Genomic DNA, 72,089 nt, shown 5'->3' with positions numbered 1-72,089 from the left:
AGTGAACCCCAGGACCTGAAGAAGGGCTTAACCTTAGCGTTTAAGATCCCTCATTCCTTAATAATCATCCCTTATTAATCTATCCCTCTGTTCCTATCCCACTCCCCCTATTCCCATCAATAGCCTATAGATTGTAAATACATATATAGAATTGTTTAGAAATAAACTTTTGTGTACTTCTTATAGACTTTGCTTAAATAAATGTTTATATTTGTTCCTATTGCAGTCTCACTCTGATTATTTTTAGCCATCAGTATATGTATAAAAGTTTCCTTTAAACGCAACACAAACCGAATTTTTCACTCATATACAGATCATTTTTACAGAATTTCACAACCTTTAAATGGTTTACTAAAATGTGAAAAATAACAAATATATTATATTTGTTATTATATATTATATTCAGTGTTGGGGAAAGTTACTTTTAAAAGTAATGCATTACAATATTGCGTTACCCCCTAAAAAAGTAACAAATTGCATTTATTTAGTTATTTTTTATAAAAAGTAATGCGTTACGTTACTTTTGCGATACTTTTTCTTCAATTTGACCAGTAGACTCGTTCTCTTTTCATTTTATACACATACAAACTTATGTGTTCCATTACAAAGTAAACTCACAGTCCAAGTTAATAAAGACATTAAAGAGTGCAATATAGGCTTCTTAAAGTCATTCTAAAATTAGATCAATCTGCAAATGTTTTCTTCAGGTCTGTCTCCATTTCTATATATGCCTTGTCCAAAAAGCTTGTAAAGGTTTTGCGATCGGAGAGCACGGCCCCTGTCCATTTCCCTGATTTTGCTGATATTACAAAATGTCGGCGCCTTCACAGTGAAGAGTGGCTGCATCTCCTCAACAATAAATGCAGCAACCAATTTATTGAGTTCAGCCAAACTAATTGTTTTACCTGGTGAACTGAAATCTAGTTTTTGTTGTTCAGCAGTAGGTGGGGTATATTAATACTGACATACATGGTTTGTTTATGTAAACTAACGTTAAATAATATCACTTAAGCGGACCATAATATAAAGCATTATTGATTGAGACATTTCCCATATGAGTAACATAGTTATTCTACCATAATTTAAATCATATATAAGGCTGGGTTTGATTAGGAGTGGGATTATTAGATAGATGAATTCAGACCCTCGGTGTGAAACATCACCCCCTGGACACAGGTGGACACAGCGTCCCTCATTTATTCCAAGTGTAGGGTCGCTTGAGTTCAGACACCATTAGTCAGGTGTGACAGCATTAATCATACTGCAGAATTCCTCTTCACTAAACAGCTTATGAGACAGATACCCCCTGCTGAAGAAATCTGTTTGCTTCACTTTTGTTCAGTCAGAATTCTTCAAATCTGTATTTGGCATACATTTCATAAACCTGTTGTATTTTGCTGACATTTTAGGTCGGAAATTAAATAATTTCATGCTCAAGGGCAGGGAATAAAATATATGATAAGGATGATTTAAGACAAATAAAGGTACTTGTGCACTGGAAGATCCCAGACCCAGATAAATTATTTCCTCTTGAAATCCATCTGTTTTAGTCCAGTATTTTCCCAGACCACTGCAACTATTACTACATAATAAAACACCAGCTGCAAACAAGTGGAGTATATTTTACAGCAGCTATCAGTAAAAGTTATTTTATAGTGGGTTGATTAGACTCTCACTAATTTTGGTCACTGTTCAAAATCATGTTTTTTTTGGCTTATGACCCAGGGACAGGTTTGCAGAAAATTACATACTTGTTTAGCACGTCTAGAAAGCAGCCATAATTTTTTTCTAATACCTAAACCAGTATAAACCAGCACTAACTGGTATAAACCAGCACTAAACCGGTATAAACCTGTATAAACTAGCACAAACTGGTATAAACCAGTATAAACTAGCACTAACTGGTATAAGCCAGTATAAACTAGCACTAACTTGTATAAACCAGTATAAACCAGCACTAAATGGTATAAACCAGTATTAACTGGTATAAACCAGTATAAACCCACACTAACCAGTATAAACCGGTATAAGGTTGTATAAACCAGTACTAACCAGTATAAACCGGTGTAAGCCAGTATAAACTAATAGTAACTGGTATAAATCAGTATAAACCAGCACTAACTGGTATAAACAAGTATAAACCAGTATAAACCAGCACTAACTGGTATTAACCAGTATCAACCAGTACTAACCAGTATAAACCAGCACTAACTATAACTAACTTAAAATCTATCTATACCCTTTTGTCAGATGAAAAGGGCAGAAATATGAGGTGTGTCTGGGTTTATTTGATGTCCAGAGAATGTGCTTTACCTGCTGTTTCAATTACATGGACTGTGTTCTGACGGACTATTTATAACTTTAGACCACTTTCGATGTTTTCATTTCATCTTCAGTCTGTTTCTTTTATTTTATTTCAGAAAAAAGGTAAAAGAAGACACCTGAAGTCAGCTATTAGAAGTTGTCCTATTGCCAGGATTGACCAGTGCTCCGTTTTCTGACCCGTGTGTGTTACTCCCTCCTGTGGCGGACTTCGACAACTGCACATAGTCTGAACACAAAAGGAGACAGCATTGCGATAAAAGACTTTGCTGGATTGAACTGATAAAACACTTCCTACTCTTTTCAGACATGGTGGAGGAACATGTAACAACCCCACAAGTGCACTTCAAAGCTGTTTTACATCCAGACTTCACTGGACATGGCAATGAAAGCTTTTCTCTATGGGCTCGTCGTTTTCAAGTATGAGACCTCAGGTATGGACAAACCTCAGCTTGCCAAAGATTCCTTCAAGATTGGCAGGTGCTGCATTCAGTTACTGGGATAGCTTGTCACATGACATAAAAGCTGACTATGACACCACATGACACTATATAATCATGCATTCTTGATTGTTGCTGGTTTTCCCTGTTGGGAAGAGGTAAAATTTGTGATTTTTACTGTTGACAAGTGGCACCATTAACCCTTTAGATAGGCCTGTGCAAAGAAAGCTTAGTTTCTGGCTTTTTTATATGGAATTATATGGAGTATATAAGCATATTATAATGTGTGTGTGTGTGTGTGTGTGTGTGTGGTGTGTGTGTGTGTGTGTGTGTGTGTGAAAGTTAGAGAGAGACCTTTGCACACTAACCTTAATGTGTCTGAGAAAATCAAAATATGTACCTCAGCTCTCACAACTACATGGAATACACAAAAACAAAGTAAGTGTATTTCTGCACCTGTGGCCTTTGGATGGTGAGAAGTACAGACTAAACCTATGTATGGCCTGTGTATGAAATGCTTGTCTTTTCTTGATGGTAAAGCCAGTTTGAAACTACCTTAAAATCCTTCAGCGATACACTTTTCCATTTTTTCTGTAAAAAATCTACTCTGCATCAGATTTATGAACATAAATGTTTCGGAATGTAACTCGTGACCATGGTGTTCTGCACCAGGTTGGGTGGTCTCTCTCACTTTCTCACACACACACAAAAGCCAGAAACTAAGCTTTCTTTGCTCAGGCCTATCTAAAGGGTTAATGGTGCCACTTGGTCATCAACAGTAAAAATCACAAATTTTACCTCTTCCCAACAGGGAAAACCAGCAACAATCAAGAATGCATGATTATATAGTGTCATGGCTGTGCAGACAAAAAATGTGGTTATAATGGAAGTCTATGGGGCAAAAACAGCCACCAACAGTAAATTAGGGAGAAAAAATTTAATCTGATGCTGCAAAAAAAAACTAAAAATGCATCAAAGCTAATGTTGTTACTAATCTTTGACATGTCCAAGACTGTGATAAAAAGTAAAAAAATCTCCAGTCCACCATCACTTTATATATTGTTTTTTTCCCAAATCAGTGACATCATTTATGAACTTGGCAATTAAAGAGTTAAAATCCTGGATGTTTTTGAACATTTAGTAGTTTTGATCAGAACTGAGGTTGATTAACAGATTTATGCAAACAAAAGTTGAAAAAAAAAAACATCTGATATATTTTTACAGCAGTTTACTTTAGTGCATGTTTTCATCCCCAAACATAACATTAGGGTAGCGAATTTGAACTGTTTATATTTTTTGCAGATATATGCAGAATTCTACAGAGTTACTCGAGTTGATCTCAGGCAGATTTTTCTTAGTTCCTTGGACTCACTTGCACCACGATTGATCAAGCTCTATAGATCAAGAAGTGGAGCCTTGGGAGGAGAAATTCAAATACTCCTAGACAGACTTGATGAACGGGTAACAACATCAGTTTACTTCAGATTGTGAGGTTTTAGAAAACATAACTGCATACTACAAATGTTAGCTGTAGTAAAAGCCATTTACTTTGTCCATGTTTTTCCTGCTTCCTATTTGTGTTTTAGACCACTGCTGTCCTGACACACAGGAAATCTGCAGCACTTTGTGGCCTTCCCTTGTTTCTGAGAGAAAAGGGGGACAATCTACTGAGAACGTATCTGGTAATATTTTTTATCTTATCCGTCATGTCTAACATGGCTGGCCTGTGGAGAAGTTTGTGAGAATGCTATCCTTTCTCAAACTGCATTTTAAGTGCATTCAGAATGTGGTATTGGGAGTGTATAGACTACAACCCAAACGACTCGCCTTAAAACAAAAATGTAAGTGTATTAAATATTTTAATGATTAGTGAACATAAGAAACCAAAACGCTCTAAATTTTACAGCAGTTGACTGCCAATTTGGGTCGTCAGTAAAGTGCTGTAATATCTTAATGTTGCATAAAATGACACATAACCCAGCACACTTGCTCATTTGACTGATGTAGGATACAACTAAGCTGAAAGATAAGGGTCTTACTCAACCAATGCTGCTTGGAAGTGTGCTGGTATTTGAACACAACCTTCTGATCAAGCCTTCTGTCACTGAGCCATTACAACCATGCCAGAGCAACACCATAACTAGTTTGCATTGATTCAGCTATTTCTCCCACTGAATTAATGGCACTTAAAGATTCCAGTGAAGCAGTGCAAGCTAGCTGTAGTGATGGCTTTGAGTCTCTGATAAGAAGGTTGTGTGTTCAAGTCCCAGCACAAAACATAGCTTCCTTGATTGTACCCTTGAGCAAGACACTTCTTCTTTTTCTTATTTTTGTCCTGTATTGATTTTGACCCATAGTTTGTTGTCTCTGTAGGACACAGTCCAGAAGGAAACCTGCACTAAGGGACTCAAAGTAGATATCCTCAGTTTTGTTGAAGATGTGGCAATAACCAACCCAAACACAAGAAGTATAGCTGTGGTGCTGGAAGAGAAAATTGTGCTTGATGATGTTGATGACCTGCTAAATGCATTTGCTTTACTTTTTGGTATCATTTATGCACTTAACATTGCGTACCCGAAGAAATATACCTTCGAGGTGACCCAGACATTATTTATGCACCTTGGCTCTCAGTGTACTGCAAGAGTGCAGTCATTGAAGAATAAGCTTCTGAAGCTGGATGTTTAATCTTGGCTGCTGTTTATAAAAAAGTTAACAGTTATCTATGCACTTTCATAGTTTTGTTACTGGAGCTGAGTTTGTTGGACTTGTTTGTTGAACTGTTCAAGCTGCAGCTGTGAAGCCATAGCAAAGTCATTCTTGGTCTTTTTCCATTGTTTTCCCCAAATCTGATTACTTAGAAATGTACAGAATACTTACTGACGCAAAAGGTTCAGACCATAGTTTCATGGCCATAGCAGTGAATCCAGAAAAAGTCGTCGTTGTATATTTCTCAATATTTCATCTAGTTGTGTTTTGTATTCAGTGATTATTTGTTCTTTTTATTTGTTTTGGTCTCAAAATCTCTAATACTGCTTTTTTCACTCCTTGGACTCAGATTGTTTATGTACCATTGTTTAATTCAGGCTTACTCTTTTATAACTGGTGCAAAATTTTATATGGATTTTTTATTCCTATTTGTAAACTTTCTTTCATGTTTGTATCGATTTATTGCATTATAATTGATATTTTATTGAAGATAAATGATATTAATATTGAAAAGAGAGCTTTTTGTAAAATGTATATTCAGTGCCATGAGTAATGTCTGGATTTTTGGTTGTGGTCATTTGTTTCTGTTTACTGGAGAGTTATTGAGTCTCAATGCCTTGGTTTTATTAAATGTCATTCAATAAATAATAGCATTTATTCAAGTTGGATTGACTCATATTCTGTCTTGGAAAAGTCTCTAAATATCTGTTCACTCTTAAACTCTTCCAGTAATCAGTTCTGCTGTTTGTAACACCTCAGCTTATGGACAGACTGAGATGCAGACAGATACCATAAGCACAGACACAGCTCTTATTTTATATGCCACCATTTGCTCTTTAAAGACTTGTCTCATTTGTTTTAAAATGGATTTGAATGGGCTTGAACACGTGTATGAAAACAAACAAAACGTTACACGTCTCATTACTTCTTTGGAACATTTATTAATAAACATGAACAAGCATCGGCTCTGTACATCCGACATTAACACTATAAACATTTTACATAGAGTGCATTGTATAACGTAATGACATCACACCCAAATGAACCGTAATACATTCAATAAAACAAGAGTAGTTCGGCTGATGCCGTAATCTAACGAGAAAGAGTGCAATACTTAACACCCACACTTGCTCTTGGCTTATTAAGTTACCTGAAAACAAAATAACAAATAAGGCTTCTCTTTCACATAAACGATGTAAACATAAACCTTTTACACTTTTAAGTACCAAACATGTCTCGAGCAAACCTCTTTAACTTTAGCTTAGTGGCTGGCTTTGTCATAATGTCAGCAACCATTTGCTCTGTAGGACAGTATTCCAAGATTATCTTGCCATCATTCATAGATTCCTTTATAAAGTGGTACTTGATGTCAATGTGCTTGCACCTTTGCCTGTAAACTGGGTTCCTGGCTATTGCTATTGTACCTCTGCTTGTCTTCATACACTTCTGTTTGTGCGTATTGGTATGTATCCATACCTTTGAGTAGCTGCTCTAAGTAGATACATTCCTGAATGGCTGATGATAAGGACATGTATTCTGCTTCGCAAGTAGATAATTCTACTGTTGGCTGTTTTCTGGTTTTCCATGAGATCAGAGTAGTAGAGTAGTAGAGGTCACAGTATTTATTTCCACAATGAAATATTGAAATTTGGAGATTTTAGAGACTCAATGGTGGGGGACAAAATAGTCTGTGGGATTCCTGATAATGGTCTCAGGGAAAGACTGTAATGTGAACTAGCTCTGACACTGGAGAAATCAGTCAATATGTGTAGACCTGCTGAAATAACTTGTGCACAAGCCAAGGAACTACATAGAGAAGATGCTGCAGTGCAGGCCATTAAAAAAGAGGAGCAAAACACATTTTGCAAAGCAAAAGCGGCAAAGAATGAAGACCCCAAAGAGTAAATGTTGAAGATGTGGAGGCAAAATCTGCAACAATAATGTCTCTCCTGTGATGTCTTGCAGACCAAAATGACCTATTAGACCTCCTGAAAGGCTTATTGAAATTTGTTAAATATTTCAAGGACTGGGGTAGTTGAAAAAGAAAAAAGGTTGATTGTAATATCTCACAGTTAAACTGCAACTATTGTGTTACTGTTAGATAAAAGAAAAAAAAGTTGTTTTTTGCATAAAAGTTAGTAATAGAAGTAAAGAATTCCAAAGATAGTGCTTTACTTTTAAAGTGGGGAAGATGTGATGTTATGAATGATTACATGTGATTTTGGTTCCGGGTGTGTGTGTGTGTGCGTCTGGACAGTTTAGAGGGGAACCGCAAGTTGTGCTATAAGAAATGTTGTGCAAAATGCTAAGTAAAGTGAAGTGGCTAAAAAGACATTGAAGCTCTCCAGCATGTTGATTAAAACATAAAAGAGGGCATCACATTTAGTGCTACATCACATACACACATATAGTCCACAGTGTCAGTGTGAAATGCCACAGAAATCACATTGTTTGTTTCTGGAATTAGCCTGAATTAGCATATTTATGTTTACATTATATATATGAAATTCCTCACAAATCACCATGAGCCAGTGTATGGTATATATACTTGCAATTCTGCATTGTTTATTCTTCTGTTCATTTGTTTATTTCAGACTTACATATTGCACACAGAACTTCTGGATAGTGTAGTCAACCAGCACCGTTACATCCTCCACAGACACCCTCACACATCCGTACAGCCAGCAGCCCTGCTCTGGCCAGTACTGACAGCATTTTTCCTAGAAACACATGCAGATTCAAAACCATTTAACTTTTACAAGCATTTCCAGAGCAAACTGTGTGCTATATTTATGTGTTTTACCTCTTTTCTCTCTCTTATGTTAGTCAGCATGACTATGGTGGCAGATTTGCGCTCCCAAACCATTCTCCAGAAATCAGCCACTGTCTCCGGTTTCGGACCTGCAAACAGACCTTTTTAAAGCTTTCCAGCAGAAAGTCATGACATTCAGTAAATTCATTCTGACATTCACTCTTCTGATCTGTATGCTGTGTAACGTGTGGGTGACTGCTTCTGTGTTATAATCTTGAAAACTGATGAAACCCTCAGATGAAAGGTCACTTACACTAACTACTAGCTGTAGTTAACTTTAGGTCTACACATATTGACTGCTTTCTCCAGTGTCAGAGCTGCTTCACATAACAGTCTTTCCCTGAGACCATTATCAGGAATCCCACAGACTATTTTGTCCCTCACCACTGAGTCTCTAAAATCTCCAATTTCACAAGTCTTACTTAGTGTGTGCAGTTCCGCAAGGTACTGGTCAAAACTCACTCCTTGTGTCTGGTCAGCAGAGAAAAACTTCTCAAAAGTGACATTCTTACTTGATGAGGTAGTTCTAGGTTTCGACCTAGAAACCTAGAACTAGGAATTAGGAATTGACCTAATACAGGAGACTTACTAACAGGTACCACAGAGTATAGAAGTAATGCATTAAGTCTCTTTATATACTTTCACAAGAAGACCAGCCTGTAACCACTTAATGAAATAAAAATAATAAATGAATTAAATGACTTGAATGAAATGTGTTTTTATACTTGTACTTCTTGATATAATAAATAGCTTTTCTTTTCTTTTCTTTTCTTTTTTAAACACTTCAGTTTCAGACATCTGAATCAGTGTTTATAAGTTAGGTCTGGTGATTAATTTCAGCTGGAGGATGTGGAAAGAAAACAAGGCCTGTCCCTGCACTTTCCTTCACTTAAAGCACTCTGAAATTTCCTTCAGGATGAATGTAAAAGTTTACAGAATTGCCATATTTGGCTGACGGTCTGTGTGCTCAGCTGTTTAAAGAGGCAGAAGGCCATCATACAGAGGTGGCAGCAGGAATAACACAGGCTACTGACTTAACACCTCACTGTGTCACTTTAAATTTCATTCATCTCAGGTTACTTTTATAAGCATTACTGCACTTTAAAGCTTTGGACCCTGTGTTTTCTATAATGTCTTATTTTCATTTTGGATGTACTTTTTTTGTGATTTCAGTATTTATACCCTATACTCTTATACTTACACTCTACCCATGTGTGTACTTACCCCCACTGTTACCCATAGCCCCTCCCTGCATGCTTAGTCTCATCAGCACAGTGAATGTCATACATGTGTCTTAGACCTTGAGTCCAAGAGAATTATTATTTCATCTCATCACACTGTATGTGGCTGTGATTATCTTGAAATACCGCATAGTTAAAGCTCTGTGAAGAGATTCTGGCATTTAGGTTTAAAACACTTAAATCCTCATTATTCCCATCTTACAGTTCTGTTATTTATTTTAAAGTAAATTGTTCTTCATAAGTATACCAGTAATTGTTAAGAAGTTTCTGTCAGTTCACATTTCACAATACAAATCAAATCCAGCTCCAAGAAGAGATTCAGGGTCTAAGGTGATCTGTTACAGTGAGGGAAAAAATTATTTGATCCCCTGCTGATTTTGTACGTTTGCCCACTGACAAAGAAATGATCAGTCTGTAATTTTAATGGTAGGTTTATCTGAACAGTGAGAGACAGAATAACAACAAAAAAATCCAGAAAAACACATTTCAAAAAAGATATACATTGATTTGCATTTTATTGAGTGAAATAAGTATTTGACCCCTTTGCAAAACATGACTTAGTACTTGGTGGCAAACCCTTGTTGGCAATCACAGACGTCAGACATTTCTTGTAGTTGGCCACCAGGTTTGCACACATCTCACATCTCAAGGAATTTGGGCCCACTCCTCTTTGCAGATCCTCTCCAAGTCATTAAGGTTTTGTGGCTGACCCTTCAGCTCCCTCCACAGATTTTCTATGGGATTAAGGTCTGGAGACTGGCTAGGCCACTACAGGACCTTAATGTGCTTCTTTTTGAACCACTCCTTTGTTGCCTTGGCTGTGTTTTGGGTCATTGTCAGGCTGGAATATCCATCCATGACCCATTTTCAATCCCCTGCTGAGGGAAGGAGGTTCTCATCCAAGATTTAACGGTACATGGCCCCGTCCATCGTCCCTTTGATGCGGTGCAGTTGTCCTGTCACCTGGGGATGGTGTACTTGGGGTCATAGGCAGCATTCCTCCTCCTCCAAACACGGCGATTTGAGTTGATGCCAAAGAGCTGGATTTTGGTCTCATTTGACCACAACACCTTCACCCAGTTCTCCTCTGAATCATTCAGATGTTCACTGGCAAACTTCAGATGAGCCTGTACATGTGCTTTCTTTAGCAGGCGGACCTTGCGGGCACTGCAGGATTTCAGTCTTTCACAGCATAGTGTGTTACCAATTGTTTTCTTGGTGACTATGGTCCCAGCTGCCTTGAGATCATTGACAAAATCCTCCAGTGTAATTCTGGGCTGATTCCTCGCCATTCTCATGATCATTGAAACTCCATGAGGTGAGATCTTGCATGGAGCCCCAGACCGAGGAAGATTGACAGTCCTTTTGTGTTTCTTCCATTTGGGAATAATCGCACCAACTGTTGTCACCTTCTCACCAAGCTGCTTGGCGATGGTCTTGTAGCTCATTCCAGCCTTGTGTAGGTCTACAATCTTGTCCCTGACATCCATGGACAGCTCTTTGGTCTTGACCATGATGGAGAGTTTGGAATCTGATTGATTGCTTCCTTCTGTGACGGTATCTTTCATACAGTTAAGGAGCTGAGATTAAGAGCACTCCCCGAGAGTGCTCCTATTGTAATCTCAGCTCCTTACCTGTATAAAAGACACCTGGGAGCCAGAAATCTTTCTGATTGATAGGGGATCAAATACTTATTTCACTCATTAAAATGCAAATCAATGTAGAACTTTTCTGAAATGCGTTTTTCTGTATATTTTTTGTTGTTATTCTGCCTCTCACTGTTCAAATACACCTACCATTAAAATTACAGACTGATCATTTCTTTGTTAGTTGGCAAACGTACAAAATCAGCAGGGGATAAAATAATTTTTTCCCTCACTGTATAAAGAATGTATCAGCTTTCATATAAGCATTTCTTTAATGTTAACTAATGCAGTAAATAAAGTAAGTTAACAGAGCCTTAATGTAAAGTGTTATCACAGTATGTTTATATGGTTTATTACTCACATAAATATTTGTAATGTGATTGATTATGTCCACTGAAAAAAAAAGTCCAAAATTCTGTGACCACATTAATATTCTGGGATTTTTCTTCAACTGCATTTTTTCCTATTTAAAATATAGAAAGTAAACAATAGTTAATTTAAGATTCTGTACTCTTTCTAGGTGTCTATTTAAAGGTCAGATTTTCCTCATGTCTGATCTTTTTTACTGAAGAATGTGTTCAAGTGACACACTGATGCATTTGATCTAAAATGGCTTGTAAGGTTTTGCATAAACTTGTAGTGTCCATGCAGCTCAAATGCACACACTCATTTAAAGCAAAAAAGGCAACATGCTAAATGCTAGAAATTCAGAAAGGCATCTTGCATAAATTTCAAAGATTTCACTTCAAGTTGTTGTCAAATAATATAATCTATAAAACAAATTAATGTATTAAATTAGAAAAAAAGAATGCCAAAAAGAAGCTTTTTACTAGTGGTCTCAGACATTTGGACGCCACTATATATTTTATTATGGCCTTAGCAAGGCTATAAAGTGTTCACCTTTATATATTTCTTTTCTGTTTTGTACATTCCTTATTTTGAAGGCTAGTGTATTAATTTAAGTGTGTTCATTTATGACAGAAATGGCCTCAATGTGTCTTAAAATGTCCTTGTTTTGTCTGTGCAGGCAACATTTATAACTGATTCCAGGTGTTTTGAGGAAATGCATCTCAAGCTCTGACACTGCTGTGGCTGAAATTGATTTTTAAGACACTAATGTACATGGAAGTTGCTGGACAAAGCTCAGTCTGATGGTGTGGTTTTAGATCATTTGTGGCATATCTTGCTTCTTGTCATAGATAAATGTGAACTGTCTGAAAATGGAAAAATCATGTTGGCAGTAGGACTAAAAGGCAACTGTAAGCAAACATTTTGATCAGTGGAGTTCAAATGAAGCTTATCTAACAGTTAGAACAGCTGTCCTGTGTTGTATTTATTTTATTGTTCATATTCTTCTTATTAACAGGAGTTAATCATAATGGACTTTATACTGGACAATGGCAGCACACAGAGCGCTTACTCTAAATAAATGATGTTTATTATTATTTTTGTGTGATATGGTGATGGAGTTGTAACTGAAACACTACAAACTAAAATATATCATCCTATCATCACATACTCTCCCATCCAGCATGTCTAGACAAACATGCGTACACATGCACATGTGCACACAATCTTGGTATTTCCAATGACCTTCGTATTGGTGTAGATATTTAATAGAACATGCCATTTCAGAGGCTTGTACCAATCACTGTAGTTCCATAAAGCTCAGTCTTTACAATATGAATAGGTAAAAATCATCTTCTGTTGTGACCTAAATCTTTATAAACTACCGTGTTGAGACAGTGTGTAGAATTCATGCACTTGTCAGCCGTAAGAGTGTTTTATATTCTGACTCACATGTCAACAGAAACAGAAGCTGAATAGATTCTGGATGAAGCCTTAAGAAATAATCAGACATGATCTTCCATGAGAGCATTCTCTGGACATTAAATAAACCCAGACACACCTCATATTTCTGAACTTTTGATCTGGCAAAAGGGTATAGATAGGTTTTAAGTTAGTTATAGTTACTATAGTTAGTTAGTATACCAGTAAGTGCTGGTTTATACCTGTTTATACCAGTCTAGTGCTGGTTTTTACTGGTTTAGGTATTAGAAAAAAATTATGGCTGCTTTCTAGACATGCTAAACAAGTATGTAATTTTCTGCAAACCTGTCCCTGGGTCATAAGCCCAAGAAAAAAAACATGATTTTGAACAGTGATCAAAATGAGTGAGAGGCTAATCAACCCACTATAAAATAACTTTTACTGATAGCTGCTGTAAAATATACTCCACTTGTTTGCAGCTGGTGTTTTATTATGTAGTAATAGTTGCAGTGGTCTGGGAAAATACTGGACTAAAACAGATGGATTTCAAGAGGAAATAATTTATCTGGGTCTGGGATCTTCCAGTACACAAGTACCTATTATTTGTCTTAAATTATCCTTATCATATTTTTTATTCCCTGCCCTTGAGCATGAAATTATTTAATTTCTGACCTAAAATGTCAGCAAAATACAACAGGTTTATGAAATGTATGCCAAATACAGATTTGAAGAATTCTGACTGAACAAAAGTGAAGCAAACAGATTTCTTCAGCAGGGGGTATCTGTCTCATAAGCTGTTTAGTGAAGAGTAATTCTGCAGTATGATTAATGCTGTCACACCTGACTAATGGTGTCTGAACTCAAATGACCCTACACTTGGAATAAATGAGGGACGCTGTGTCCACCTGTGTCCAGGGGGTGATGTTTCACAGTGAGGGTCTGAATTCATCTATCTAATAATCCCACTCCTAATCAAACCCAGCCTTAGATATGATTTAAATTATGGTAGAATAACTATGTTACTCATATGGGAAATGTCTCAATCAATAATGCTTTATATTATGGTCCCCTTAAATGATATTATTTAACATTAGTTTACATAAACAAACCATGTATGTCAGTATTAATATACCCCACCTACTGCTGAACAACAAAAACTAGATTTCAGTTCACCACCAGGTAAAACAATTAGTTTGGCTGAACTCAATAAATTGGTTAGTGCATTTATTGTTGAGGAGATGCAGCCATTCTTCACTGTCATCAGCAAAATCAGGGAAATGGACAGGGGCCGTGCTCTCCGATCGCAAAACCTTTACAAGCTTTTTGGACAAGGCATATATAGAAATGGAGGCAGACCTGAAGAAAACATTTGCTCATTGATCTAATTTTAGAATGACTTTAGGAAGACTATATTGCACTCTTTAATGTCTTTATTAACTTGGACTGTGAGTTTACTTTGTAATGTAACACATATAAGTTTCTATGTGTATAAAATGAAAAATGAACGAGTCTACTGGTCGAATTTAAGAAAAAGTATCGCAAAAGTAACGTAACTACTTTTTATAAAAAATAACTAAGTAATGCAATTTGTTACTTTTTTAGGGAGTAACACAATATTGTAACGCATTACTTTTAACACTGCATATAATATATAATATAATAACAAATATATATTTGTTATTTTTCACATTTTAGTAAACCATTTAAAGGTTGTGAAATTCTGTAAAAATGATCTGTATATGAGTGAAAAATTCAGTTTGTGTTGCGTTTAAAGGAAACTTTTATACATATACTGATGGCTAAAAATAATGAGAATGAGACCGCAATAGGAACAAATATAAACATTTATTTAAGCAAAGTCTATAAGAAGTATACAAATAAGTTTATTTCTAAACAATTCTATATATGTATTTACAATCGATAGGCTATTGATGGGAATAGGGGGAGTGGGAAAGGAACAGAGGGATAGATTAATAAGGGATGATTATTAAGGAATGAGGGATCTTAAACGCTAAGGTTAAGCCCTTCTTCAGGTCCTGGGGTTCACTGTACAAACCTGTAGGAAAGAAAAGAGATTTTTTAAATATTAAGTTGATCAAAAAGAGAAATAAAATTAATTTATACTTACGTGTGGAGCCTGAGCAATGTAGGAAAAAGAAGTGAGAGAAAAGAACATGAAATGAAACAGAGGAAGAAAAGATGAAGTGGGTAAGGGGAAAGACATTGCTCAGAGCTCCTCCAAAATGTCCATCATCAGCTGGACGTGCAGCTTGAGGAGTCGCTGAACTGTGGTGGCTAAGGCTGCTGGGTCACTGTAGAGCTCCAGAGGCTGAGTACTTCAGCAAGCTCTGTAAGGTAATCCTATTGACAAATTACACACACATCTAACATAGTGTCACTGAGTTTAAGATACAATCCTGAGAATTTGTGTATCGTGGCATCAGAAGATATTCAACACTTACAATAAGCACTGTGAAGTACAGCTCTGCTGCAGGCTCCCACACGTCCACGTCCCACATGCTGAAGAGCGCAAGCAGGCGCTCCAAGAATCCTCCCTTAAACTTTGGGAAAGAAAGACAAGCTTCATTAATGCCATGTCTTATCAGGTTTAAAAAATATGGAAAAAGAAACCCAGATCAAATAGACCATGTTCTGAAACTCAAACATTGCTTAGAAATCTCCTGATAAGACACTTACTGGCTGAGGTTTTGAGCCATTTATAAAATAGCTGAAGAAAATCAGCTCAAAAAAAACATCCAGGAAGTTGTAGTGGTGGTCCTGCACAGAGTAGAAAAGATACAAAAATAAATTAGCTTTACATATTGGAGTCCTGTTTTCTATATTAGCAAAATCTTTTATCTTTAAACATCTGTCATTTCACACAAGCGTTTATTAGCTTACACAGGAGCTGAGCTCTGCTTTAATCGATTCCTGATTGGAAGGCATCCTCAGGAATCGAATCAGGGCCTCGTAGGCCAACTGCACACCAACTGTATCCTGTTAAAGCAAACGAAAAAATCTCTGTAACTCACTTTGGCTATGGCTGAGAAACTGAAATTATTTCCATCACAAAAATGATACAGCCTTTCATCATTCTGAAGTCACCTGGTTGTTAGCTGCTGCCAGTCGCATGACGATCTTCTTTCCAACCATGAACAAGAAGTTCTGGTTGTGGATGCTGGCAAGCAGAGTCTGAATATAAGACAGCACACAATATAAAAGTTAAAGCAGAGTGGACTTTACCTGCGCAGTAACAGCAGCTGAATAAAGGTTTTACTCACAGCAAACGCCTCACGAAGCAAGGGCACCTTCAGGCCGATTTCAGTCACCCCTCTGTCTGAAAGATGGCAGCTAAGAAACAAGAGATGTAAATGTTTAGTGTATATTAAACATAGAATACACTGTTACATCATTAAAGAGTGAAGAGTATCGTACCAAATAAAGGGCACCTCCAACTCCTCTGGGTTAAGGCGCTCCTCATTCTCCTGCAAGCCAAATCATTAAATCATTAAAACTCAAACAGTAAATTTTACAGTATCTGAATCAGGGGAATAGCAGCATATGTAGATACACATCAGGTCTGAAAGTCTGAATTACCTCACAGTCGTTGTGATCATAGTCCCAAGTGGAGGTGAATATCTGTCCATCTTCAGCCACATACAGCAAAGTGCAGGTTACCGTTGTAGTGGTTTGCTGTTCAATAAAAAAATATCCACACTGAAGACAAATAAAAGCACAACTGACAAAATTCTAAAAGTTACTAACTACAAGATACACTTCATGACAGTGCAATAAATTTACCACAAAATAATGTGGCACGATGAATGATGTCTCCATTCGGTTACAGGAGATGAACTCTGTAACCCTCCCAGATTCAGCCTTAAGAGAACAAATTAAAGTGAACACAATTAGTCACTGCAATTAACAAAAGTTTTGTGATGCCACAACGAATAATCCCTTACCTGTATGCCAGTGAAACAGTCCTCTATGGAGGACTCATAAGGGAATCCCTGCAAATGACAAAAAGCTGAAACTCAAGATCTATTTCACAAACGTGAGCGTCTAATAATCATCAAGGTCAATTCTCTTCCTCAGAGTAATTACGTCTGTGATTACCATGTGATTCAAGCTGCTCGTCTTGGTGGATTTAAACCAACAAAGACGGCTCTGTGGGCCCCTTATCATCCCCAGGAAGTATGTTTTAATTTCCACTGACTGAAAATAGAGAAACAAATTAGAACATTAGAACTTGTAAAGAAGGGTGTTTGTGTGTTTGTATCTCAGCTGCTGCACTGTAGAATACCTTTAACTGGGAGATGGAGGCCTGTGCAGAGAGGAACTGAATATTACGCCAAGCGCTGATCAGCTCACCAGCATCGAGCGGCTGTGAAAAGTAGAGCAGGAAGATCGTGAGTGCTTCTGATCACAGCAGTTTCATACTAATATTCTGTCACTTACAATAAAAACAACCTTGTAAAATCCAGTCATCAGCTTTAGTAAATAAATGAAAGCTTTGGTTACCAGAAAAACAGGTGAAGGGTCTTGAGGTTGTTCTGTGGGCAGCAGCTGGATGTTCGGCTCAACAAACTTAAAACACACAAACACAATTAGTCACTGCAGTTCATAACATTTTGTGATGCCACAATGAATAATCCCTTACCTGAATGCCAGTGAAACTCTCCTTATCACTGGTATAATAAGGGAATCCCTGTAAAAGACAATTAGATGAAACTCAAGATCTACAACCACATTTCACAAAAGTGCTCTTCTAAAAATCATGTCAGTTCAAAAATGTCCATTCTCTTCATCAGAGTAATAAAGACTGTGATTACCTCGCGAGTCAAGCAGTGTGTCTCTGCGCTTTCAAACCAGCAGAGCCGACTCTCTGGACCCCTCATCATTCCAATGATGTCTCTGCTTATGTCCACTGGCCAGAAATAGAGAAACAAAACTTAACATTAGATCTTGTAAAGAAGGATGTTTGTGTGTTTGTATCTCAGTTACAGCAGGGTAGAATACCTGGGAGAGGGAGGAGACTACAGACACACACTGAACATCATGGCAGGCACTGTCCGGCTCATCAGCATCGAGCGGCTGTGAAATGTAAAGCATGAAGATCATAAGTGCTTCTTATCATATCAGATTTATACTAACATTCTTTACAGTAAAAACAACCTTGTAAAATCCATTGATTGGCTTTCGTAAATAAATGAAGGATTTTCTTACCAGAATGACAGCTGAAGGTTCTTCGTGTGGTTCGGTGGGCAGCAGCTGCTGGATTGGCTCAATGACCTCAACACACACACACAAACACACACAGACACACACAAACACACACAGACACACACAGACACACACAGACACACACAGACACACACACTTAGACAAAAGTGGCCTGTAGGTTTTAAATGAAGTTAAAATATTACTATTTAACTGACACATACCTGGAGGACAGAGGGAGTATCTGCTGATTCCTCCAGCACATCCACAGGCTCTGCAATAGATTATTTTTCTGTGACTCAGAATTATGACTCTTCAATTACACAATATCAAACTTTCCTATTAATGCATAAAAGTTAATAAAGCAGCAAGTTTGATAATTAGTTAACTTGGGAAGAAACAGAAAAATTGTAGCAGTCAGATTGTGTAAATTCACTGTACATGTGACCTGATTAAACTCTCTAAAACCTCCTGCCCCAGTCCACCACCCAAATCTATAAAAAATATTATACTGTATAATTATTAAAACCTTTATACTCACTATGATATTGTGTAAATGAAATGATTAGTGAACTTCTCTAGGTAGATACCATACACCGCTCAGCCATAACATTATGACCACCTGCCTAATATGCCGTTGGTCCCCTTTTTGCTGCCAAAACAGCCCTGACCTGTCGAGGCATGGACTCCACTAGATCCCTGAAGGTGTGCTGTGGTATCTGGCACCAAGATGTTAGCAGCAGGTCCTTTAAGTCCTGTAAGTTGCGAGGTGGGGCCTCCATGGATTGGACTTGTTTGTCCAGCACATCCCACAGATGCTCGATTGGATTGAGATCTGGGGAATTTGAAAGCCAAGTCAACACTTCATTCTCATTGTTGTGGTCATCAAGCCATTCCTGATCCATTTTTGCTTTGGGGCACAGTGCATTATCCTGCTGAAAGAGGCCACAGACATCAGGAAATACCGTTACCACGAAAGGGTGTAGATGGCCTGCAACAATGCTTAGGTAGGTGGTTCATGTCAAAGCAACATCCATATGGATGGCAGGACCAAAAGGTTTCCCAGCAGAACATTGCCCAAAGCATGACACTGCCTCCGCCAGCTTGCCCTCTTCCCATAGTGAATCCTGGTGCCATGTGCACACACACCCGTCCATCCACGCGATGTTAAATTAAACTTGATGTATCAGACCAGGTCACCTTCTTCCATTGCTTCGTGGTCCAGTTCTGATGCTCACATGCCCATTGTTGGTGCTTTCAGTGGTGCACAGGGGTCAACATGGGCGCCCTGACTATGCAGTCCCATAATTAACAAACCGTGATTTACTTTGTATTCGGACACCTTTCTGTCAGAACCAGCATTAACTTCTTCAGCAATTTGGGCAACAGTAGCTCGTCTTGTGGATCGGACCACATGGGCCAGCCTTCATTCTCCACGTGCATCAGTGAGCCTTGGCCGCCCGTGACCCTGTCACCGGTTCACCTCTGTTCCTTCTTTGGACCACTTTTGATAGATACTGATCACTGCAGACCGGGAACATCCCACAAGAGCTGCAGTTTTGGAGATGCTCTGATCCAGTCGTGCAGCCATCACCATTTGTCAAACTCACTCAAATCTTTACACTTTCCCATTTTTCCTGCTTTTAACACGTCAACTATGAGGACAAAATGTTCACCTGCTGCCTAATATATCCCACACACTAACAGGTGCCATGATGAGGAGATCATCAGTCTTATTCACGGCACCTGTCCGTGGTCATAATGTTATGGCTGATCGGTGTACATCTGTAACAATGCCCTTTAGCGCGAGAGCTGATTAATCAGTAGTCTAAGTATGATTTAGTATAAAACCAGTAGTCAGGGTTGTTAAAAGTGACTTTTTAATGGGGATGAGTATTATATTGTGGAAATAAATGAAATTCTCGTTGGTCAAGCTCATCAACTCGTTCAGGATTTTAGTGTGTAATGTAAAACAACAGCCAAGTTCACTAGCAGCTTAACTAACATTAGGCTAAACATTATATTTATATTATATTTACCGATAAAATGTGTACTAATTACAACAAATAGACATGTAGATATAATTAGTCCAACTATTACAGTGTAATTTAAATCGGCTAAAGTCCGCTAGCGCACTAGCTAGCGGATCACAAGGCTAATCATGATTTAGTGTAAAACCAGTAGTCATGGTTGTTAAAAGTGACCTAGTAACAGGGGAAATATTTCATTGTGGAAATAAAATAAATTCTTGACCAAGCTTAAGGATTTTATTGTGTCATTTAAACCAGTCGCCGAGTTCGCTATCACGATAACTAGCATGATGCTAATTGTGTAAATGAAATGATTAGCGAAGTTCTCTAGGTAGATAACATACATCTGTAACTAAGTCCTTTAGACCTGACTAAATCACTAGTCTAGTCATGATTTAGTACTATAATAAAATATATAATAAAACCAGTACTCAGGGGTGTGAAAAGTCACCTTTTAAATGGGTAAATATTATATTGTGGAAATAAACTAAATTCTCGTTACTCGAGCTCATCAACTCGGTTCAGGATTTTAGTGTGTAATTTAAAGCAGCAGCATGTTCACTAGCAGGTGAACTATTATTAGGAGAAATATCATATTCACATTAATATAATCAATAAAGTGTTAAATAATTACAACAAATATACAAGTTTTCTCGGTAGATATGATTAGTCCAAATATTACACTGTCATTGAAATCGCTAAAAATCGGCTAAAGTCCGTTAGCGCGCTAGCTGCTGAATCACAAAGCTAAGCACGATTTATTTTATTAAAACCAGGAGAAGGGGTTGTTAAGAATGCACTTCTAATGGGGTAAATATTTCATTGTGGAAATAAAATAAATTCTTAAACCGAGCTTAATGATTTTATTGTGTAGTTTAAACCAGTAGCCAGGTTCGCTAGCACGGTAACTAGCATTAGGCTAATTCACAGCAACATGAGGTGTCTTGTGTGCTACATAACATTAGACTGTAACACTGTCACTTTAACATGATATATTGTAGAAACAGTGTGGCATTAAAGGATAAAGATCATCCTACCTTGAGGAGACTGAGTGTGTTCAGCAGGAGCAAATTATAAAATATATAATTTGTAAATGCATTTTTACGGACTTCACTTCCTGGTTTCCGTACAGTTCGGTTTTTCTCGGAGGTTTTCGGTAGATGCCGTAAACAGGAGGTTTTTTTTTTTTTAAGGTCGTATTGTCTTTAAACTGGTCCTACAGCTTGAATTCTAACTGTACAGCTACATGCTGCCTTAAACTTCAGCTACGCTTCATTTACATTTCAGCTTATTATTATGATTATGATTATTATTATTTATTCATTATTGACTCTTGTTGTTACCAGTTAGTGCTGGTTTATACTGGTTTATACCAGTTAGTGCTGGTTTATACTGGTTTATACCAGTTAGTGCTGGTTTATACTGGTTTATACCAGTTAGTGCTGGTTTATACTGGTTTATACTAGTTAGTGCTGGTTTATACTGGTTCTGAAGGTCGCAGGATTTGGATTATCTTTTGGCATTTTTGCTACACTCCTGTTTCGGATTTCTCTGTATTTGACTCCTACACCGACTCTACAGCGCAGCGATGATGAACTTCAGGGGAGGAGCCGAGCCTCAGCACCAGGATGTGGATCCCGAGCCCGGATGGAGCGGACTGTACGACCCCTGGAACGATGAGTTACTGAGTTTCCTCTTTTTCACTTAAGTATAAAGTCTTTTAAACACCGCGTTATTACAAAAAACCGCAATCAGGAATATCGTTTTATATGATTAGATGGTTTTGAGAAATTCTGTTCGGCTAATCGCTTTACGTACACGATCAGTATGCTAAAGCTAGCGGACAAAACGGCAGACTCCAGTGAAACGAGCAGGGAAGAAGAAAACAGTGTTCATTTTTTCAGATATGTTAACATCAGCTTTTCATAAAAGTCCCAATGTTTACTTAACGTTTGCTAAAGTTTACTAAGTCAAGCCGAGGAGTGTTAGCAAAGATTAGCTAGACGGCTAGTTAGCATGTAGCTAAGTAATTGTTTTTCAGTGTTCATAGTTTTTTTTTGATGGAGTGAATAGAATAAGTTAAAATACTTACAATAACATGAAGTAACTTATTGTTTTAAGGATTTTTCATTTGTCCGTGTTTGTCGAGTTGTTAAAGCGGAGAGAGAAAGGGGCTGTGAGGAAAGGCAGCTAGCTGAACAAAACCAATCGGTACAAATAAATGGAGCTAGTGTGGCAATGTAGAGTGCAGCTTAGGCAAAAATATCAAGCTGTTTGTTTCAGTTCTGTTCAGCAAGGTTTTGTTTCTAGCTGTCGTGAATAAAATAGTTAGGAGTAGTGTCATTTACGATAAAGGGCGAATTTTTGAGAGGAGACACAATTGGACTCAAAGGGGATGTGAACCACTGGAGTAAGAAACTGCTAAAGTAATAGACTGTAATAGAAATGTATTTTAATCTGCATTTTTTGGGGGAAGATATTTTTAAGCATTGAAATAAGTGCACAGTGTGACTAACAGTGAAGCCGTGATACTGGAAGAGCCCTGTATAACACCTATAAATGCAGCTAAAATGTAAATACTGAGTTTTTAATGCACTGTTATAGGAAGATTACAGCAATATAACTTGTGTAAATACTTCTTTTTTTGACAATGAGGCTTTCCTGCTTTACAAAACATACTCAGTGCTATTAAAATAAGGTTTTCTGCTTCCTTTTATGAGATGTTATTAGATGTGTTTCATTGTCTGTTCATCTTCTTTGACACAGGGAGACGTTTGTGTTTCCACAAGATGAGCTCAACTACAACAGAGAGCTCAGCGCTAACGAGGACGACAACAACCTGCTCAGCAAAATGAAGCTGGAGATGGTGGTGAACATGAGGTGTCAACGAGGAACCTGTCCCCTGATAGAAGCCCATCCCCACCTGTGAGAGGCCTCTTTCCTCTCAGGACCCCATCCCCTGTTAGGAGTCCATCCCCTGTCAGGACCTTACCATTGACAAGATATCAATTACTGCTGTATTATGAAATCAATATCATTGTGGATGATATGGACTATGTTCCTGCCACAATGATGATGCCTTTCCGACGCCGGGGCATAAGGAGGAGGAGGAACGAAGAGGATGGCTATCAAGTAGCCCCTCTGAGTAGACGGTAGCGTGTGGAATCTGATGGGGAGGTGGAGTTCATTGGGAGGCACGTCCAATTCCCCAGGAGTTTTGTAAGTTTTTACGTGAGCGAGATGTAACTTTAAAAAGCTCAGTCTTCACCTCATGTTCATCACCTCGTATTCATGATGTAAGGTATGTATCTGTGGTAAGTATTTGTGGTAAGTATTTCACCCCTAGATTTCAGCATTAGTCTTATCTCTAGTATAATCTATAAATGTAAACCATTTCAGTGATATAATTGTGGCATCATTGAAGTAGTTATGACATCTAGTTAAAATAAAATGTCTACTGGTTTTTGTATTTTTCATATGCATTTTGATTTTGTTAAATGTTTAGGATTTTTAGATTATTAAGGTTTTTTTTTATTGTTCTGTTGTTGATTTGTTGTTAAATTATACATTGCTGTAAATATGTAAATAATAAAAAAATCTTAATCTTAAAAATGTAATAAGTTATACAAATGTAGTGTACTCCCACCCCCAAGTTTAGAGTTTATTAAGATATTTATACCACAGCGACTTGCCAATGATAGCAATGTTTCATTTATTAAACATTAATGTTACATAAGCATTTCATAAAAAATTGTCAACACTTTATTAAACGATAATCAGTTTTTAAATTCATTCATAGTCTCTGATTATATCTGGCATACTCGTCCCTGTGAATGCGCTTTTATTATGGAAATAATTAATATTAATATTAGCGTATAATAAATGCTACTAAAATAATGCTAAGTAAGGAATCATACTAAAATATTTTAAAATAATGCACACCTTATTCCAATTAGATTCTGGCATTTTGTTGTGGTATAAAATATATTAATATCTGTAATAAGTGTAAAGTTCATCATTGCTTGTAAATAGTTATAAATAGTTAATAAATTATTTTTTTGTTCAATATTCATGTGTCTACAGTGTCTTTTTTTTTTTATAACACATCATAAGCATTTCTCATTTATTTCTCATAATTACACTGTAGAAATTCTCCATCTGCTGAAACCTTGTTCAGAAGTAATTCCACTGTTTTCTTCTCACAAGCAAATACTTTCTAGTCAACAGTCTAAACCTGTTAAATCTGTATAATGATCTGGTGTTGTTGTAATGCCAAATAATCTGATAACAAGTGAAGCTCAAGATGTGATTTTAATTTTACATGTTCAAGTTAATTCACAAAGGTGATCAAGTGATCAGTTCATAGATGAGACTTAGGAACTAACGCACCATGAGGAAGAAACTTTAGAGTTCAAAGCAGCATCAGCTCTAAATATGGAGGAAAAGCTGTCAGAGAGATGTTGTGGTCAGGTAGACACCAGGGTTTGGATAACAAGTTTGCAATGTGTGAACCTCAGCTGGATTCTGCTTCATGAGGATTTGGGTATATCAAAGCAACGCTGCCAGCCCTATGTGGACTTTGAGGACGACAACAACCTCCTAATTAACACACACACTAACATTTTACATTTTACTGTAGACTGTACATAACTGCAGAAAGGACATTGTTCATATCACACTCTTCGGTGTTTAGAATAATTTATAATCACACTCTCCGGTGTCACCCAAATGAGGATGGGATCCCTTTAGAGTCTGGTTCCTCTTAAGGTTTCTTCTTCATACCATCTAAGGGAGTTTTTCCTTGCCACAGGCTTGCTCACTAGGGATGATTTTGTCTAATATCTAGGACTTTTTACACTATGTTTTTTGTTTCTTATGTTCTGTAAAGCTGCTTTGAGACAATGTTCATTGTTAAAAGCGCTATACAAATAAAAATTAATTGAATTGAATTGAATTGAATAGAATATGTTTGCAGCCACTCCATGGTTTGTACCACTCAAAGGACACATTCATGAAGATTATGAAGAAGGGAAGCATCTTTCCTTCTAGCTGGTCACCAGATTTCCATGTAAGCCAGTCCTTTGCATGCAATGTTTTGACTTTGGCTCCCAGACAGTGTGGTGTAAATATATAATGACCTTTTTTCTTGTCAAATAAGGATGTGGAGACACACTGGTGGATCAGAGAAATATAACATCTGCATTGTATTATTTATTTATTTGATCTGATTTGAAGTAGTATTATAACAAGCGATTAATTATAGAGCCATTATTTGAAAACAATATTCATCTGTTACTTGTGAATCAAGCATGTGACTTAAATACACAAACCTAAACAAAGCACAGGTGACACCTATTAGACATAATGACAGAGACTGGACACCAACAAAAAGGCAGTGGGGACCTCTAGTGGCCAGAAAACAGTCCACAACCCTGACAGGAAACCAGTAGATATCAGTTTATATCTTGCACTGTTCAGGTTACAATTAGTTGCATATCTTACCTGTATATTTCAGTCTAGTTGTGTTGATATTTAACATGATCAGAAAATGACAGATGATTTCTTTTGAAGTCTTTTCCTGTTTCATCATAAAATGGACATAATAAGGCCTCCAAGAGTCATGATGGACAAATCAATGTGTATAAATCACACCAAAATATGGATTTTAATTAAAACACTTAAGAGAAACATTATTAGAGACTTTTGGATAACAGCTGGATAGACTTTTATTTGATAATTATGTGCAGTATTTCATTAAAATTTATACTTGATTTGGATTGGTCAGAAGGTGTTCAGCATGGACCTGATAGCAGTTCAGGTTTCAAATCAAATATCTCTTTTTTAAGAATGTCCTCTTTCTGATTATCGTCTACTAAAAACAGTTAAATCAAAGTATATGGCAAACTATAATCATTTTAGCCTCACCTTAAACATTTTAAATGCAGTGATGTAATGTAATGTAATGTTTAAATGCAGTGATGTAAAGAAATACTGAATATATAGAACTACTGTAATGCTGAAGCTTTCTGTAAGGAGAATGTTTACCATATAGGGAGGGAGACTCCAATAACACTATGAAACTTTCAGTCATTTATTATTATTTATTTATTTCAGTCATTTTCATTCTTTCTTTCTTTTTTTGCTTGATCTGTTCATTGAACTTTTATAATAATAAAAGGATAAAGATACAGGAGAATAAAAACATTTTTTCCCCACACTCAGAGTGTGGGCAAAAAAAACCCCTCAATACATAATTATAAAGTGTATGTCAATTATGTACAGAAGAAAGTTTGAATCACAGTTTAGAAACTAACTACCTAACTAACTAACTATAATCACAATCGTTTATATCAGCAAACATTAATATAAATTATGTATACACAGTGCACATACTTGTACTCAATACACTTTTGATCAAGATCAAGCCACAATTATAAGGACATCCTAATGATTAGACTCACCAGCTATAGAAGAAGAATTCACATAATCAGAAAAAATAATAATTAATGGATCCAGGGGGATATAGGACTACAATTAATAGGTGAAACCAGTGGCAAACTTTGGAGGCTAAAATAGTTTCGAAACTGGGAGCAAATTTGTAATAATTGGACAATCGGACGATAGAATTACTTTTAGGAAAACGTGAGACGGCAGTAAGAGGACCACACAGTAGTGCAGCGTTAGAGAGTGGAAAGGAAACAGTACTGCAAGTGGAAATGTGTACAGATTAAAAGAGAGAAAGGGTGGAAATAGGAAACTGTAAGTGATGACATCATGAATTATGATCTGTCTACCAAGAAAGTTTTAATGATGACCTAATATGTAATTTTCACATTCATGAGTTACATTTTGTTATTATAAGTGCCCACTTCTTTCAGATTAGGTTGTAGGGAGTTGGAGGTTCATGTTCATACGGTAACTACATGGAGCATCAAATGGGCTGAGAATAAACAAGTCTTCATTCCAAACAAGTACTACATTACCAGAGATTATTGTTTACTTTATCCTCTCTGGTGTGCTCACCAATAAATCCAGACTATGAATTTTTTTGGTTTGAAAGTAAATCTACTTCCTGTTGGACATCCATACCATCCCTAAGCACAACACATAAAGAACATTATTGCCAGAAGTGAACTATGAATTTATCCTTTGAAGACTGCATGTCCTTTTTTCATCAGTTTAATTTTAAGCTATTTGTAGCGTATTAAAGATCATTTAAAAAGTATATAAAAAACAAATATAAAGACAAATATCTTGACATAATCTTTGATGTGTATGTATTAAAAAAAAGTAGAGCTATGGTGGCATGTGACGTGAGGTGTGTGTGCTTGTGTACACGCTATGAGGTGCATCATGTTCATAGAGTCTGTTAATAAACTTCAGTTTGTTATAACGTGGTTTCTTCCTCAGCTCAGAAATTCCAGGTGTCCGCCCAGTGACAACAATTTGGCAACGAAGCACCAGGCTGAAAAGCGATCGTTAAAGAGAGAGAGAGATGATGGCGGTGTTCAGCACAGAATCAGGTCTGTGTTTTGTAGAGGCTATGAAGAGCACTTTGCACAATAAGCCAGCGGAATTGAAGAAAGCAAACAACACACAACACATTTTCTGTCTATGGTAGGTGCAAAGCCCATTTCATTCCTCACAGATTTATTGGCACCAAAAAGACCGTCTGAAACACTACTAGCTGACATTTTGAAAACGCTCAGAGACTTTTATGTGCCAAAGAAATCAGGCTAATGACTACTACTACTGCTAAAGCAACAGTTGAGGTGATGTGTAGTATGTTTGCCAGCTATAGATTACTGAAGGTAATTGTTTCGGCTAATGGACCTCAATTTGTAAACCTTTAAGCAGTCATTGGACAAGCAAAAACAATTAGGCGTCACACTTCCACATTGCATTGACAGATTTTTTTCTGTTACAGAAATACTTCAGTCCCATCTGAATTGTTTCTGAAAAGAAAAATTAGAAGAAGGCTACCACAGATACAGCCACAGTTCTCTACTCAAATAGAGGAAAAGCAGCAAACGCAAATAAGAAGTTCAGTTCATGTGAGGTGTTTTTTCCGGTTGAAGCTGGAATTCTTGTACGCTGCGATGTCATTTGGTTTTGGTGAACACAGCATGCATCGCATAATGAAACTATTCTTTCTGACATCTTGGAGTGAAAACGGACTGAAGTTGAGGCCATGGGTCATCTGCCTCCGTTAACTCGCACACGTCTTCCTCTGCTTCAGCTTCATCATCTTTCTCTTACGCTAAATGCAAGCGGGAGATCCGTAACAGCCTCTCGCGAAGCAGCCTCTCCAACATCTCGCGAGACTTGCGAACAAGCCATATAAACTAATTATTTTAACATCTCATATTAATTATTAACATTTGACAGTAACGAAGGAACGCCGCCAAATGTAGCGAAGTGGTGTCAGTGTGTCAGTCCCAGTGTCAATAGAACCAATCATGTAGTGTATCCGGGTTGCAGGATTTTTTTTTTATTTATTTGGGTTTTTTTTTTTAATTTAAAAAACACAGAAGGTATCATTTGGGTATGAATCAGATCGTCTCTCGATATAGTGTCAAAAAAGACTACAACTATTCCAGTCATGTCTAAATCAAAAGCCACTGCACCAGGCCAGAGGGGCACCAGAACGCATATCACAACATGCAGCAGCTCCTTTTACCTCCTGGCCCGGGGGTGTGGGGTGCCGTGATCAGAATGCCCAGAATCAGACGAAAAGTTAACAAGTGGAAAAAACATGTCTTAGGTGTGTAAAATCCCCGGTTACCAATTTGTTTCATTGTTACATGTTATATAGTAGTTTGTCCAGTTCAATAGTTGTTTAAAAAGCACTATTTTATTACTTTTTATATAATCTTTGGACATACTGTGTTTTTTCAAACATCTCGACATTTGTAATACGAAGAGAATACATAAACAGATGACATTAAACCAATATTTGTGATTGAGCTTTGGGAATTGGGGCTTTTGTATTATATACCTGAGCAGTCTACTAAAAAATAACGACTTCTGTTTTTGGGGCTTTTTACTTGGACCTGATTCCACTTTACCTGCAGTCAAGTCAAGCTCCTGCTTTCTTCCCCAAATGCAACAGAGAATTCAAACCAAAGAATATAAAAATTTCAGAAAAATGATATATTGAAATTTTTTTATTTATATTTATCACTAATGAGCACGCCAGAGGTGACAGTGGCAAGGGAAAAACTCCCTGAGAAGAAGAAACCTTGAGAGGAACCAGACTCAAAAGGGAACCCATGCTTATCTGGATGACACTGGAGTGTAATTTACAGATTTAGAGCTTGTAATGATTTATTATAAACACTTATTTTAACACCCTGATCATGTAGAGCTTTAGTGAGGCCACAAACCCTTTCTGTGACTATTGTGGTAAAAAAATAAAATTATTATGTACAGTTGTACACTACTGACCATTAGCCAAACCATTAAGTAAAACCATGCAGGCTGTTAGCCAGAAGTTTTTGCTTTTTGTCAATACAAATTACTGTCTTATCCCTTGATAAGGAACATTTCCTGTTAACCCATTTAATACATCCACACTTTAAGGCTGTAATGTGTACATAAATATCTTATTATTATATAAGATATTTATATAATATTACAATATTTACTATAATATTACAATAAAGAACAGGAAAATCATTAAAGGTTAAAAACAACAAAATATACATTTATTGCTCAACTGATTTTGACGCCCTTTTACAGAAGCATATTAAATCAAAGTGGTTTAGTTTCCAACGCAATGGAAATTGTTTCAGAAATCAGCAGATTTTAATTGATTTAATGAAGCAGATTGCTTTTTTCTCTACTCTTAAAATGGTCCTAACTGTAACAAAGATACAATTACTTTAGAGAAAAGTGGCTCTTCTGTTCACATGCTTGGTAAGTGTGATGTAGATTTTAGTTGTGCACACAGATGTACCAATTTCACCTAGCTTTTCAGAGAAACTAGATATGACATGATGAAATAAACAGGACAGGGTGGATGATAAATCAGTGATAATATCTTTCCAGAGCCAATCTTCCTCATATCCTATTGAATGCAAATTAACTCCCAACATATGCATTTTTATGGGTCTCTCTTTCTCTCTCTCTCTCTCTCTCTCTCTCTCTCTCTCTCTCTCTCTCTCTCAGATATTTAGATTTGAGAACTCTACATCAGAGTTTCAACATTCCTCATATTTATTTCTTAACTAAATATTTATTTCTTAACTCAATAACATAAAATCCACCAATTTATTTTATATGATTAGACTATTCAACTGAAGTTCTTCGTCGGTTGTCGCTGTTTGTAGAGATGAGATGCTGTAGAGATGAGTTGTTGTAGAGATGATGTTGATCCGTAAACAAGCAGAAGTTCAGATGCTGTGTGTTGATTTAAAAGTATTCATGGGTCGCATCATCACCATGGAGACAGTTTAAAGACAAATAAACAATACTAAGTGAACACGCAGGTGACGTCAGGGGTACAGAGATTGGCCGGAGCTCGCGACCCACGTGGGATTGTCTGAGATACGGATTGGAGTCTCTGAATAAACTTTATTATATATATATATACAACAAATCCAGTCGTGAAATTTCCTCGCTGCTAAATATTCCACAGTCAACTGTCAGCTGTATTATAAGAACGTGGAAGTGTTTGGGAACGACAGCAACTCAGCCACGAAGTGGTAGGCCACGTAAACTGATGGAGCGGGGTCAGCGGATGCTGAGGCGCATAGTGTGAAGAGGTCACCAACTTTCTGCAGAGTCAATCGCTACAGACCTCCAAACTTCATGTGGCCTTCAGATTAGCTCAAGAACAGTGTGCAGAGAGCTTCATGGAATGGGTTTCCATGGCCGAGCAGCTGCATCCAAGCCATACATCACCAAGTGCAATGCAAAGCGTCGGATGCAGTGGTGTAAAGCACGCCGCCACTGGACTCTAGAGCAGTGGAGACGCGTTCTCTGGAGTGACGAATCGCGCTTCTCCATCTGGCAATCTGATGGACGAGTCTGGGTTTGGCGGTTGGCAGGAGAACGGTACTTGTCTGACTGCATTGTGCCAAGTGTAAAGTTTGGTGGAGGGGGGATTATGGTGTGAGGTTGTTTTTCAGGAGCTGGGCTTGGCCCCTTAGTTCCAGTGAAAGGAACTCTGAATGCTTCAGCATACCAAGACATTTTGGACATTGGACAAGACATTGTGGGAACAGTTTGGAGCTGGCCCCTTCCTGTTCCAACATGACTGTGCACCAGTGCACAAAGCAAGGTCCATAAAGACATGGATGACAGAGTCTGGTGTGGATGAACTTGACTGGCCTGCACAGAGTCCTGACCTCAACCCGATAGAACACCTTTGGGATGAATTAGAGCGGAGACTGAGAGCCAGGCCTTCTCGTCCAACATCAGTGTGTGACCTCACAAATGCGCTTCTGGAAGAATGGTCAAAAATTCCCATAAACACACTCCTAAACCTTGTGGACAGCCTTCCCAGAAGAGTTGAAGCTGTTATAGCTGCAAAGGGAGGGCCGACGTCATATTGAACCCTATGGATTAGGAATGGGATGTCACTTAAGTTCATATGTGAGTCAAGGCAGGTGAGCGAATACTTTTGGCAATATAGTGTGTATATATATATATATATATATATATATATATATATATATATATATATTATCCGCTGTTGTTATAATAAAATATATATATTGAATATAAAATATAAATATATTGTTCATATTCTTATTATTAACATGTGTTAATCAGAGTGGACTTCATACCTGACAATGGCAGCACACAGAGCGCTTATTCTAAATAAATTAAAGTAAACAGTTGTCTGTAGTTTCTTCACTCTGTGCAGCAACTCAAGTTTTGACTCAAACCAAATCACATCACTTTATTGTCACATCACCATCCACACATGTGCAGAAGTGACTGAAATTCTTGAGTACAGATCCAGACACTGCAGTAGAATATGTAATGCACAAATTTAAATATTTCTACATACAGTCAGTAATCAGCCAATGCAGTCTAAATTGCAGTCTAAATATATACGTTGGATAAACAGCATGGTAATGACATATGATACATATGATACATTATTATACAGTATACACAGTAGACATTGCACAGTATGTTACAGTGTGATAGTGTGTAACAGTGCTCTGTATATTACAGTGTGATAGTGTATAACAGTGCTCTGTATATTACAGTGTGATAGTGTGTAACAGTGCTCTGTATATTACAGTGTGATAGTGTGTAACAGTGCTCTGTATATTAGTGTGATAGTGTATAACAGTGCTCTGTATATTACAGTGTGATAGTGTATAACAGTGCTCTGTATATTACAGTGTGATAGTGTATAACAGTGCTCTGTATATTAGTGTGATAGTGTATAACAGTGCTCTGTATATTACAGTGTGATAGTGTGTAACAGTGCTCTGTATATTACAGTGTGATAGTGTGTAACAGTGCTCTGTATATTACAGTGTGATAGTGTATAACAGTGCTCTATATATTACAGTATGATAGTGTATAATGTGTATATATAGTGTGTATATTACAGTGTGATAGTGTATAATGTGTATATATAGTGTGTATATTACAGTGTGATAGTGTGTAACAGTGCTCTGTATATTACAGTGTGATAGTGTATAACAGTGCTCTGTATATTACAGTGTGATAGTGTATAACAGTGCTCTGTATATTACAGTGTGATAGTGTATAACAGTGCTCTGTATATTACAGTGTGATAGTGTGTAACAGTGCTCTGTATATTACAGTGTGATAGTGTGTAACAGTGCTCTGTATATTACAGTGTGATAGTGTGTAACAGTGCTCTGTATATTACAGTGTGATAGTGTATAACAGTGCTCTGTATATTACAGTGTGATAGTGTGTAACAGTGCTCTGTATATTACAGTGTGATAGTGTGTAACAGTGCTCTGTATATTACAGTGTGATAGTGTATAACAGTGCTCTGTATATTACAGTGTGATAGTGTATAACGGTGCTCTGTATATTACAGTGTGATAGTGTATAACAGTGCTCTGTATATTACAGTGTGATAGTGTATAACAGTGCTCTGTATATTACAGTGTGATAGTGTATAACTGTGCTCTGTATATTACAGTGTGATAGTGTATAACAGTGCTCTGTATATTACAGTGTGATAGTGTAACAGTGCTCTGTATATTACAGTGTGATAGTGTATAACAGTGCTCTGTATATTACAGTGTGATAGTGTATAACAGTGCTCTGTATATTAGTGTGATAGTGTATAACAGTGCTCTGTATATTACAGTGTGATAGTGTATAACAGTGCTCTGTATATTACAGTGTGATAGTGTATAACAGTGCTCTGTATATTACAGTGTGATAGTGTATAACAGTGCTCTGTATATTAGTGTGATAGTGTATAACAGTGCTCTGTATATTACAGTATGATAGTGTATAACAGTGCTCTGTATATTACAGTGTGATAGTGTGTAACAGTGCTCTGTATATTACAGTGTGATAGTGTATAACAGTGCTCTGTATATTACAGTGTGATAGTGTATAACAGTGCTCTGTATATTACAGTGTGATAGTGTATAACAGTGCTCTGTATATTACAGTGTGATAGTGTAACAGTGCTCTGTATATTACAGTGTGATAGTGTATAACAGTGCTCTGTATATTACAGTGTGATAGTGTATAACAGTGCTCTGTATATTACAGTGTGATAGTGTATAACAGTGCTCTGTATATTAGTGTGATAGTGTATAACAGTGCTCTGTATATTACAGTGTGATAGTGTATAACAGTGCTCTGTATATTACAGTGTGATAGTGTATAACAGTGCTCTGTATATTACAGTGTGATAGTGTATAACAGTGCTCTGTATATTACAGTGTGATAGTGTATAACAGTGCTCTGTATATTACAGTGTGATAGTGTGTAACAGTGCTCTGTATATTACAGTGTGATAGTGTATAACAGTGCTCTGTATATTACAGTGTGATAGTGTATAACAGTGCTCTGTATATTACAGTGTGATAGTGTAACAGTGCTCTGTATATTACAGTGTGATAGTGTATAATGTGTATATATAGTGTGTATATTACAGTGTGATAGTGTATAATGTGTATATATAGTGTGTATATTACAGTGTGATAGTGTATAATGTGTATATATAGTGTGTATATTACAGTGTGATAGTGTATAATGTGTATATATAGTGTGTATATTACAGTGTGATAGTGTATAATGTGTATATATAGTGTGTATATTACAGTGTGATAGTGTATAATGTGTATATATAGTGTGTATATTACAGTGTGATAGTGTGTAACAGTGATCTGTATATTACAGTGTGATAGTGTATAATGTGTATATATAGTGTGTATATTACAGTGTGATAGTGTATAATGTGTATATATAGTGTGTATATTACAGTGTGATAGTGTGTAACAGTGCTCTGTATATTACAGTGTGATAGTGTATAACAGTGCTCTGTATATTACAGTGTGATAGTGTATAACAGTGCTCTGTATATTACAGTGTGATAGTGTATAACAGTGCTCTGTATATTACAGTGTGATAGTATATAACAGTGCTCTGTATATTACAGTATGATAGTGTATAACAGTGCTCTGTATATTACAGTGTGATAGTGTATAATGTGTATATATAGTGTGTATATTACAGTGTGATAGTGTGTAACAGTGCTCTGTATATTACAGTGTGATAGTGTATAACAGTGCTCTGTATATTACAGTGTGATAGTGTATAACAGTGCTCTGTATATTACAGTGTGATAGTGTATAACAGTGCTCTGTATATTACAGTGTGATAGTGTATAACAGTGCTCTGTATATTACAGTGTGATAGTGTATAACAGTGCTCTGTATATTACAGTGTGATAGTGTATAACAGTGCTCTGTATATTACAGTGTGATAGTGTATAACAGTGCTCTGTATATTACAGTGTGATAGTGTATAACAGTGCTCTGTATATTACAGTGTGATAGTGTATAACAGTGCTCTGTATATTACAGTGTGATAGTGTATAACAGTGCTCTGTATATTACAGTGTGATAGTGTATAACAGTGCTCTGTATATTACAGTGTGATAGTGTATAACAGTGCTCTGTATATTACAGTGTGATAGTGTATAACAGTGCTCTGTATATTACAGTATGATAGTGTATAACAGTGCTCTGTATATTACAGTGTGATAGTGTATAACAGTGCTCTGTATATTACAGTGTGATAGTGTATAACAGTGCTCTGTATATTACAGTGTGATAGTGTATAACAGTGCTCTGTATATTACAGTGTGATAGTGTATAACAGTGCTCTGTATATTACAGTGTGATAGTGTATAACAGTGCTCTGTATATTACAGTGTGATAGTGTATAACAGTGCTCTGTATATTACAGTGTGATAGTGTATAACAGTGCTCTGTATATTACAGTGTGATAGTGTATAACAGTGCTCTGTATATTACAGTATGATAGTGTATAACAGTGCTCTGTATATTACAGTGTGATAGTGTATAACAGTGCTCTGTATATTACAGTGTGATAGTGTGTAACAGTGCTCTGTATATTACAGTGTGATAGTGTATAACAGTGCTCTGTATATTACAGTGTGATAGTGTATAACAGTGCTCTGTATATTACAGTGTGATAGTGTGTAACAGTGCTCTGTATATTACAGTGTGATAGTGTATAACAGTGCTCTGTATATTACAGTGTGATAGTGTATAACAGTGCTCTGTATATTACAGTGTGATAGTGTATAACAGTGCTCTGTATATTACAGTGTGATAGTGTGTAACAGTGCTCTGTATATTACAGTGTGATAGTGTGTAACAGTGCTCTGTATATTACAGTGTGATAGTGTGTAACAGTGCTCTGTATATTACAGTGTGATAGTGTATAACAGTGCTCTGTATATTACAGTGTGATAGTGTGTAACAGTGCTCTGTATATTACAGTGTGATAGTGTATAACAGTGCTCTGTATATTACAGTGTGATAGTGTGTAACAGTGCTCTGTATATTACAGTGTGATAGTGTGTAACAGTGCTCTGTATATTACAGTGTGATAGTGTGTAACAGTGCTCTGTATATTACAGTGTGATAGTGTATAACAGTGCTCTGTATATTACAGTGTGATAGTGTGTAACAGTGCTCTGTATATTACAGTGTGATAGTGTATAACAGTGCTCTGTATATTACAGTGTGATAGTGTGTAACAGTGCTCTGTATATTACAGTGTGATAGTGTGTAACAGTGCTCTGTATATTACAGTGTGATAGTGTATAACAGTGCTCTGTATATTACAGTGTGATAGTGTATAACAGTGCTCTGTATATTACAGTGTGATAGTGTATAACAGTGCTCTGTATATTACAGTGTGATAGTGTATAACAGTGCTCTGTATATTACAGTGTGATAGTGTATAACAGTGCTCTGTATATTACAGTGTGATAGTGTGTAACAGTGCTCTGTATATTACAGTGTGATAGTGTATAACAGTGCTCTGTATATTACAGTGTGATAGTGTGTAACAGTGCTCTGTATATTACAGTGTGATAGTGTATAACAGTGCTCTGTATATTACAGTGTGATAGTGTGTAACAGTGCTCTGTATATTACAGTGTGATAGTGTATAACAGTGCTCTGTATATTACAGTGTGATAGTGTGTAACAGTGCTCTGTATATTACAGTGTGATAGTGTATAACAGTGCTCTGTATATTACAGTGTGATAGTGTGTAACAGTGCTCTGTATATTACAGTGTGATAGTGTGTAACAGTGCTCTGTATATTACAGTGTGATAGTGTATAACAGTGCTCTGTATATTACAGTGTGATAGTGTATAACAGTGCTCTGTATATTACAGTGTGATAGTGTGTAACAGTGCTCTGTATATTACAGTGTGATAGTGTGTAACAGTGCTCTGTATATTAGTGTGATAGTGTGTAACAGTGCTCTGTATATTACAGTGTGATAGTGTATAACAGTGCTCTGTATATTACAGTGTGATAGTGTGTAACAGTGCTCTGTATATTACAGTGTGATAGTGTATAACAGTGCTCTGTATATTAGTGTGATAGTGTGTAACAGTGCTCTGTATATTACAGTATGATAGTGTATAACAGTGTTCTGTATATTACAGTGTGATAGTGTGTAACAGTGCTCTGTATATTACAGTGTGATAGTGTATAACAGTGCTCTGTATATTACAGTGTGATAGTGTGTAACAGTGCTCTGTATATTACAGTGTGATAGTGTGTAACAGTGCTCTGTATATTACAGTGTGATAGTGTGTAACAGTGCTCTGTATATTACAGTGTGATAGTGTATAACAGTGCTCTGTATATTACAGTGTGATAGTGTGTAACAGTGCTCTGTATATTACAGTGTGATAGTGTATAACAGTGCTCTGTATATTACAGTGTGATAGTGTGTAACAGTGCTCTGTATATTACAGTGTGATAGTGTGTAACAGTGCTCTGTATATTACAGTGTGATAGTGTGTAACAGTGCTCTGTATATTACAGTGTGATAGTGTATAACAGTGCTCTGTATATTACAGTGTGATAGTGTATAACGGTGCTCTGTATATTACAGTGTGATAGTGTATAACAGTGCTCTGTATATTACAGTGTGATAGTGTATAACAGTGCTCTGTATATTACAGTGTGATAGTGTGTAACAGTGCTCTGTATATTACAGTGTGATAGTGTATAACAGTGCTCTGTATATTACAGTGTGATAGTGTATAACAGTGCTCTGTATATTACAGTGTGATAGTGTATAACAGTGCTCTGTATATTACAGTGTGATAGTGTATAACAGTGCTCTGTATATTACAGTGTGATAGTGTATAACAGTGCTCTGTATATTACAGTGTGATAGTGTAACAGTGCTCTGTATATTACAGTGTGATAGTGTATAATGTGTATATATAGTGTGTATATTACAGTGTGATAGTGTATAATGTGTATATATAGTGTGTATATTACAGTGTGATAGTGTATAATGTGTATATATAGTGTGTATATTACAGTGTGATAGTGTGTAACAGTGATCTGTATATTACAGTGTGATAGTGTATAATGTGTATATATAGTGTGTATATTACAGTGTGATAGTGTATAATGTGTATATATAGTGTGTATATTACAGTGTGATAGTGTGTAACAGTGCTCTGTATATTACAGTGTGATAGTGTATAACAGTGCTCTGTATATTACAGTGTGATAGTGTATAACAGTGCTCTGTATATTACAGTGTGATAGTGTATAACAGTGCTCTGTATATTACAGTGTGATAGTGTATAACTGTGCTCTGTATATTACAGTGTGATAGTGTATAACAGTGCTCTGTATATTACAGTGTGATAGTGTATAACTGTGCTCTGTATATTACAGTGTGATAGTGTAACAGTGCTCTGTATATTACAGTATGATAGTGTATAACAGTGCTCTGTATATTACAGTGTGATAGTATATAACAGTGCTCTGTATATTACAGTATGATAGTGTATAACAGTGCTCTGTATATTACAGTGTGATAGTGTATAATGTGTATATATAGTGTGTATATTACAGTGTGATAGTGTATAATGTGTATATATAGTGTGTATATTACAGTGTGATAGTGTATAATGTGTATATATAGTGTGTATATTACAGTGTGATAGTGTGTAACAGTGCTCTGTATATTACAGTGTGATAGTGTATAACAGTGCTCTGTATATTACAGTATGATAGTGTATAACAGTGCTCTGTATATTACAGTGTGATAGTATATAACAGTGCTCTGTATATTACAGTATGATAGTGTATAACAGTGCTCTGTATATTACAGTGTGATAGTGTATAATGTGTATATATAGTGTGTATATTACAGTGTGATAGTGTGTAACAGTGCTCTGTATATTACAGTGTGATAGTGTATAACAGTGCTCTGTATATTACAGTGTGATAGTGTATAACAGTGCTCTGTATATTACAGTGTGATAGTGTATAACAGTGCTCTGTATATTACAGTGTGATAGTGTATAATGTGTATATATAGTGTGTATATTACAGTGTGATAGTGTATAATGTGTATATATAGTGTGTATATTACAGTGTGATAGTGTATAATGTGTATATATAGTGTGTATATTACAGTGTGATAGTGTGTAACAGTGCTCTGTATATTACAGTATGATAGTGCTCTGTAATAGCACTCTGATAGTGCTCTGTGATAGTGTGTAACAGTGCTCTGTATATTACAGTGTGATAGTGTATAATGTGTATATATAGTGTGTATATTACAGTGTGATAGTGTATAATGTGTATATATAGTGTGTATATTACAGTGTGATAGTGTGTAACAGTGATCTGTATATTACAGTGTGATAGTGTATAATGTGTATATATAGTGTGTATATTACAGTGTGATAGTGTATAATGTGTATATATAGTGTGTATATTACAGTGTGATAGTGTGTAACAGTGCTCTGTATATTACAGTGTGATAGTGTGTAACAGTGCTCTGTATATTACAGTGTGATAGTGTATAACAGTGCTCTGTATATTACAGTGTGATAGTGTATAACAGTGCTCTGTATATTACAGTGTGATAGTGTATAACAGTGCTCTGTATATTACAGTGTGATAGTGTATAACAGTGCTCTGTATATTAGTGTGATAGTGTATAACAGTGCTCTGTATATTACAGTGTGATAGTGTATAACAGTGCTCTGTATATTACAGTGTGATAGTGTATAACAGTGCTCTGTATATTACAGTGTGATAGTGTGTAACAGTGCTCTGTATATTACAGTGTGATAGTGTATAACAGTGCTCTGTATATTACAGTGTGATAGTGTATAACAGTGATCTGTATATTACAGTGTGATAGTGTATAATGTGTATATATAGTGTGTATATTACAGTGTGATAGTGTATAACAGTGCTCTGTATATTACAGTGTGATAGTGTGTAACAGTGCTCTGTATATTACAGTATGATAGTGCTCTGTAATAGCACTCTGATAGTGCTCTGTGATAGTGTGTAACAGTGCTCTGTATATTACAGTGTGATAGTGTATAACAGTGCTCTGTATATTACAGTGTGATAGTGTATAACAGTGCTCTGTATATTACAGTGTGATAGTGTGTAACAGTGCTCTGTATATTACAGTGTGATAGTGTATAACAGTGCTCTGTATATTACAGTGTGATAGTGTATAACAGTGCTCTGTATATTACAGTGTGATAGTGTATAACAGTGCTCTGTATATTACAGTGTGATAGTGTATAACAGTGCTCTGTATATTACAGTGTGATAGTGTGTAACAGTGCTCTGTATATTACAGTGTGATAGTGTATAACAGTGCTCTGTATATTACAGTGTGATAGTGTATAACAGTGCTCTGTATATTACAGTGTGATAGTGTGTAACAGTGCTCTGTATATTACAGTGTGATAGTGTGTAACAGTGCTCTGTATATTACAGTGTGATAGTGTGTAACAGTGCTCTGTATATTACAGTGTGATAGTGTGTAACAGTGCTCTGTATATTACAGTGTGATAGTGTATAACAGTGCTCTGTATATTACAGTGTGATAGTGTGTAACAGTGCTCTGTATATTACAGTGTGATAGTGTGTAACAGTGCTCTGTATATTACAGTGTGATAGTGTGTAACAGTGCTCTGTATATTACAGTGTGATAGTGTATAACAGTGCTCTGTATATTACAGTGTGATAGTGTGTAACAGTGCTCTGTATATTACAGTGTGATAGTGTATAACTGTGCTCTGTATATTACAGTGTGATAGTGTAACAGTGCTCTGTATATTAGTGTGATAGTGTGTAACAGTGCTCTGTATATTACAGTATGATAGTGTATAACAGTGTTCTGTATATTACAGTGTGATAGTGTGTAACAGTGCTCTGTATATTACAGTGTGATAGTGTATAACAGTGCTCTGTATATTACAGTGTGATAGTGTATAATGTGTATATATAGTGTGTATATTACAGTGTGATAGTGTATAATGTGTATATATAGTGTGTATATTACAGTGTGATAGTGTGTAACAGTGCTCTGTATATTACAGTGTGATAGTGTGTAACAGTGCTCTGTATATTACAGTGTGATAGTGTGTAACAGTGCTCTGTATATTACAGTGTGATAGTGTGTAACAGTGCTCTGTATATTACAGTGTGATAGTGTGTAACAGTGCTCTGTATATTACAGTATGATAGTGTATAACAGTGCTCTGTATATTACAGTGTGATAGTGTATAACAGTGCTCTGTATATTACAGTGTGATAGTGTATAACAGTGCTCTGTATATTACAGTGTGATAGTGTATAACAGTGCTCTGTATATTACAGTGTGATAGTGTATAACAGTGCTCTGTATATTACAGTATGATAGTGTATAACAGTGCTCTGTATATTACAGTGTGATAGTGTATAACAGTGCTCTGTATATTACAGTGTGATAGTGTATAACAGTGCTCTGTATATTACAGTGTGATACTGTATAACAGTGCTCTGTATATTACAGTGTGATAATGTGTAACAGTGCTCTGTATATTAGTGTGATAGTGTATAACAGTGCTCTGTATATTACAGTGTGATAGTGTAATAAACACATTTTATTTTTGGACAAAACACAGTTATACACCAATCAGCCATAACATTATGACCTCCTGCCTAATATTGTGTTGGTCCCCCAGGCCAAAACAGCCCTGACCCATTGAGGCATAGACTCCACTAGATCCCTGAAGGTGTGCTGTGGTATCAGGCACCAAGACATTAACAGCAGATCCTGCTTAGGTAGGTGGTACATGTCAAAGTAATATCCACATGGATGACAGGACCCAAGGTTTCCCAGCTTCTCACACCTGGCCATCCATGTGATTTAAAAGAAAACGTGATTCGTCAGACCAGGCCAACTTCTTCCATTGCTCTGTGGTCCAGTTTTGATGTTCACGTGCCCACTGTTGGCACTTCCGGTGGTGCACAGGGGTCAGCATGGGCACCCTGAGTCCTCTGTGGCTTTGCAGCCCCATATGCAACAAACTGTGATGCACTGTGTATTCTGACACCTTTCTATCAGAACCAGCATTAACTTCTTCAGCAATTTGAGTAACAGTAGCTCGTCTGTTGAAGGTAGACAAAGAGACAGTGAAGCACAGGAACTTAAATAATGTGGCTAATTGGCAAGCATGAAAACAGGTGAGTACAATTAATGTGGGAAATGGAAGTAAAACACAGTTGTCCAACAGATACACAAGGATGCCCTCTGGTGGTTCAGGGGGAGTTAATTGTCCATATATTGACCCTGATAGAGTGGCATATTGTGGCTTTGAGATTGAATATGCTTGAACAGAGAAATAAAATACTTGTAACTGGGCAACCTTGAAATGAATAGAATAAGAAGAAGCATGAGGTTGCAAATTGCATGCACACAAAATGATTCACACATGCGAAACAGAGATCTGAGAGTGACTTAGATCACATTCTGTTTCTGGAAGAAAATTACTTAATCTGCAGTGCTTCAGTGTTCAGTGCTCTCACACAGAGAAGCTTCTCTGAACTCTCAATTCACTTCACCATGTTTGCAAGTATCCTTATTGTTTATATAAATCATAGGATCCTCAGTGCCACAGAGGATGCATACTTAAGAGAGGGTGTGTAAGCCCATGCAAAATCTCAGTAATCAAGGGTCACTCCCAGGGCCTATACCAATAGTTTCAGTGAGTGGTCTGCTGTGTCACAGTGTCCCATTTACCTAAGTCCCTTCAGCAACACTGGTAGAAAACACTGTTTAATACTGTTTGCAGTATCATGCAGTGACAGAGATGGGCAGGCATACAGCCTTCTGTTTGGCCATAATTTGCTAACACATCCTGTCTAAAGGCCTCTTTGTCTAGTCCAGAGGTGTCCAATCTTATCCGCAAAGGTGTGGGTGCAGGTTTTCATTCCAACTGAGCAGAAGCCACACCTGAGTCTACTGAAAGCCAAGATCAGGTGATTAGCCAGTTGGAATCAGGTGTAGCTTCTGCTTGATTTGAATGAAAACCTGCACCCACACTGGCCCTTTCTGGATAAGATTGGACACCCCTGGTCTAGTCCATGAACCACACTGAACAGTAAGTTGTTGACTTCTGCTTTGTTGGAGTTTTTCCAAAGGAACTGAACCACCTTCCTGTGGACTTGCCAATCCTCAGCATGGCCAGTTTCTGATAGTATCCACCCCAAACATTTGTAGGTTATAACATGTTATGTCTTCATCCAATTACATGCTGAATTGTGGTCCATTCAATTCTGATGGTTGATGGAAACATTAACTGAAGTTCTTGACCTGTACGTGCATGGTTTTGCTGCCACATGATCATGTGGTGTTCCTAATAAAGGATCCGTGTGTGTGTGTGTGTGTGTAGAGAGAGAGAGAGAGAGAGAGAGAGAGAGAGACAAGAGTCTCTATCTATCTCTGTCTATATATTTTTTTATATTAACTTCTTAATATAGAAGTCTGTACTCGGATGTGATTTATTGCTGTAATAGTCGGAATAACTTGGAAATCCAGTAAGGATATAAATTCAATAATGCACAAAACTTCTGGCGCCGCCATGCTGCTGTGTTAGAAAGGGAAAGGGGATGAAAAGGTCACGTGACCGAGTCTGTGCGCTTCACCGAGTCCTCTATTCACTCAGTGGACATCTGTTGAGGTGGCGAGCTTCACGGGGAGTTTTCGGCGGGCTATAGAAATCTAATATATAATTTATTAGTTGAAATTATAAATCATGTTTAGGTTATAGCCGGTAATTACTGTTGACCTTCTTACGTCTGTTTTGCCCGCCTTTAGCCGTAAAGGCGCGTGAAGAAATTAAAGGCGCGAGGATATATGGATATAATTGCGGACATGGCTGTAAATCAAGACTGGGGCTGTGATGATATTATCCAGTTTAACCAGTTCGACGGTCTTCCTTTTTCCTCACGGTATTATACACTGCTGAAGGAGAGAAAAGCTCTTCCAGTTTGGGGAGCCAAATGTGAATTCATGGACTACATCACCAATAACCAACTAGTTATTATCAGTGGCACAGCAAGAACTGGACAAAGTACTCAGGTAAGTGTTTTCTCTTTTTATTGATTTATTTTTCTGTAACCTGTAGCCTACATCTATAACATTTCATTTCAATTCAATTCAATTTATTTGTATAGCGCCTTTTACAATGGACATTGACGTTCTTCATATAAATATATATATATATATATATATATATATATATATATATATATATATATATATATATATATATATAAGTTTAAATAAAAGTTACTATTTATCCCTAATAAGCAATCCGTGGCAAGGAAAAACTCCCTATAACATAGTCTTGGCAATTAATAAACTGATATGTTAAAAATCAGGGCCACACAAACTTATTGGTAAGCTCAAAAATAATTTTAGTGAAACGCACCACGTGATTCCTATTCAGTAAATCAAACTAAGCAGTTCATCTGAGGTAAAAAAAAAAAAAAGAAGAAAAGTTTGCCAGTAAGCTGAGCTTGTGACTGTGTGCGTGTTTCTGAATCCACCTTGTAGATCCCACAGTGGTGTGCAGAGTTCTGCCTGTCTGTGCAGTACCGGCACGGCATGGTGGTGTGCACTCAGATCCACAGGCAGAGCACAGTGCATCTTGCCCTCCGTGTGGCTGATGAAATGGACGTGAACATTGGCCATGAAGTAGGATACGCCATCCATTTCCAGAACTGCTGCTCAGCTGACACAGTGCTTAGGTACTTCAAATTATTTTACTATGTGTTGTTTTTTGTTTTCGTCCCAAACATGCTTTTACTCACTTTTCTTTTGTATTCAGCCCACTTCCCCCTGCACATATTCAGCAGGCTCCCCTTCCCCCCTGCACACGTCCTTTCATAGACGTCTGCCGTGCTAAGAAAAGATAACAAAAGGCCCACGGAATTGGTTTTGGGGTCCCCTTCAACAGCTGCCATGCCCCCACACAATCCATATGTTCATGAGGTGCCTTTAGAGCGGCCATTAGTCAGTCTCGCAAACAGTGACTATGATTAGAACAGCTGAGAGGAGCAGACTTAATGAAAACACTGACCTCAGTAATTACCTGTGTTAATTACTATCAGAGAATGCCCCGTCAGCTTCATTATGTCAAGTGCGAGGGGCAGATACTTGGATACTAATGTATCTGATTTTAATTTTTCTTTGTATGTTAGATACAGATTAGGGCATGTGTAAAGAAACATATAAGACTTATATTTTTATCATTTTAATGTTTAATGTGAATATGATTTTCGAACTCCTTTTGAAAATAGGTTCAATTTTAATAAATCAGCATTAAAATAATGAAAAGAAGATATATTAAAGGGTATCACACTATAGATACACACAAGCATATCATTTGCTATCATAACATCAATGTCACTAATAATCAGTATATTGATTCTACATTAATATTGTTAACGAACCCTTTTTAGGTACTGCACTGATGACCTGCTGCTTTGTGAGATGATGTCAGACCCTCTGTTGGAGCAGTATGGTGTGGTTTTGATTGATCAGGCTCAGGAGCGCACGGTCAGCACAGATCTCCTACTCGGCCTGCTCAAAGATGTGCTGTTGGCACGTCCTGAGCTGCGTCTGGTCATCCTCACAGCACCTCAGTCCTCTGACAAGCTTCTGCGCCACTACAGAAACGTGCCATTGATCCAGCTTGAGGCAGAACAACCCTCTGAAATAGTGTATGGCACCGAGAGGGGAGGTGTGAAAGACTATTTGTATGCCTCTCTCCAGATGGTTATGGAAATCCATCAGTCTCAAGCGGATGGAGATATTGTAGTGTTTCTGGCTACTGAACAAGTAAGATGATGTTTATTTATTTAGCAGCTTTATTTAGAAGACCCAGTAGTGATAATAGAGCTTGTGTATTTATAGTAGGGGTCATAAATTTACATATGCTTTGCCATCTGCATAATGTTAAGAATTATTAAAAATAAGGGTCAGTATATGATGTTGAGCATCATCTTTATACACTTAGGACAACTGAGGGCCTCACACACAAGTATTATAAAAGGTGCAAACATTCACATATGCTCAAGAAAGCAACACACCACATTATGATCCAGATGTGTACCAACTTTTAAACAGGATTCAGTGGTGTAAATTCTTATTACTGTGTTTAAATATCTTATTTTCTTCATTTAATACTGCACTTCAGAAGGTACATTTTTTTCTGGGACACATTTAGATGTTTCCCAAAAGACAGATTACACCGACCATACTGTTTAGTGTATTACTGTTTACACCCCCTGGCTCTTAATGGATCATGTTACCATATTGAGCATCAGTAAATGATTGCACCTTTTGTAATAGTTGTGTATGATCTTCTCATTTCTTCTAAGTGTTGGAGGATGGAGCTCAGCATCATATAGCTACTGCTCTTTTGTGTAAATTAAGTTATTAGTGTGTCTTGTGGACTATATGTAAACACATCTTGTGTGAAATAGCTTATTCATAGCGGGATTAAATAAAAAACAAGATGCAATTTTTATGATTCCTCTTATTCCTGGAATAATAACATTATTCCAGATTCTGCAAGTCTTACGAAAACTTATACTACTACCTGCATTTGAGAAAAATGAAAAATGAGTTGAGCAGAATGAGTTTTATAATTATTTCTGGGTTTCTCTGCATCTGTGCAAGTTACTGCAAGTGACTTGTTGTGCTGTGAGTGCAAATGGTGATATTTTCATATGCCAAGGTCTCCTCACCCCATCATTCCCTCTTCTCTTTCTTGAAGGAGATTGAATGTGCTCATGCCATCTTGAGGCGGGAAGGGGCCGGGGTAGCTTCATCACTAGGTGAGCTCATGCCCGTGTCAGTCTGTCCAGAGCAGGAGGACAATCTGCCTGCACTTTCAGAAGGGGAGGGCAGGTGCAGGAGAATCTTCCTGACTTGTGGTCCAACTGAAGACCTTTTTTGGGCCATGCATAGCATTCGCTTCATCATCGATGCTGGAGTACAAAAAAGATATGTATGTGGTAATTTCATGATTAAATTGTGTGTTTTTTGATTTTTGTAATGATGATTGTATATTGATTGGGTTGATATTGGATTGGTTCTTTCACAGGTGTACAACCCTCGAATCAGAGCGAGCTCTATTGTTATTCAGCCAATTAGCAAAAGCCAAGCCGAATGCCGCAGACAGCTGATTGGTCGGACAGGTAAGTGAATAAAACAAATTTTTATACAACAGCAGTTTATTCTTATTCTTGTGTAAAATGAATGGTGTGTTACTTGTAGGGAAGTGTTTCCGTTTGTACATGGAGAACACGCCGCTTCCAGCTGAGAATGTGCCTCATATCCTGGAGTCTGACATCACTTCAACAGTGCTTTTCCTTAAGAGGATGGAAATCGCTGGGTTGGGTCACTGTGATTTCATCGATAGGCCAGGTGAGACGCTCATAAACATGTTACATCTGCAAGCAAGAAATCCCATGATGCATTCATACATCAATAATAGGTTCCAATATCTACAGCTCAGCTGTAGCATTTATGATTTTTGACTTGTTGCTATGGTGATGCAAGAGCTGATCGAAAACCAAAAAGCCAAGACAGTGGTCTCTTTGGCTGATTTAAAAATATCTTGACAGGATCACATGATTAGTTAGTGTACAACAAAAAGACTTTGGATCTAAGTGGGAGAAACTGAAATAGGTTAACGTTATGCAAAGGGTGGAATGTGCTTCTTTATTTTTATACATGGTTCTTTTCCATTCTTGGCCAAACTGTATTTGGACAGTTAATATTCTCTGTAAGCATCTGAGCTATCAGAATTCTTTAATCCATTAAGGCTAATTTATTTGTTATATTTACATAATGATAATAGGAATAATTTAATACTGGTGCTCAAATCTACAAATGTCTAAAAAAAAGCCAGTATATTATCAGTAAATCTATTTCAGTACAGTTTAACATACTGACATGCACTTTATAAAACACTTGTATTAAGTAAACACAGCTAGTTCCTTATAAGTCCTAACACTAACAGCAAAGTATCATTTCTACCAACCATGCTTTATTGATTAAACTGTTAGCACAGAGCCATCCAGTCCACTAAGGTACGCTAAGATTTCTGTTATAAAATTCTGGGGTTTTCTTGTTGCCAGCTTTGTCAGAAAAATGTTCTCAGTTATTAATGCAGCATGTACTGTGTTAAGACATTTGAAATGTCTCACTGAAAACAATCTGCTTCTGTCCAACAGCGTTTAACAAGAAATAAGCCGATTCCTTTCCTCAGCATGTGCTAGCTAAGGTCAGCCAGGTTTCTCTTGGCCTACAGGTCCAGCACAGATGGCACTGGCCACATTACTGGGTGTCTAGCTGAACTATGAGGACTCTCACTGGCCTCTTTGTTTAAATGATGACCCACTTCTGGATGCCTGGAGCTCTAGGAACATCCACATGCACATCATTAGCAGAAAGAGAGACAGGAGAAAGTCTGTTCAAAAAGTATGCAGTAATGATCGCATAGGAGGTGTTGGATTTCAAATTGACACATTGTATGAAAGCTGAAGTTATTGTAATGTATCTAATATGAGATCTCTTTCATTCTTATTCTCATACGCAGAAGCTTTGCTTAATGAGTACATAAAGAAATGGCTCCACTGTTTGAGGATTTAGCAGGATTATAGGCTAACATTTTGAAAATAATAACTTATAGAACATATTTGATCCAATTGCAGACCCTGAGGGCCTCATGCAAGCTTTAGAAGAGCTGGACTACCTAGCGGCTCTGGATAACGATGGTAATCTGTCGGAGATTGGAATAATAATGTCTGAATTTCCTCTGGAGCCCCAGATGGCTAAGACACTTCTGGCTTCCTGTGAATTTGACTGTGTGAGTGAGGTGCTCACAATTGCTGCCATGTTAACAGGTAATTTCTTCTTTAATTAATCTGTGTAGTGAGGCACAACAACACCACAAACATTTTCTGCGTCTTTGTTTTCCACATATCCTGACCACACCACATACTAATTTACACTACCTGTTTTACAGTTCTAACTCAAACAGTGAGCAAATCCAAAGAGTCAACAACATGGAAATAGCAATTACTAGATAGAAGGGTCACAGAGGTTAGCAAGACTTTGCAATGGCCAAGAGTTTTGTATGATGGGATCTAGCATATTTCAGGAAAGTTTCAGAAAGAAGAGCATAAATCATAAGTCATGTTTCTCTGTGTGCATCTCTCAGCTCCAAGTTGTTTCTTGGTCCCGACTGTTGGGTTCAAACAACAGGCTCTCAAGAGTCATCAGATTTTTCATCACACTGAAGGAGACCACTTCACCCTCATCAATGTGTACAATGCCTACAAACAGAGCCAGCATAGCTCACGTAAGTCATGAAGCAAAACCACAACGCTAATATGGACTATCTATTCAAGCCTTTGGACTAAATCAGGTAGTAGACACACATGTAGCACTGTGTTTTATGTAATAAATAATAAAAAAGTTATCACTTAGTCCAGGGGTGTCCAATCTTCCACAAAGGGCTAATGTGAGTGCAGTTTTTTTATGTCAATCAAGCAGGAGCTACCCCTGAATCCACCTGTTGAGTTATCTTGGAAATACTGGGATATGTGGTTTCTGCATGGTGGCTTGCAGCCACACCTACCATTCATGATAAGATTGGACATCCCTGATTTAGATACCCCTATGCCCTCGCCATAATAAACAGTCAGAAGATGCTTTACCAGCATCTCCTTCTTTCACTTTCTCTCTCTCTCTCTCTCTCTCTCTCTTAAGGAAAAAAGCATAAAATACAAGTGTATGTATGAATGAGCAAAGTAAAGCCACATATTCACATCCTGGGATCATGAATAAGCCCAAAATCACATTGTACTTAAATGATTCAATCATGTATCATCATCACGTAATCATAGAAAAAATAAAAAATAAATCTTACAGTGTGTTGCCTGTCAATCAACTATGTTCCTTGTCATTTTGTAAAGAAACCAGAAACTCCTCTGTTTTAAACCCTTTCCCTTGCCAAGAAAGTTTTGACCCTCAAGACTCCTCATGAATTAAAAAAAATGTCTCCCAACAAAAAATATCACCACGTCAACGGTTGTAGCTTTCGTCTTTGTTAAACATCTAAGCAGCTTCATGGTTCTAACCTGTTTGATTCATCCCTCAGATTGCAGCACAGAGCGCTGGTGTGATGAGCATTTCCTGAGTTTAAGCGCCCTTCAGATGGCCGATGTGGTTCGAACAGAGCTCACGGAGATCCTGAAACGGTTAGAGCTGCCACTGTCCTCTCCAGCCTTTGGCTCCAAGACAAACATCTTGAACATCAAAATGGCTCTACTGGCTGGTTTCTTCATGCAGGTACAGCCATTATTATTATTATTATTATTATTATTATTATTATTATTATTATTATTATTATCAGGAAGAACAGACTCAGGAAAGCAGAAACAAATGCAGGTCTGTTTATTAGATACAGATACAGCATTTAATCCAACAACATGTTAAGAGACAGCTGGTCAAACCGGCAGACAGTTGGTCAATTAGCAAAACAGGTAGATGTAAGATCATGCTGAGTCTGAGTCTGAGAAACTGAGTCGTTTGCACGTGTTTACATTGTGGGTGTTCGTACACATTTTATTTGTCCTGTAAATTTTAGTATGCAGTATATATTAGGAATATATATTTAGTGACAGAAATGTTATTCAGAAAACGCAAAGAAATTAACATCTATTTGTTATTTCATTGAATTCAATAATTCTTGTTTTCATTTAGTTGTGTTTTCATAATAGCATGTACAGTTGTGCTCAAAAGTTTGCATAACCTGAAAGAAATTGTTAAACATTGCCATTTATTTGGAAAACATGACTGATAATGCACAAGATTTTTTTTTCTTATGTAAGGATAGTTGTCATTTGAAGTCATTAATTATAACATAGTTGTTTGACTCCTTTTTAAAACCTAATGATAAGTGAAATCACCCAAACATCCCTGATCAGAAGTTTACATATCCTTTAATGTTTGGCCACATTATAAATACACAGGTTGACACACGGAGGTTTAAATGGCTATTAAAGGGACGTTTCCACACCTGTGACTCATTGTAATTGTAATTATTGTCAGTGAGTTTCTCATGAGGTGATGCACTGACCATGGGGAAGACAAAAGAACTGCCAAATGGACCTGCATAATAAGGTAGTTGTACTTTATAAAGCAGGAAAAGGATATAAAAAGATCTCAATCTCAACACTTGAAAATGCTGTTCAGTGCTGTTCAAACTCTGATAAAGAGGTGGAAAATAAGAGGTTCTGTTGATACTAAGCCAAGGCCCTTGCCACAAAAAGACCCGCTTTCAGTACGCCAGACAGCACCTAGACAAGCCTCACAGATTCTGGAGCAGAGTCATTTGGAGTGATGAGACCAAAATTGAACTTTATAGTCACAACCATAAACACTAGGTTTGGAGAGGAGTCAAACAGGCCTACGGTGAAAACTACACCATTCCCACTGTTAAACATGGTGGTGGATCTCTTATGTTCTGGGGCTGTGTGAGCTCCAGTTGAACAGGGAAGCTAGTCAAAATTGATGGCAAGATGAATGCAGAATGTTATCAGAAAATACTGCCAGACAATTTGCATTCTACAGCATGAAATGCACATGGGATGCTCTTGGATATTCCAGCATGACAATGATCCAAAACACAAGGCCAAGTTGTCCTACAGCAAAAAAAGATGATTATTTTTTTACTATGGAAAAAATGAAGGTTCTGCAGTGGCCATTACAGTCTCCTGACCTAAATATCATTGAGCCACTTTAGGGAGACCTACCAAGACAACCAAAAGGAACTGGAGGCATTTTGCCAAGAGAAATGGGCAGCTATACTACCTGAGAGAATTAAGGACCTCATGCACAATTATTACAAAAGACTGCATGCCATCATTGGTGCTAAAGGGGGCAATACACAATATTAAAAACTAAAGATATGAAACATTTGAACAGGGATTATTTCCTCATTTTCTTTATTGTCATGTTTTATTTGATGATTATGCTATTCTGTTATGCCTTACATATGAACTTGTCATATAAGAAATAAAATAAATTTGTTTTGCCTATCCCAAGGTATGCAAAGTAATTCCGAACAATATTACAGTACCATTATGTAGGCAGTTAAGGATACATAGTAGACTTATACTCAAGACAGTTCAGAGGAATTAACCACTGAAATGATTTAGATTTAGCTTTTCAAATATATCCAGCCTTTTCCAGAAGTGTGGTTTCTTTAATCAGGATTATCCAGTCCTTGATAAGAGGGGGTTCAGTCCAGACCCATTTATTCATAACTAATTTCCTCCCCAACATCAGTAAAGTTTTAAAGACATTTGAGTATTTCATAAAAGAGGTGGGCAAAACACCCAGCAAGCGTATATGTGGAGAGGCTGTAACCTTCTGTTTACATGTTATTGATTGTCACAAACACCATTCCAGAAATCAGCAGCCAAAGGGCATCAAAAAGAATTTGCCTATACTGTTATTGCATTTAGGACATGTGGGTGATACAGTATTATTTAGAATAGTGATTTTCCTAAAATTAACCAAAAATAAAAAGCTTTGAAATGAACTTTGAATTTAGCCACGTTTATTTTTCGATGCTGAACATCTCCTTCCAGATAAACCAGTAACCTAATGTATGATCATTTAAAACATTCTCACCCACAGCTGAATGATTCAGTTTTGCACTTGCTCTCTGTACTGTCTGACATCTCAGGTGGCCAGGGACATTGATGGGACAGGGAATTATTTCATACTTACCCACAAGCATGTTGCCCAGATCCATCCTCTCTCTGTATATGGAGCCGAGTCGCCCAAGCCGAACCATCCTGAGTGGGTTTTATATCACAAGCACACACTGTCTGAGAATAACTGCATCAGAACCATCACGCAGATTTCAGCACACGAGTAAGTGCGGCATCTGGATCTTTAATCCTGTTTTTGTTTGAAGGAACAGCTTTTAGTAATATAGTGAACCTTTATACATTCTATAATGTCTGTATTTGTGTAAACTCTTGGCAATTTTCGAAACATATTTTGAAAGACTTTTACTTACTTTATTCCTAGCCAGTACTTGCAACCAAGTTCATGCAACAATCAGATTTGTTCCATATAAACTGTTTTATTAATCTTTTATAGCTTTGTGACTTTGACAACTAAATTGATGTTTAATTTCTTCTCTGCATTCTCTGAAACACATGTATTATTCGAGCATTCCTGACATATGTAGCCATAAATATTGCACTAGGGTTAGGACAAGTACCCTTCTGCAACAGCTATAAATGAAAAAAAAAAAGACTTAGCATAGTGGAAATCTCCCTGTTCATACAGTTGATCTGTAGTGTGGGAAACTTATATTAAGGAAAGGGAAATGGTCTACAATGAAAACGGGGTATGTGTTAGTGTCTAGTTTCTAAATAGCAGCGCATAAAGCGTGAAACTAGAGTTGATTGTAGAAGTTGATTCTTGCCTTCTCAGAACTTTCATTTTGTTACAATAATAATAATGATTTAAGTGTTTTTAAGTTGTGACTTCTGTGCAGTTTCTGATTTAACATTTCAATTTATATTTATCCCTACGGTGGCAAGCAAAAACTCAGAGATGATATGAGGAAGAAACCGTGTGCAGAACCAGTCTCAAACTAATCATCATCATCTGGGTGATAATGAATAGTGTCGATCTATTGGAAATGTCAGTAGTTTCCCGCCTCCACCATGTGTGCACACAGTTTCTCTTCATGCATTGGGGGTTTCCTCTGGGTACTCCAGTTTCCCAGTTCAAAAACATGCGGGATGTGGGATTGGCATCACTAAATTGTCTGTGTGTGAAAGTATGTGATTGTGCTCTGTGGTGGGTTGCCACCCCATCCATCCTTGTGCCCCAAGTCCCTTGCGATAAACTCTAGTGACCCTTTGTTGGAAGAATGCTACCGCAAATGGATAAATGGAAATAAAATCTGGGGAAAATGTGTTGAAATAGTGAAGAAAGAATAGTTTTCAGGTAGTTGCATCATCAGGATACAGTACAATGGTCATAATCTCATTAAGTTTTTTTTTTTTTGTGTGTGTGTTAACATTTTTGCCTGTTCTTGTCTCATGACCAGGTTCATCCAGATGACTCCTCAGTATTTCTTTTACAACCTGCCCTCTAGTGAGAGTAAAGACATACTGCAGAATGTTATAAAGCATGGATCAGCAGCACCGGGGAAGGGCAAGAGTAAAGCACAACCCCTTAACCACAGCGCCAGTGAAGAACAGTCCTATGAGCGCTGTGTCATACAGTGAACAGGGTATATCACACATTGTAGCCTAAAAAAACAGGGTAAAAACGTACAGGTTGGAATCACTTGTGTAGTGATGTAACAGTGTAAGGCTGAACTAAAGATGTAATATATGGACCTCTAGAAACAGCATCTTAGTTCACTGTAATGCTGTGAGGCAAGTATGAAAAACATGTATTTGAATACTGCTGTGCAGTGACTGTAGCGATTAGCTGTCTGTGAAACGCTAGTGACTAGACTGAGTTCTAGTAAAACCTTTGTGTGCAGTTTTTGAATAAAAACTACAGTATTTTTGTCAACAGTATTAGCTGCAGGGTTTATTGTCAGTGACACAAAAAATGTATTTATCTGCTCTGTTAATACAAGTTTGTTTAATTCCACTGTAATAATAAACCAGTTTATACCACAGTGCTGTCGAGTTCTCAATTCTGATCAGAATGGGTTAATATTTTCTAACAGCAGCTTTGACAGTAGTGTCGTAATTCAAATAACATTTCTATTACTGTGCACATTGTAATGTTTCTGTTTCTATAGTAACAACTTAAATATGGATTTGTGTGGTGGATGCGCCACATAAAAGTATATAAACAAAATGTGTTTTTTATATATAATATATAATTTTCTGAGAGAAAGTGTTTATTTTGTGTGTTTTTAAGGTGTCATTGCAACAATCTGTAAAATTTAAAGCATCCACCATCTTTTGGACACTACAAGCATTTCTTAGCTCATTAACTTCAGAAGAGAAAATGGAAAGAGGCTGTTGTTATATTACAACTATTTTATAAATAGTTTAAAAAATATCATAGGGGTAGAGTACACAATGTTTGGCCATACAGTGGATATTCAATACAATCACATGATTAATAGTTCAGTATATTGCTTTAATACAACAGTTGTATAAACAAGAAATTGTTGGCCTTTCAAATTCAGTATAGCAAAATGTTTGGCTTATTTTTGCTTCGCTAGCGGAAATAGATCCTGAAGTAGCTACACTCACTTCACATCGGCTAGCTCACACTGATTTGAACATTCCCATTTTAGTTTTCATCTGATGAGCTTTTGTCAATGTTATATTCAAGAAAATTGCATGGTTTGGCTTCTCAAGTCAAGAGTCAAGAAGCTTTTATTATCATTTTAACCATATATATAGCTGACGCAGTACACAGTGATATAACACGTTTCTCTACGACCCTGGTGCTACATTAAACAATATAACAACATAGAAGTACAATACAACACATCTAAGGACAGAAAGCTAGTCCTAGCTATATGGCCACAGGTGTGTAAAATCATCACCTAGGCATACAGACTGCTTCTACAAACATTTGTGAAAAAATTGCTCACTCTCAGGAGCGGTGTGGTACCATGATAGTTTTCCACCTGTGCAATAAGTCCATTCGTGGAATTTCCTCACTACTAAATATTCCATGGTCAACTGTTAGTGGTAATCTAACAAATTGGAAGCAATTAGGAACAACAGCAACTCAGCCACAAAGTGGTAGGCTGTGTGAAATCATGGAGCGGGGTCATTGCATGCTGAAGTACACAGTGCATAGAAGTCGCCAACTTTCTGCAGAGTCAATAGCTATAGTCCTCCAAAATTTGTGTGACCTTCAGATTAGCTCAAGAACAGTGCATAGAGAGCTTCATGGAATGGGTTTTCATGGCCGAGCAGCTGCGTCCAAGCCATACATCACCATGTGCAATGCAAAGCGTCGGATGCAGTGGTGTAAAGCACGCTGTCACTGGACTCTAGAGCAGTGGAGACGCGTTCTCTGGAGTGACGAATCATGCTTCTCTGTCTGGCAATCTGATGGACGAATCTGGGTTTGGCGGTTGCCAGGAGAACGGTACTTGCCTGCTTTGGTTTGGTGGAGGGGGGATTATGGTGTTGGGTTGTTTTTCAGGGGTTAGGCTTGGCCCCTTAGTTCCAGTGAAAGAAACTCTTAATCATACCAAGACATACCAAGACATTTTGGACAATTTCATGCTCCCAACTTTGTGGGAACAGTTTGGGGATGGCCTTTTCCTGTTCCAACATGACTGCACACCAGTGCACAAAGCAAGCTCCATAAAGACATGGATGAGTGAGTTTGATGTGAAGGAACTTGACTGGCCTGCACAGAGTCCTGACCTTAACTTGATAGAACGCCTTTGGGATGAATTAGAAATGAAACCCTATGGATTAAAAAATGGGATGTCATTAAAGTTCATGTGCATGTGAAGGCAAACATCCCAAAACTTCTGGCAATATAGGGTATGTGTGAATGAGTGTGAGAATATGTGTGCATATTAACTGGATCTTCCACACTTCTTGCACACCATTAAACTGAAAGCAGATGTAAGCATGATGTGTAAGAGTTGAATATTGTGGTATAAAACCAACAACATGGTAGTGATGATATTAAAAATGTTGATTATTTTCTAATAACAACGTGTCCTGGTTGTGTTTTATTTCATTTTATACTAGACCAGTATTACAGTGTTTATTTATTTTGCAGAACTGAGGAGGACTAAACTCACTTTTAACACTGGGTACAAGGTTTGGAGTCCTGATGTGGAAGTGATTTGGTTGTGTGGGTAGAACGTTAGGGGGGGAAAGCTGGCACACATTTGCTCATGGGCTTAACAATTGAATTTCAGTTTCTTAACTGCAAGTCGCTGGCTGCAAAGAGTTTGAAGGGCAAACAGATGCTACAGTTTATGCGGTAATCTGTTGGAGAGTTTTACATTTTATTTCTGGTTATGAGTGAAACAACTCCTTCTTTCTCCATCGCTTTTTGTCTGGGTTTCTTGTGTTGTGTAACTATAATGTTGTGCACAGCTGCTCGCACGCACGCACGCGCGCGCGCGCACACACACAGATCCTTATTCACAAGCACGCATCCAGATGGCTGAGTGGGGAGGCTAGAGAAGAAAAGTCGCTTCTGAGTGTCCATCATATGTGCACATTTTCTTGGATGTCTGAACAACTCTTGAATCCTGTACGTGGTTTTGTATTCGTATGGAGCAGTTAACTTGTAACTGTCCGTGTGTCTGGCCAAGCTAAAAAAAATGACAGCAATGCTCTGCTCTGTGGTCTAACTAGACGCGACCATGGGGATCTCTGGGAGCAGAAAGAAAAAAGTGACACCTGCGTCTGTGGCAGAGGGAGACACAAGAGCCCAAACACTGAAGTGTCAAACCTCCAGGGTTAGGGTTTCTCGGGGAAACACTCAGAGGAATCGTATAAGCAATAAGAAAGTCGCAGAGTTTTCAGCGGATCATAGCAGCCTGGCGGAGGAAGTGGACAGGATTCTCGAGACGTGCGAAAATACACGGAACACAGAGAAGAGGAGTTTCCAGAAAAGTCCACTGTACTTGTGTGAAAAGTACACCTTCTGTTATAACCACAGAGATCAACGTGATACTATACACACTTCTGATATTATTGTACCCAGTGATCTACTCAAGCCTGGCCGATTAGAAGACAAAAAGGATCAATTAAACAAGACCCAGAAACAGGTAATTTTCAAGTAGTAAACTTTTTATTTGTTTGTTTGTTTGTTTGTTTGTTTAATAACATGGGACTCATTAGACATTGTCAATATAACATGATATTAAAAATGTTTCTACAACTTAATGTTGCACTAAAACAAATAGAAATAAAAATATTCACTTACTGTTAACCTACAGTACTTAAGGCAAATGGATAGATACACTATATTGCCAAAAGTATTCGCTCACCCATCCAAATAATCAGAATCAGGTGTTCCAATCACTTCCATGGCCACAGGTGTATAAAATCAAGCACCTAGGCATGCAGACTGTTTTTACAAACATTTGTGAAAGAATGGGTAGCTCTCAGGAGCTCAGTGAATTCCAGCGTGGAACTGTGATAGGATGCCACCTGTGCAACAAATCCAGTCGTGAAATTTCCTCGCTCCTAAATATTCCACAGTCAACTGTCAGCTGTATTATAAGAACATGGAAGTGTTTGGGAACGACAGCAACTCAGCCACAAAGTGACTGATGGAGCGGGGTCAGCAGATGCTGAGGCGCATAGTGCGAAGAGGTCGCCAACTTTCTGCAGAGTCAATCGCTACAGACCTCCAAACTTCATGTGGCCTTCAGATTAGCTCAAGAACAGTGCACAGAGAGCTTCATGGAATGGGTTTCCATGGCTGAGCAGCTGCATCCAAGCCACACATCACCAAGTGCAATGCAAAGCGTCGGATGCAGTGGTGTAAAGCACGCCGCCACTGGACTCTAGAGCAGTGGAGACGCGTTCTCTGGAGTGACGAATCGCGCTTCTCCATCTGGCAATCTGATGGACGAGTCTGGGTTTGGCGGTTGCCAGGAGAACGGTACTTGTCTGACTGCAGTGTGCCAAGTGTAAAGTTTGGTGGAGGGGGATTATGGTGTGGGGTTGTTTTTCAGGAGCTGGGCTTGGCCCCTTAGTTCCAGTGAAAGGAACTCTGAATGCTTCAGCATACCAAGACATTTTGGACAATTCCATGCTCCCAACTTTGTGGGAACAGTTTGGAGCTGGCCCCTTCCTCTTCCAACATGACTGTGCACCAGTGACCAAAGCAAGGTCCATAAAGACATGGATGACAAAGGGTAGACAAAGCTGCAAAGGGTAACCGATGTCATATTGAACCCTATGGATTAGGAATGGGATGTCACTTAAGTTCATATGCAAGTCAAGGCAGGTGAGTGAATACTTTTGGCAATATAGTATAGATAGATAGATAGATAGATAGATAGATAGATAGATAGATAGATAGATAGATAGATAGATAGATAGATAGATAGATAGATAGATAGATAGATAGATAGATAGATAGATAGATAGATAGATAGATAGATAGATAGATAGAACTTTATTGTCATTGCAAAGTACAGGTACAGAGCAACAAAATGCCGTTTAGCATCTACCAGAAGTGCAAATAGTAGAAACTGTACAAATGAAGTGCAGATAAATATGTGAATATTTAGAGCAATAAATAAGGCTATGTCAGTATGTGCTTAGATAGTAACAGAGATAGTATACAGATAGATAGATAGATAGATAGATAGATAGATAGATAGATAGATAGATAGATAGATAGATAGATAGATAGATAGATAAAACAACATTGTAAATATTTTTGAGATTTTTTTTTATTTGTAACTGTAATTCTTTAATAAAAATGTTTTTGAGACAGGGATACTTTGTATTGTCTGTCTGGTGGATCCCTAGAAATTGAAACTTGAAAGTTGCAGTAGTTATTGAAAGATTTATGTTATTGAACTCAATGTCAATACGTCCTCAAAAGGTAATGAACAGTACCTGTTCTTGTCACTGGAGTGATGAATTTAACTTTGATAGCTTTAATATGTGTCTTTCGGCTGTGTATATACAGTGTTCCTTGAGGTGAATATTTGGATTATAATTTCAGATTAGAATAATATGTTAAAGCACATTTCTAGGCAAGGTACCTTTAACACACATACTAAAGTTACAAAAGGTGTATGCATGAATTTCCAGTTTTCTGAGAGCGCATATTATTTACACCTGGGGTGTCCAGTCTATCCATAAAGAGCCAGTGAAAGTGCAGGTTTTTTATTCCAATCAAGTAGATTTCAGCTGTTTAATCAGCTGATCTTGTCTTTCAGTATACTTAGTTGTGGCTTCTGCTTGGTTGAAATGAAAAGCTGCACCCACACCATCCCTTTCCTGATAAGATCGGACACCCCTGATCTGTGCTGAAGAAAGAATGCCTGCTCCTATAGGTGCTCTCGCACGTTCAGTTTAACTTAGTATTAGGTCAAAAGAATTTGAAATACTTGTTTTGTTGTCAATCGTACAGCTGCAGTGGATAGAGAAAATATTTGAAGAATGCTGGAGCAGTATTCCTTTAACCCTTTAATCAGATGTTTACAATCAGTACAAATGAACAATTTTATAACCCCAAGTCTGTTATGAGGTTAGTCAGGACACTGTTAGGTTTCTGTATTTAGAGTATCGTGATGCTGTGAGCTACAGGTGAGCAGGGCAGTAGGAAAAGGAAGGGGGTGTGGGCCCCCTGCTGGGCAAACAATTCACACATTTCCACAAAAAAAATTGGTATAGAGATAAAAAAAAAAAGAAATACATATGAAAATCTGCAAATTCTAATAGCCCAGAGTGTCTACTATCATATGAGCCATTAACCACTGCTGCGGAGTATAAATTTCATTTAATTTCATTGTCTGTACCGCTTATCCAATCTATCATCGTGTCACGGAGAGACTGTTCCTATCTCAGGCGTCATCGGGCATCAAGGCAGGATACACCCTGGACGGAGTGCCAACCCATCACAGGGCACACACACACACTCATTCACTCACGCAATCACACACTACGGGCAATTTAGAGAGGAGAAGCATATCTTTGGACTGTGGGAGGAAACCGGAGCACCTGGAGGAAACCCACCAAGCACGGGGAGAACATGCAAACTCCACAGACACACACACACACACACACAGTGAGCGGGAGCGAGTGGAGTATAAATAGTAAATATAAATAATAAATAAATTCAGTACTTCATCATGGACATTTTGACTTTCTCTTATGAAGAGTTCAGAAAGAAACTATCTGTATTCTGTACTAGTTAGATGTTTAAAATAATAGCTAATACTGAATGTTACAAGAAGCATTTGTATATATTTGTTATATATAACGTTTTCTCCACAGACTGTGGTGACAGCACCGCGAGCAGATCCATTGTGCACAAAGACACCACAGTAAGTAGATTGCGCTCCCATCAATTATTGATCTGTCACATGCACACACACACACACACGTTGCCTCTGACAACAGCTTAGTCTTTGGATACTGATGCCTCAGTTTTGACATGGTCAGACCACCATGCTTTATTTTCCCGATATCCTGATATACAACACCACCTTTCAGAAACTGAAACAGACTTTTAGAAAAGGTTTTAGAAGTATAATGGATGTTCCGGACCTGAGGGCTTTATTTGGTGATTTCTTGTTCTGGTGGAGCTTTATTAACAGTTCTTCTAGCAGCCAAACTGGGCTCCATACCAGCAATGAATCTCCATGGATGATCTTAATGACTTCTTATGAAAAATACGTCATACTTAAATACATTCTGTCTACTTGCACAGGATTTGAACTATTCATAAAGTCCACTGAGAGTCTGTGTGTTTCTTCCACTGCAGTGTTCCTGGCATTTGTGAGGACATTTCGCTGGCTTTGCCTGTGTCATATGATGCTTCAGAAGAAGACTTGATGACTGCAATAGAGAGAGAATTTGGATAGCATAGTTACAAGGCAGTTTATCTTGGATGCAAATTGCAATTGCAAGTTAATACAGACAGTAATGCAAAATACAGCTGCTATTTTATATAAATCTTACAGCCTAGCCTTTTCTGTTTGCCAAAATGCTTGAATTGTACTTATTTCACTCATATTGCATGGTATTGTAAAGTCCTTATGTCTCACCTGGATGCAAAGTCGCAAATCAGATTAAATCTTTGAAAATTGTTACGCGTAGAAAGAAGGATTTTTCCTGTTCACCAAAAAAAATTTCAGGGAAAACTTTTGCGCGTCTGGAATGTATGTTTAAGATCCATTTCCTGGCCACGGTTTGTGGTTCTCTCCACCCCTCAGTAATGGAATGTATTTGAATGTAATTATTTATCTGTTTGAGATACATGAAGACCTTTCCCCATCTCTACTGCATACTGGCTTCTGTTAACAGAATTCTAGTTGTCTTCAATTCATACAAAAATAAGGGAAACACACTTTGATAGCAATGGGTAGGAATAAATGATCTTAATAGTGGAGCTTCAATTTGGAATTATGCCTTATTTATTTCTTAATAATAAAAACTAATTAGTCGTTGTTGATGATGATGATCTTTCGGCTGCTCCCTGTGTGTGAGGGGTCGCCACAGCAGACCAACTGGACCGCACAACAACTTAGCACAGGTTTAATGACCGATGCCCTTCCTGATGCAACCCTCCAATTTTTTTTTTTATCTGGGCTTGGGACCAGCACTGCATCCAGTGGCTGGGGTTTGAACCCGGGCCTTCCACATGGTAGGCAAGAACCCTACCACTGAGCAACCAATGCCCAATAATTAGTTTTCATTAGTAATTGATAAAAAATTATTAAACACTGTATACATGACAACTAATGACATGCAGCAGGTAAAAAGTTCCTTCGGGATTAATACAGTCTTGTCTTGTCTTATTTTATCTTATCTTATCTTAGTTTATCTTGTCTTAGGTTGCTTGCCAAGTTAGTGTGGCCATGCTAATAATAATCTGATTTTATAGTGTCTGTAATAAAAAAATGCCAAAACTTTCTAATTAACATTTTTAAATTGAGAGCTAAAAACAATTTCTTTGGTGCCAAGCACATTTTATATAAAATTAGTCATTTCATTTTAGCTTTGCTGGGTCCCCTAATGAATACCTTTAAATGTGTATCTTGACTATTTAGTTTATTATTGTAAGACTGAATATTTAGTGTCAAATTATATTTATAATATATAAATTAATTAATTTATATAATTAATGAATAAAGCATCATTTACATTACATTTATGGCTCTTGGCAGACGCCCTTATCCAGAGCGACTTACATTTTATCCTATTTTTATACACCTGAGCAATTGAGGGTTAGGGCCTTGCTCAAGTGCCCAGCAGTGACAACTTGGTGGACTTGGGTGAACCTTCCGATCGGTAGTCCCAACGTCTTAAACACATACTCTCACACTTAAATCAGGATTGGAGATTAAAAATGCAATATACAGTATATACTTACTTTCTTTTTTAAATGATCTTCTCATTGGCGCATTTCCAGTTAAAGCTGAAAAAATTGTAATGCTTTGTTCAGAATGATTTTGCCCACCGAATATTTATGTATGGATGGATTTTATTTAACATTTTCTTTCAAACACTATATTATATTATATTATATTATATTATATTATATTATATTATATTATATTATATTATATTATATTATATTATATACTTAGATTTTTAACTATACAAGACAGAATTTAACAAAGTTTTGTTTTGTTCTATACCTTTCAAATTCTTACATTATTATGTGTGAAGTGATTTGTAACGCTGTAACTGGATGTAAGACAGTAAACTAAATACACACAGGACGGATTTGTCCACACTGGGTCGCTGTTCATGGACTGATGACCGGTACACTAGTAAACAAGGTGAGAAAGGCGGGGGGCGGGGTCTCGCTTCTGAAATCTGATTGGTCGCGCCTCTCAGCGCTGCAGTCAACCGCGGAATCTAATTGGCCCACAAACAACAGCGTTACTGGGCGCGTCAGGGATTTGCCTGTTTTCGTTAACCAAAGACATGGCAGAAAAGTGTGTTCAGAGTGAAAATCTCAGCTCTGAAGAAGTGTTATTTCTAATATGATGCAGATTTAAATCACAATAACTATATTTAATTGTTGTTGTTGTTTTAAGGCTTGACACTACATAGGATCAGAATTAAATTAAAATGAATTCATATTTTTAGTTTATTAGCTAGTTTTTTTTATTATTATTATTAAAACAACAGATATCACAATACATCTGAACGACCAAGTTGATTGTTCTTACAAATATATAATTTCTTTAAAGATTTATTATTCATGCAAATAAAGGTTTGTCTAATTAAACCCGCATACATTTGCATTCGAAAAGTTTGCTGAAAATCCTTTTATCATGTTGTAAATAAAATATACCATGCATTGTTATGAATTTTTCTTCATGCCATTTTATAACATAAAATCTAGTCAAATCAAGACAAATATACTATTTAATATAAATTATATTATAAATTATTATTATAAATAGTAATGCAATGCGATATTAGTGTTTATAATGACCACAGAAACTGCACTGACCTAATAGTTCCTCATGGGCCCTTGATTGCTGTTGTAGAAAGGACATTAATCAGTTATAGTTACATTATTTACTGTCCAGTGTCACTCAAAGAAGGATGAGGTTCCCTTTTGAGCCTGGTTCCTCTCAAGGTTTCTTCCTCATATCATCACAGAGTTTTTCCTCGCCACCGTCACCACACACCTGCTCATTAGGGATAAAATAAAATAAGGATAAAATAGTTTAATAATTTATTTTTATTTCTAGTTATTTAGTTATTTATTTTTTCCCCCTTTCCTTTCTCTGTTTATCTTCTTTTGTAAAGCTGCTGAGACAATGTCCATTGTAAAAGGTGCTATACAAATGAATTGAATTGAATTGATATGGTTTACTGTTTACAATCTATTTATGAAAGAAAGAAAATGAACTTTCTTTCCAGATATAATTAAGTGAACTTAACATAATTTCTGTTGAGGCTTAATTTTTTTAATACACTTTGACATCTGAAAAATGTCATGACCAAAACTGTAATACTATCTGCATTGTCTTATTTTAACCATCCAATAAGTTGTTTTTTGTTTTAATTTGTTTTAAACTGTGTTAAAAAAAATACATTTATTTATAGACTGACTAGACTAGACTATAAATTACATTAGAGAATATTTTGTAGGATCTAAATACAAATCTATTGTGCTGTTTTATTTTGCCATCTTTGAGCAAAGTTTTTAATCTGTGTTTGTACTGAATGTGATACAACGGATCTTCAGTGCCAGACTTCACAAAGCACACAGGAAATGCTCCAGATCAGTGTCAGCAAAACTGAACAGGAAAAAACACGACTGAAGACAAGGGTGGGCGTAAAAGATTAACTATTCAACACCTTGTCATCACTATGAATGTCTTTTTTGAGCTCACTTCCTGTTTGAATGAGAAGTGTATTTTTCACTATCTTTGGGTGTCACTCTCATTCGTTTGACTGCTAGCACAAGACTCAGAATTAATAACCACAAAAGAGAAAGGTGATTTATCACTGTTTACTGAAAATGAGTATTAAATAAAAGAAAATGATATCCTTAGTTCAGACAATTGCCCATAAGTAGATCCATGAGTTCTTATAATTTTCCTGTATTTAGGCATTAAGGAATTGGCTATTTATTTCCAACAGAATACAATTGTAATTATACAGAGACATAGAATTAAGACAAACATAGTACAAAGACTTTGGCAAAAAAGAGTGCATGAATGATTATAACAAGTGAGTAAACAAAACATTGCGTTCATTACAAAGTGTACAAAATGAGCAGAATGGAAAACAAGAGAGAGTCCAGTGCATGTCCATGTTTGTCCATGAGAATTAGCAGCCTTATCGTTCCAATAAAGAGTCTTTGTATGACTTGCTCCAATCAGATTCAGTTTGAGGCTGGTAACAGCATGCTGATTGGCAGAGCCTTGGCTGTTGTTATCTTGTTGAGATTTCGAACCTCTGTTTGCCAGGAGGGGATCTTCTTGGTGGTCATGTGACGGCGAGCATGCTTAGTAAGGTGGTCACTGCGCATGAAGCGTCTGTCGCAAACGGGACAGACGAACTTTTTCTCGCCAGTGTGTGTTCGCCGGTGACGGGAGAGTTCATCAGAACGTGCAAATTTTTTGTCACAGCCCTCCCAGTTACAGCTGAATGGCTTCTCGCCTGCAGGCACGGACAAAAACATGATTAGAGGCATACTACACGCTTTTTGACTCCTATATAAACAAAAAGGATGCTTAAGTAATCCAGCAAATCTGACTACACCTTACCTGTGTGAGTTCTAAGGTGTGCCTTGAGGTGAGAGCTCTTAAAATAGGTCTTCCTGCAGCCGGGGAAGCTGCAGACATAGTTGCGCCTACGGGAGAACTCTGATTGCGTGGTGCCACTCTGCCCTGAGGGTAAGTAAATAGGTGCAGGTGCCAGAGGCAGCAGTTTAGTGTTGCCCACGGTCACAACTGCCTGTTGTGGGCATTGCGGTGTCTGAGCCACTGATGCTTGAGGCATCACCAGCATCACAGTACCTTGTGGAACTGATGAACCAACAAAAATTGGCTGTGGCAGGATAGACTTTGGAGCTGGACTCTGGATAAATGCTGCTGAAATAAGTCCTGGTTGAGCCACTGGAAACATCTGGCATATAATGGGTGGGCTGGCTGTGGAAATTGGTGAACTGGAAACAGATTTGGAAGGGATCTTGTCACTGGAGGATCGGTTGCTGCTGTTCTGACACGTTTCTGATGAGGTGCTGGATGTATGGGATTGGCAGGGCGAAGAGGCTGGTAAGGGAAGCTCTGGCTGTGCTGGCTGTTTTGGTGGCTGAATGTGGGTGGGGGCTGACTGCTGACGTTGGACAGCATATGGAATGTTCTGGTAGACTGAACTGTCAGCTGTGTGCCGGATGACGCTGGTAGCCATGGCTCTGCTGGGTTGGGAGGAAGACTTCTCAGTGGTGGGAAACCACCTGGGAGGTGACGTGTCAGCACAGGAGGTCACAGAAGGTTGCTGGAGACTGGGACTGAGGACACTAGAGCAGGATTTTTTCAGAGGGCAGAGTGACGTGGCCACTGGTATGTGAGCAGTGGTCTCAGCAAAACTGGGGCTGTGTGGTGGCGTCATACACTGAAAAAAAGGAAAGATGCAATATATCAACTACATGTAGCCACAAGGTCTTCAAAATGAACACTTGTACACTGCATTCCAAAAACTGCCCATGTTTTATCTTGAACCGGCTAAGTAATTAATTAGTTACTCAGGCTGAAGTTCATCCAGCTTATCTACAACATGCCACATGTCTAGGCTATCATAAAGCTATCTCATGGAGTTTAAGCAAACAATTCGACCCTGTGAAGGTCCCTACTCCACACATCATGGGTCCACGTGTTATTCTTTCTGCTCTGGTGGGAATGTTTCGATTTTAAACAAAGCTCATAAATCCTTAGGACTAACTGGGTCTGTTGAGTTTTCTTACCAAAGAGGAGAGTGAAACAAAGTCTCCAGGGGTCTCTGGGGGTTCAGGATGCAGGAGGGAGTCACAGGAATCGGAGGCCGGGGTCAGAGGACGAGGTTTCAAACTGCTGGGTCTTTGGGATGACTGAAACCAGGAGCTCATGCAGACAAGGGCTTCTGCTGCCTCCAGATCATTGGACTCTGGCACACTGCATAACGACTGCTCACTGTCGTGCCTTTTCCTTTCCATATACGGTCTGTGAGTGTCCACCTGAGCTCCCTGAGAAGAAGACGACTTCATTTAAGTATTGCTTTAAGCTTAAATAGGACTTTCCGGATGTTTACGTGAGAAAACACAGCTTGAAAAAAAAGCCCTTTGTGCTTCAGGAAGCCAACTATTCCCGATGTGTAAAACAGTTATGATTCACACCATGCCCCTCCCATCTCTCTCTCTCTCTCTCTCTCTCTCTCTCTCTCTCACTACAGACAAATAACAGAAGAGTTGTTTACAGACATGCTGACTTTAGTAGTCATTTCAGCTTATTCTGAGACTCTGAAGCCGTTTGTCTCTCTGGTGGAAGGTTCTATAAGGAACCTATAACAACAGAGGGTTCCCCTAAGTAGAACCCATTAAAAAGCTAGAACCATCGGAAGAACCCTTGAGGAACCTTTGTGTGTGTGTGTGTGTGTGTGTGTGTGTGTGTGTGTGTGTGTGTGTGTAGCCTCATATTCACACACATTAAGAACATTAAGAAGCATATACATAGTGACAAAAAAAATGTAGCCATCAGGAACATATACAAAGTAACACTAACATTAAGTTTAAGCTCAGAAGTCTTTTATATCGGGAAATATAAATCTAATGTCTGGCTCTTTGTGTGAACCAACCAAAGCAATCCGGAGAGTTAGAATTCATTATTTAACGTTAGTAACAGGTAAACAAGTGGGTTTATTTGTTCTTACCTGAGATAATTCCTCCATATTGGGAAATAGTCGCGTTGACATGTCTTCAAAATGTATATATAGTTAAAGAAAACACTTCTCGGACCACAGAAGAGCAGAACAAAGGAGTCCGTGCTACTAACGCCCGTGTAGTGACGACTGAGACCGGAATTCAATTCGCTTTTACCACACAGCTCTGGCCTCAGCTGAGTAAAACAAGTCATGGGGGGAAAAAAATAGAAAAACAAAATTCACAACAGACTGGCGGGTGGCAACATGCGACCAATGGAAAACGAGCATGTGTGGCCGCTCGACCAATGGCGTGCAAACGGACGCGTGATCGGCGCATGTCAGAGCCGCGATTGGCGGAAGGAGGGTGCGCGGCTGTGGGTGGGCGTGTCGGGGGAGTCAGCAGTGTCAGAGCAAACCCGGTGAACCGCGTGCCGGGAAACTGGACGAAAGGTCACAGGAGCTTTGAGTAAAACGTTAGAGTAGTGAGTAATACCGCTTGGTTTGGCTCTGCCGGGTCAGCTGTAACTGGAAAAGTACGCCTTATACATGGCTCATGTTTTTATATATTTTTAATTCGACAGCAAAGGGAAGCGAAGAGCAGAAAAGCTTCTTTAACTGAAAAGAAAGAAAGAGCCTTTATTTGTCACATATACATTACAGCACAGTGAAATTCTTTCTTCACATGTCCCATCCTTGGAGGTTGGGGTCAGAGCACAGGGTTAGCCATGATACAGCACCCCTGGAGCAGAGAGGGTTAAGGGCCTTGCTCAACAGTGGCAACTTGGCAGTGCTGGGGCTTGAACCCCTGATCTTCCCAGTCAACAACCCAGAGACTTAACCACTTGAGCCACCCCCCTTAGACTTAGTAACTGCTGGCAGGTTCACTGTTGGAACAACACTCCTCTATGCTTCATATTAACCATATCATTACATTGATTAAGGTATATAGGTGACTTCATGTGTTAATGAGTAACATTATTATTCATCACTTAGAGATCATATTGCTTATTCATCTTCAATAAGCACTTGGTCAGGGTCGATATAGATGTGGAGACTGTCTCAGGAACCCCTAATGGGACGCCGGTCCATGCACACACACACACACACACACACAAATTCAGTCCTAGAGGCAAGTTAGCATAGCCAACAAACATGTTTTTGGGATGCGGGAGGAAACCAGGCGACCCAGAGGAAACCATGTTGACACAGGGAGAGCGCGTGAAACTCAACACAGACAGTAACCCAAGCTCAGGATGAAACTGTGAGGCAATAATGCTACAACTGATATAAGCAATGCATTAGCAATCTGTATTGAACTGGAACAAGGAACACAGTCCCATAAGCAAATGATCAAACGTGCGCATGTTTCTTTTGCCATAAAACAGCCCTAAGTTGCAGATTACTCATGAACAAACCACATTTAAACATGCTCATTTAAGCATATTTGGAGTCATTTATTGACAAGTTTGGACTTATTTTGCCCCATACCTAGAACACAACCCACTGACTTTTGTCCCACACAAACATATATATGAACACCATGAATAGAGATATCCAGTCTTGAGATGACATGATTTTTTAACTATGCCATTAGGGCTTGTTGGTTTGGTTGGCTTGCAGTCACAAATTAGGACACAGAGCTAGTAAAATACGATAAAGCTAGGAAAATAATACATGTAAGTATGGAAGTATGGAAGCCTGGAAGTATGGAAGTATGGAAGCCTGGAAGTATGGAAGCCTGGAAGTAAAAAAAAAACTGGCCATAATGACCATAAACTGAGCAACATAGACTGTATTGCCAAAAGTTTTGGGACACCCCTCCAAATCATTGAATTCAGGTGTTGTTTTTGAGGGGTTTGGCTTGGCCATTTAGTTCCAGTCTTAATGTTTCAGCATACCAAGACATCTTGGACTTTTTCATGCTCCTAATTTTGTGGGAACAGTTTGGGGATGACCCCTTCCTGTTTCAACATGACTGCACACCAGTGCACAAAGCAAGGTCCATAAAGACATGTATGAGTGAGTTTGGTGTGGAGGAACTGACCTCAACCCGATAAAACACCTTTGAGATGAATTAAAGCGGAGACTGAGAGCCAGACCTTCTCATCCAACATCAGTGCCTGACCTCACAAATGCGCTTCTAGAGGAATGGTCAAAAATCCCCATAAACACACTCCTAAACCTTGTGGAAAGCCTTCCCAGAAGAGTTGAAGCTGTTATAGTTGGGTGGGCCAACTCCATATTACATTCAAGTGCATGTAAAGGCAGATGACCCACTTTTGGCCTGGCTCACAGTCTCCGCTCTAATTCATCCAAAAGGTGTTCTATCAGGTCGAATTCAGGCTAATCAAGTTCCTTCACACCAAACTCACTCATCCATGTCTTTATGGACCTTGATTTGTGCACTGGTGTGCAGTCATGTTGGAACAAGGAGATGTCATCCCCAAACTGTTCCCACAAAGTTGGGAGCATGAAATAGTCCAAAATGTCTTGGTATGCTGAAGCATTAAGAGTTCCTTTCACTGGAATTAAGGGGCCGGGCCCAAACCCCTGAAAAACAACACCTGAATTCAATGATTTGGAGGGGTGTCCCAAAACATTTGGTAATATAGTGTATTCTTCATTACATAATCCAGTACTGAATTAGGTAAAAAATAATATGCTACTTTTGTCATAATGTAAAATGATCACATGATTACAGCAATTATTGCAATATACTAAAGTTTAGTTTTTCTACAGCTTCCAGGTCTGTTGATTGTTTGTTACACCACTGTCACTCAGAATGTATAATATTGACATGTAACACTGAAGCATCAATATAAAGTCATGTTTATCAAGTAACACATAAAACATGACAGGAGTTTTTTTAAAGAATAAACTATGGGAAGTTGTTTTTATTCCACTTATACTACCTATACCACAGCAGTTTGACAAAAATTCTAAAATGAAATAGAATTATTATTTATTAAAGAACAACACAACCTTCTTTTTAGCTGTTTATAGGCAAGTTTACTCTGGTGAAACTTCCACGAAGCAAGTTAGTTCCCATCGCTGCTCTTATAACAGCTATAAATAGTGTCCTCACCAGCTTCTCTATTCTCTCTCTCTCTCTCTCTCTCTCTCTCTCTCTCTCTCACACACACTCTCTCTCTCATTCTCTCTCTCTCTCTCTCTCTCTCTCTCTCTCTCACTCAAGTACATAAGACAATAAACTCTCGATTCATCACATTACTAATCAACCAGAATCGCAGAATCGAGAATTCAAATGTTACATTAAAGCACGCATACACAAGTTGATTTTGCTTTTTAAAGATGTGGGTAAAAATGTAAAATAAGAAAAGAATGAAAGGAAGCGTTATATTCACTAAGTTTAAATCTCCCTTGGTCTCAGAGGAGAGGTGAAACAGGTGATGAAAAATGTCTTTGATTTTTATTTATTTTTTAAAACAGCAGGTGTTCCAGAAAAATTGGAATCAGAAGTGATATGAATTGTGGGTAAAAAGTTACCCACAATTTAGTTGTGTAAGGCATGGGTCCTCAATAATGGCACTGGGATTGACTGCTCTATTAGTACCTTCCAAATCAAAGACACACATTAGCTGAAATGAATTAGTCTTGCATATATTTTTGCTGCTTGCTGTAAATTAAAATGAGCAGGTAAAGGGTTGGTCTTTTCTTTAAAACTTGCATATGACCC

General features: G+C 37.7%; 2 protein-coding genes and 1 long non-coding RNA gene across 4 annotated transcripts; 1 reads left to right on the top strand and 2 right to left on the bottom strand.

Annotated features, from left to right (window-relative positions):
- Positions 1-16,229: 16,229 nt before the first annotated feature.
- LOC131359247 (uncharacterized) lies at positions 16,230-16,631 on the bottom strand. The gene is made up of 3 exons (XR_009205765.1): positions 16,535-16,631; positions 16,373-16,422; positions 16,230-16,288 (listed from the first exon to the last, which is right to left on the bottom strand). It is a non-coding gene; the product is annotated as an uncharacterized LOC131359247 (long non-coding RNA).
- A 27,285-nt stretch (positions 16,632-43,916) lies between these two features.
- Positions 43,917-54,969, top strand: dhx32b (DEAH (Asp-Glu-Ala-His) box polypeptide 32b). Its single transcript, XM_058398608.1, has 11 exons — positions 43,917-44,336; positions 44,814-45,007; positions 45,722-46,100; positions 47,041-47,274; positions 47,371-47,464; positions 47,544-47,693; positions 48,986-49,177; positions 49,495-49,635; positions 50,437-50,627; positions 53,032-53,222; positions 54,418-54,969. Exons 1-11 carry the CDS (start codon positions 44,112-44,114, stop codon positions 54,596-54,598), a joined length of 2,172 nt encoding a protein of 723 aa, XP_058254591.1. The 5' UTR covers positions 43,917-44,111; the 3' UTR covers positions 54,599-54,969.
- A 10,518-nt stretch (positions 54,970-65,487) lies between these two features.
- klf11b (Kruppel like factor 11b) lies at positions 65,488-68,600 on the bottom strand. 2 transcript variants are annotated; one of them, XM_058399640.1, is made up of 4 exons: positions 68,402-68,599; positions 67,461-67,718; positions 66,262-67,111; positions 65,488-66,154 (listed from the first exon to the last, which is right to left on the bottom strand). In XM_058399640.1, the coding sequence occupies exons 1-4, from the start codon at positions 68,441-68,443 to the stop codon at positions 65,877-65,879; spliced, it is 1,428 nt and encodes a 475-aa protein (XP_058255623.1). In that variant the 5' UTR covers positions 68,444-68,599; the 3' UTR covers positions 65,488-65,876. The 2 variants fall into 2 exon arrangements, with proteins under 2 accessions (XP_058255623.1, XP_058255624.1); XM_058399641.1 differs by lacking the exon at positions 67,461-67,718 and having other exon boundaries at positions 68,402-68,600.
- Between the last annotated feature and the right edge of the window lie 3,489 nt (positions 68,601-72,089).

This window comes from Hemibagrus wyckioides, linkage group LG09 (genome assembly GCF_019097595.1).
Source record: "Hemibagrus wyckioides isolate EC202008001 linkage group LG09, SWU_Hwy_1.0, whole genome shotgun sequence".
In the NCBI taxonomy this organism is placed as follows: domain Eukaryota; kingdom Metazoa; phylum Chordata; class Actinopteri; order Siluriformes; family Bagridae; genus Hemibagrus; species Hemibagrus wyckioides.
The sequence above is the reverse complement of the archived record's forward strand: the minus strand, read 5'-3'. Positions and strand labels throughout refer to the sequence as shown.

What these genes read in the sequence shown, in the direction of transcription:
- klf11b (XM_058399640.1), bottom strand. Translation starts at nt 68,443, where the DNA reads ATGTCAACGCGACTATTTCCCAATATGGAGGAATTATCTCAG. An exon ending in ATATGGAGGAATTATCTCAG is followed by an intron (nt 67,719 to 68,401) that starts GTAAGAACAAAT and finishes TCTTCTTCTCAG; the next exon opens with GGAGCTCAGGTGGACACTCA. An exon ending in TTGTTTCACTCTCCTCTTTG is followed by an intron (nt 67,112 to 67,460) that starts GTAAGAAAACTC and finishes CCTTTTTTTCAG; the next exon opens with TGTATGACGCCACCACACAG.
- dhx32b (XM_058398608.1), top strand. Translation starts at nt 44,112, where the DNA reads ATGGATATAATTGCGGACATGGCTGTAAATCAAGACTGGGGCTGTGAT. An exon ending in TCAGCTGACACAGTGCTTAG is followed by an intron (nt 45,008 to 45,721) that starts GTACTTCAAATT and finishes AACCCTTTTTAG; the next exon opens with GTACTGCACTGATGACCTGC. An exon ending in AATTGCTGCCATGTTAACAG is followed by an intron (nt 49,178 to 49,494) that starts GTAATTTCTTCT and finishes TGCATCTCTCAG; the next exon opens with CTCCAAGTTGTTTCTTGGTC.